Source organism: Brachionichthys hirsutus, unplaced genomic scaffold (genome assembly GCF_040956055.1).
Source record: "Brachionichthys hirsutus isolate HB-005 unplaced genomic scaffold, CSIRO-AGI_Bhir_v1 contig_895, whole genome shotgun sequence".
Taxonomy (NCBI): domain Eukaryota; kingdom Metazoa; phylum Chordata; class Actinopteri; order Lophiiformes; family Brachionichthyidae; genus Brachionichthys; species Brachionichthys hirsutus.
This window is the reverse complement of record NW_027180639.1, coordinates 1-58,003: the sequence shown is the minus strand read 5'-3', so window position 1 is coordinate 58,003 and position 58,003 is coordinate 1. Positions and strand designations below refer to the sequence as shown.

At 39.8% G+C, this 58,003-nt stretch overlaps 1 protein-coding gene across 1 annotated transcript; it reads left to right on the top strand.

Moving 5' to 3' along the window:
• The first annotated feature begins 17,047 nt into the window (after positions 1 to 17,047).
• On the top strand, positions 17,048 to 41,355 carry LOC137916267 (opioid-binding protein/cell adhesion molecule homolog). The gene is made up of 8 exons (XM_068759346.1): positions 17,048 to 17,463; positions 23,421 to 23,653; positions 31,539 to 31,664; positions 36,836 to 36,964; positions 37,526 to 37,646; positions 37,819 to 37,970; positions 39,340 to 39,375; positions 41,255 to 41,355. The coding sequence occupies exons 1-8, from the start codon at positions 17,048 to 17,050 to the stop codon at positions 41,353 to 41,355; spliced, it is 1,314 nt and encodes a 437-aa protein (XP_068615447.1).
• Positions 41,356 to 58,003: the final 16,648 nt, after the last annotated feature.

Here is a 58,003-nt window from a genome sequence, read left to right as displayed (position 1 = left end):
TCTGCCAAGCTTTTGTGGGCTGGCAAGAACATCTGTGGCAGATGCAGCATTTTACAAAAACAAATGTCTGCACACAGCTCTCGCGGGCCACAAAAATGACTTGGAGGGCCACATTTGGCCCCCGGGCCTTGAGTTTGACACATGTGCGTTAGAGGCTGCCGATAAGCTAACGTTAGAGGCTGCCAATATGCTAATATTAGCTGCAGAGACTGCAAGGAACTCTGCTATCAAATACTTCATATTTCTCATCTTGTACCAAGTGAACTATACACTAACCCTGTTGTACTATACAACCAATTACATTTGCCTATCATGTTCAGGAATGGTTATCAATATTAAGTGGAGCGGTTGTATAGTCACATTACGCTGAATCATTAAAATGTAGTATTGATTAGAATTGATGATTTCATTTCAATTCCATAATGAAATAGAAGTGGTCTGGGTACAAATGCCATTTTGATTAAAAAACTAACTGCAAAGTACTTTTTTTTTTTTTTTCCATTCAACAGCTTTGCTGTATGTCTCCAGAAGTTATGAGAGCTCCAGTCCAGTCTTGAGTACTCAAGCATGAGATGGAAGAGTTGAGCAGGGTGGAGGATTATGTGCTTAAAAGATTGTCTGCTCCTCCTCCCCTGTAGCACAAAGATATCAATACTGCAGGGCTGTGCGCTCATGAGCGCACACAAAGACACCGGCAGCAGCTGTTTACTCGCACAAGGATTAGTAATGGATATACCTCACTATTACTTTGCAGGACCAGCCATGGGGCTCAGTAATATACAGAGTTCAACTCTGTAAAGGTTAAAACATGAATGTCCTTTAAGGATTAAATAAAATACAAAATACATCAAATTACAAAGAATAAAAAAAGATGGATCCAGAAAACATGGCATTGGATAATAAAGTGCTGCATCAGTAGCAAACAGACTGACTGCTGGATCTGGAATCTCCATCAAGCTCAGAACAAACCAACTTAGCCAGCTGGTATTTGGATGCAAAACAAACAGCTTTATTTACTTTTAGCTTTAGCTGCTCTCAAAAAGCATCCGCTCTGGGAAGAAGAAGCAGTTTTTACTGCCTTTAAACTTCAAAGTTGAGAGTGTAGGTAGACCTGGCAGGACTGTAGGCTGAATTTCAAACACTAGTCGAGGCTAAGCAAGAATGGCTGCCAGTCTGTTCTGTAAATGTGTGTAAATCTATGTGTGTATGTTTTGCTATTTATCTCTGCGCTTATTGTACGTGGGGAAACTATACCCATTATACCCATGGGGGTGGGGGGGGGGGGGGCTCAGAGGTAGAGCAATCATCCACTTATCAGAGGGTCAAATGTTTCATTTCCCAGTTCCCATAGTCTACATATCAAAGCTTGGGGAAGATGGTGAACCATTAGTTACCGGTACATAGATAAATGTAATCATTATTTAATAATGACAAAATTGTATTGTAATGGAACTCATTGACCTTTTCCCTACATTTTATTGTATAATAATATAGAATTTTTAGAATCATTTAATGTTGTTTTTAAATTAAGGGAGCTTTTTCCAGTGAATGCTTGTTGTTTAATTTTACTACAGAGGTCAAAGGAGATGTTGAACATGATGAACCGTCGGAATGCTGCTCAGGGTTCGGGGTGATGGGAAGTGTGTAAGTCTAAGTCTGCAAGGTCAACAACTGTTGTTTACCGTCATATAACCAGAAGATTTATTTGACAGGCAATTTAACTATAGGTTTCCTCGACATGTAATACACTCAGTGCTAAATCACACTTAAGGAAGTTTAGAAGTCCTTGTTGTGGAGTCCTTCTGGCTTTGCAATGCTTTGAGTCTGAAGTGCCCCCCCCTTTCTTTTTTCACCTTTGCCCTAAACTCTTGAATCATCTGCATCAGTAACAAAATAAAAGAATGCATTGCGTACAGCAGAAACAGCTGATTGTCCGCCGTTCCGAAGACCCTGTCGCTAAATGTTTTTGGTAGGTGGGGGTGTAAAGCGGACATGAAAATGAATCGATGAATGAATGTGCATATTTACATACATTTATACTGTACATATGCACGTGCTCCCTCATAACTCAGCTGCCAGTGCTTTCTGAATCAGATGTTCTTCGATTGATTCTGTAGAGTAGATGATCAATACGTTGATCACTACTGATCAGATTGGAACAAATTATACAAATTATCACTGGTTTTATATACCCATTACAACATTTATAAGCTATAAGAAATGTCCTTTCACAAGTAGTAACCTATTTTTAGTTAGCTACAATTCTCTGAGGTAACGGTTGGTCGTTACGGGTGCAGAATGTGTTGCTTAATGAGAAAACTGTGTTAAATGTCAGACTATTGGGAATGTGAGATGCGGGTTTCTGCTCTGCATAGGCAGGCCAGACATTTCTTTTTTATTTCCACTTTCCCTGCATGCTTAATTATTGACAAGCTCTCTGAACAGGAAACCTGTTTTGGGCCATGTACACTGTTTATTTATTTATTTTATTCTAGCTATTTACTTTATTTTTTTTAAACCAAACATCCTTACCTGTTCGCTTACAAAAAAAAAAAGAATCCACACATCCTTGTTTAAAAAAATATATATACAAATTCACACCTAACTGCACAAGTGCATTGTTAGGCACATTCACAAGCATGCGAAACCATTGGGTGGCACTAGTTACCCAAATCCTATCCAATCAGAACGCTCCATCTCTCATTGTCGTTATTTCTCAGCAAGACTTGAAACTCTGCATCTTTTTTTTCTTTTCTTTAACAGAACATTTCTGTTAAAGCATTTTCCTTTATTTTTTATTTTTTTCCAAAAGTCAACATGCAACACAGGTAATGTTGACAGTACCATTGTTTGGATTAAAGCAGCCTTCCTCCTGATGAAGCTTGAAGCAGTGGCAGAGGTGCAGCAAGATGTGGGTGTCAGTTTCCAAATAGAAGAAAAAGATTTGTTCTTTTGGGTGGTGGGTGGATGCAAAGCTAAATACAGACTTGGATGTCAGGCTGATCTGTGCATCACTAGCGGTGCGTTGGTGAAGCATACTCTTTCATGACATTTTGCCATCTCATTCGTCCTATAAGTAACAGAAAAAAACTACAAACTGTTGAACATGGCAAATCAAAATGTCAGCAATGTGTCAACATGTTGCTGCTGATTGTCATTCATCCACGTCATGGCAATCCTTACAACTTGAATTTGTTGTCAGGTGTGAATCAGTAGCTTTATTTCAGTAAATAAATGAGGAATTAACTCACATTACCATTATGTGTTTTGCTTCTCTTATAAAATATGCAATGCCTCTGTGTATTGATTCTTGGATTGGTTAGCCATCTCATTGTCGCTCGTATTTCTGTAAATTACACTATAATTTTCTGTTTTACTTTCCTTTTGATTTATTCTTCCAAGGGAAGAGGTTTGCAGTCTGAACAGAATAAATTCAGAAATGTATTCTCAGACAAGACAAGACAATAGTAGCTCCAAATATTACAATCCACATACAGTAATTTACCAAAGTAAAGATTAGAAAACACATGAAAATTAACCACAGAATAAAAAATGTAGGCGTAAAAGAGAATAATAATAGCTTGCTACTGCCAAGTAGTTCGGACTGCTTGGTTAGAAGACAATTTACAAAATAGACACGACTGTTGCTCCCACAACGATCTGCAATTCATTCTGAAAATGCAAGACAATGCATCTGTGTTTTGAAATATTGCAGTATTAATGAACAAATTCACGTGTCTGGTTAATACAGATGGGATTTGGTCCAAGCAGATAAGGACTAGCAAGGAGATCGGACAATGCCAAAGCCTACTTTGTGGTTTCATGATTCCAATAAGTAGCAACAAGGTATGACAACTCCACAATCTTCTTCCTGCAGCAGAACTGATGCAGCAACACATTGGCTTTTACCTTCAGTTTTAAAGGACTTTCAAAAACAGGGGCACTTTGCACAGGAGCATTGCGAAGTAGGGCTTTGGCAGAATCAAATGACTCAGTACTTGTACATTTATGGAATCAGGCTAGCTTAAATCAACCAATAAACAGTCACCATCACATTGGAGAGGGAGAGAGTACAGCATAACAATAATGTTAAATTTGCAGTAATGATCACAAAAACAGAGTTGGGCTTGCAGGGTACAGGAAAAGCCTTTCTCTGATGGATGCATGTGCTGAACTTCGGGCTGTGATTGCCAACATCTGCATCATGCTGCAATACGGTAGCTCAGGTATTCAGAGGAGATGGGCTCACATTGGGATCCTTTGGTACCAGGCAGTCTATCAGTAATGCACTTCCTGTTTGAAGTCATTTACATGGCCCTTTTTTCTTCACCAGGAGTCTGAGCGCTTTTGAAGTGTACCGTCTATAAAGACTGACATTTATTTTGAAGTTCAGTGTTCTGAAGCGCAGTTTGACAATAGCATCTGTTCTATTTCCTTCAATGACAAGGAATGAGCCAATTTTAGAACCGCAATCCCCAGGTGACATTTCAGACACCGGCAGAGACAGAAAAAGCAGTGGAAGCATACGTCTCAGCCAAACAACAATTAAAATCAATTTCTATTGATTTTGTTTTTCAGTTTTACCGTCTGGCTAAGTCTGAAGGAGTCTTGAATCTATGTTTTTAAAGCAACGGCATTAATTACACATTAAGATTCTACCGCCAATTTGAAGTCCAGCATTTTCAGTGTCTGTGTGGAAAACCCAGCGGTGCATATCATTGATGAGGCAGCCGCAGAGATAATCAAATAATTATAAATGAGAAATGCTATGCTTCGTTATGCTTCCCTTTTAAAAATTACACTGCCTCATTTTCTCCAAGACGAATGGAGATGACATTCTATCTCAGGCTACATGTTGTTTCATTTATATTTAGCTTTCATTTTGCAAGGAACAGTACATGAGTTCATAATTTAATTTCCTTCACAGACATGAGACGCTCTTTTGATTTATCTTCACACTCCAATTTTGTTGAGACAAAAGAGCGTTTCTTAACCATGTGCCGACATTTACCACTGATACAGTAGAGATCTGTGGGCACAGATCTCAGAAGTGTATTCACCAAGGGACGATATGAACTTGTATTTATTAATTAGATTCAGTGGCTTTCTTTTTGCAAATTGCATAAAAGTGCACGTCGACAGAAAACACATGTTGAAGGCAGTCAAAAGAAATTAAACTATAAATATGTTTTCAACCTGATAAACGCCTATTACTACATACTGTATACTACATATACTGCAATGTGCTGAAAACTAGAGCAGTCTTCCATAGTAATGCACAATATAAATTTTCAGCATGGATATTTAAATGTGCAATAGGACCAATAGTGACAAGATAATATATGGTCTATCATGTATGCATGCAGGAGCCTCTGCTCCCAGTGTTTATCACCCGTCATAAGGAAATCTATCCTGCATCCCGGAGTTCTGTTGATGCTCAGACATCAAAGATCGGCCAGAAACACAATGAGAAATTTAATTTTCCTATTGGTCCTCCAGCAGTCGAAATGCAAAATGTGCCTTCGCTGGCTGTGCTGTATGTTTAGAAACATGCTGACAGTGAAATAAAGAATAGAAATCAGTTTTAATATCGGCTGAGATCGGTCTAACCTTATTGCTTTCCTTTCAACAAATTACCTTTTCAGCTCAAAGCCTTCATTCACAAGGACACATCTTTGGCATTGCGAGATGTCGGCCTGATAAGTCTGATTTTTTTCTGCCTGATGACGCCTTGATTTGAAGAGAGGAATGCAGAGAACTTGAATATGAAGGATGACATAAAAGCAGTATTAACATTTTAATTTCTTGTGAATATTAGCTGGCAATCCGTAGAGCGGCCTGCGGTGGGTCGCATATTTCACAGGCAGCGACGGTACACTTCTGAAAGGCCAATAACAGTGCAGGGCTGTAGCTGCTCGCTAGAGCACAAATGTTGTAACCTTATCCGCAGCACATGTGATTAAAAAATCAGTGGTAAGAAGGTCATGTAGGACTCAGCTGGATGTCTGGGTCTTCCTTATCGTATTTATTAGAATTAATACCTTCTGCTCTTTCAATTTATATAAGAACCAGATTAAAACCGTACTCTCCCGTACTCGTAGAGAAGAAGCTTTAGCGCTGTCAAACAAAATTAATAAAATACATTTCTGGATAGTCATAATAATATATATTTTGTTCTTACATTTTGAAAAAATATATACATTGTCAGAATAGATGGGGATTTCTTGTAGGTTAGTGTGATTGGCTAGTCGACTTTCTTTGCTCCGGATTCCACTTTTTTTTTTGGGCAATTTGCCCAAAACAAGTATGGTTTTATATGTGTAGACACAGCAGAGGCCGTGAAATATGAATGTAATGCAATAATTATTTGGAGCTGGGATGGAATCAGCATGTCGTTAACCTGTCGTTCAGGCCTCACACCCACGCCTCGTGCCTTTCTACCCTCTGCTTTGATACGCCTGTTGTTTGATGTAACCCGCTGACTCCTTGTTCTTTGCATTGTTTGGTCTCATTTCTTTTGTAAAATGAACCAGCATGTGCTGCCATTTTAATTTCAAGCTTATAAAAGAAGAGTGATGAAACTGAGGCGGAAGTATTAAAGGGTAGAATTAGCATGTGGAGACAATCTTCTGTGAAATTACTGCAGATGAGAGCAGCTGAGGGAACCTTCAAACAAGTACTGTGATTCCGTATAAGTACCTGCTCCAGTAACTAACGCATTCCTCGGCTTGCAACGAAATCCTCTGAACCAATTTTGGTCGTAAGTCGACGACCCCCTAGAGGTGCTCCATCCCACCTGCAGAGCGCCTGCATATTTGCCTCCGCTGAGTGGCTGTTTCGGTGTTCTTTATAACGGCACCCACTCCCCCACCCACAACCACTTCTCATGTTATGGCAGCCACTCGGCGTTGAGCAGCGAGCATCTGGAGCCCGTAGAATGCGAATGGCATTCAGGAAATCCCTCATTCATTGCTCGAGATGAAAAATCCCAACTGGAGCAATGAAGGAATATGCACATAGGAATTCCTAAATGCCACAGTCTTGTGAAATTTGGAAAGGACCTTTTACACTCCAACATTGACTGTGCCTCCATCTCTGCAGACCAAAACCAGCTTTGTCTAACACAAATTCCTTAAACAGCATGCATGGCAGAGTTGCAGAAGCACTTTATTATTTCCTGAAACATTTGAATCGCACCATGATCAATTAATTAAAGTGTTTAGATGCAGACACAGTGCACCCAGTGGTGGTATGCAAAATTTCTTCTTCTAAAAAGCCTCGCAAAACATTTCAAACAGTGCCTATATTGCCACATTTTGTTTAACATAGCCCTCATTGTTACGACAACAAGGGCTCGAGATTTCAATGATAACATCGCCCAGGCGTAGATCTCTTGTTCACTCAGTATTATCTTGTTTGAGTATGGGAACATTGGTTTGAAATATCATTTGTAATACTTTAAGCTCAACCAATAATGTTTCTTCATGGAAAAGGTGTGAGGCAAAGCAATAACGGGAATAAAGCCTTGAAGCACACAATTTTAATCAGAGCACAGAACTTGGGAACAGGAAACGTGTGAACATTGATTTATATGGTAATGATCCAGAATTAGCATTATTTATTTTTTTAATGCACAGTTTGGGAATGAATGTTAGAGGTTACAAGATGTTTTCAGTTTCCAGCAGGAAATAAACATATATCCCTTGAGGTAGACAAGAACATAGAATATGGGTTTGGGTTTGGGTGAATTATATGTTTCTTTATTGAGTTACATGTGAGAAATGATGACTTAATTGAACATGATATTGCTCTTTTAAGATGCTTTGGAGAATCCCCATGAGGGGCTGTAAGTAAAACCTTCTGCTCGCGGTGAAACTTGTCAAATGAAAGCCGACAGCCTGCACTCATCACCTCACTGTGAATTTACTTTAATACTGATAATGTTATGGAAACAGAATATCAAACTCTAAATCGGTTATGGCCCTTATATTTAGGATGTAAAGTGTGTTTGAAGGTGGGAATGAAACATAAAGCATGAGGGGGAATTACAGAAAACTTCAATCACAACTGGGAAAAGAAGAAGTTCTGCCACTTGATACAAAAAAAAGGTTCGAAATGATCCCTGCACATATGTGTGAGGACAAAATGACAGACAGTACTGCAATGCATATCGCAGCGGTAGTCGGTGGTGTACTCTTTCAGAATCAGTCCCACAGAAATAGATCACAGATGTGGCGCAGTAAATCTGATGTGAAGTAGTGTAAATAACAGTTTCTCATCACATGGGCAGACTTCTACTTTTTGCCTGCCGTTTGAAGTAATATCCGATTGCTTGCTTATTTGAGTATGCAGTGTGAGTAGTTTAAAATTCTTCTTCAATTCGAGTTTCTGACACACACACACACACACACACCTGTATGTGGATTTATTACCGTCGTTCTCTCTTCACTGCAGCTTCTTATTCTATAAGGATGGGGAGCACAAATGCACTCGGGTGAGAGACGTGAATAATTTTATACATCGGACCAGCTCTAGTGGCTGACACTGCTATGCATCATGTCTCCAGTTTTCCTAAATCAATAACATGCTAGGGATAAGTACTAATTTTGGGAAGAGGCTGTGTGGAGGGTTGACATTCCCAAGGTCGAATGCCACTGAACTCTTTGTCAGCCCCTCCACCCTTACCGGGATGACTCACAGGCCCGTACTACAAGTCTACATAGTGAACATGCTAACTGTAACCTTTGACATCCTTCCATCAAAGAAAAAGTAAAACATTTTCAGTGCTACATTCCAGCATGTCTGTGTGGGAATGAGAGGTTTCTGGCATTTTAGTACACTGGCAATCATAATTTAATAAAAACTTAATGCGATCCCACAATCAGGCAATGGCACGGAACATGTAACAAAACTGTTTTTGAGATGGTTTTGCCCCCACAGGCCAATAAAGCATGCACCGATTCAATTATGACCATGGTGGGGGAGCCTCTGAATGCTGACAGCCACTCAGGAGCTCATAAATGTAACGATTTATGGGCATCAGTTCCATCTTCTTAACCATTACAGCGAAACAGAAAAAAGCGTCACAGCTTATACATCCATCTTGGCTAACTGTGTTGCCCCACATTTAAATTTGCCCTATATATTATACAAGCAATGGGGACCAATATATACGTATTAGTACAGCATGGCATACAGGTGACTTTCAGTACTCGGTTGAAGGAGAGTAGGCGCTGACACACACTGTCTCTACAGAGTGAGGAATGTTTCTCAAAGGTTTCACCTGTCAAAATAAAGGTCAACAACAACAGGAGCAACAACACTCCTTAGTGACAATGTTGGAGGCCTAGTATCAGCAAGAGCAGCAGTACTTCAGTATATTACTTAACAAGTGTCAAATATTGTTCTCTGACAGCCTCAACTCCCTATATGACTCTCATTCTCTTATTTTGACTGCCATTCTGTAGTTACAGCAAATATGTGGCTACTGAAGCTGCGCACAGTAAATGTAAGATGTGCCAAATTCCAGGCATGTTCAATGAACGTAAATATTTGAAGATCATAACATTAATTCAGCATTTGCATTTAGTCAGCTGACCTCGTTGGAGCATATCCCAGCTTTTTCTCAGGGCGAGATGCGGGGTACACCCTGGAAACGTCACCAGCGCATCGTATGTTCGTTCGTGTGTGTAAACGGGTTCAAGGACGAAATCGCCTAGCGACGGGGTCTTCGGAACGTGACTCGGTCGTTAAGTTGAGGACCATCTGTATAGAAAACTAAAGTTGACATCCATTCAACTTCAACAGCATTAATATGTTTCTACCATGTAGCATTGGTTTTACTCTATTGATGACAACGTTGTTTCTTTCCTCTCGTCACGCTGGTGCACACCATCAGTTCTCAGCACACTTTGGCCCTCAAGACCTTCCCAGTCTCCAATCACAATGGCCAGACAGCTTTCTCTTAATGGGCGGATCAGACGGGCCTGAGGCTTCGAATTTTCCGTGCCACCATCTCATAATCAATCTTTCACGTTGATGGCAGTGCCCTAGGTCTTGGAGGATATGGAGTTCAGATAAATGTTGGCTTTTACTTAGGGGGGGAACACAAACAGAAACACACACACATACACACACACACGCACAAGCAAATTGCTATTGAAAACGGATCAAGAAATCAGTCGTGTTCACAATGTAAATGACACTGCCTTTCTACTTTCCGAAGTGCTTCTTCAAGGGACAGCTGCTGCTCTGTTGTACTGGTTAAACCAATAACACCAGTAGCAATCTAAGCATTGCCGTGGAACATGCATCAAGTAGTTGAGCTGGATAAACTGCAATACTTGATATTCCATTATTTTGCAATGTTAATTTGGTCAAGGTCCTGCTGGAGAAATGGCTGCAGACATTCTAACGGATATTCCTGTTGAGAAAAGCATTTTCAAACTGGGACTATCAATCCAAGGGTTTATAGTTCCACTAAATACTCAGACATAGTGTTAGATGAAACTCAACAACGAAACAGGAAGACAAAACTTAGCATTAATGGCTAAACGGCCTTCAGTGTTGTGAATCTGATAGAAGACAGGACGTCTAGACATGGAGGGGGACGAACTGTGCCGAAGGTGACGATAGCGACAGATTTAGAGCTGGGACTGCTTATTGATTAGTTTGGCTGATTTTCTATTTATTTGCTTCTACAAAGTAAATTCAGTCAGATCAGTAACGTTTCACTCGTCGATGTCACCTTTGGTGTTGCCTTTTTGCAACATCCACACCTTCAACCTTTTGATCTGCACATACATTACAATCACACACACTTTTCTTGAATACCTAAACATGTCTGAAATGAATGAGATTGTGTGAGATTGAAATTGACTGATTTGAACTGCTTTAGTCCTATTGATTTGTTAGGTTTATAGTGTAGGCCCCTCATTTGTTTAACGCGAGTACAAGTAAATGACAATCACTTTGTTTGTATCAACGTTTGCCAGATGGGATAACGAATAGGTGGAATCAATAAACCACCAAACAAAGCCACCCATGAAAGCTGCTCGCTGCCTGTCTCATAATCTCATAATGGAACAAGTTTTTGCGAGACGGATAAAAGCACCGACTCTTCCCATTCCTACCGTGTTTATTCCCCGGAAGTATTCTTTACCCACCACAGACATTATTGCTCTTTCCCTCGCCTTTTAGGTCCACTAAAGTTTAAATCAATGTTCATCAGCAGGAGCCAAGGGTGGCTGTAAAGCCTTGACAGCTGTCCACTATTGATTAGCATCCAGCCGGACTAATTTAAACTACATATGGCATTATCAATACCGGCTACTGACCCAGAATCTGTATTCCTATTCAGCTAGCATTGGCCAGGGTGATGGCAGGTGGAGCAGGGGGTGCAGCGCAGCTGAATGCTGGGTAATCACGACAGAGACTTGTGGGATCCCTGACGTTGCCATTTGCCAGCAAGCCTTTTGTTTGCCGTCTCGCTTGTTTGTTTGAACTCTTCCTCTATTATGGACTGCTGTGTAAGAAGGTCATGATTGCAGAACAGTCATATTCGGGGCCACTCATGATCAGTGGATAGTTGACTTTTACATTTTGTTAATTAAATATGGAAGGATGTTCGTGTGACTTCAAACAGCCAATGAGATAAATGCCTCCCACTGTTGCTTATTTATTTATTATCAGACCATCTTAATGATACAGTTATCGGCGTGAATTAGGCAAAGGATTTACTCCCCTTATAATCCTCTATAAACATCACATTAACAATTACTCAATAGCCTATTGTTGTCATTGCCTTTCTTATCTTCTGACTGTAAAGTTTTTAGTTTCTCTGGCTTATTTTAAGTTGGAAAAGGAGCAAAGAAATTATTCCGAGGTCACAGTAATAATAACTGCATGATAATGCATCCATAGGAGATGCCACCTCTAACGACCCTATCAAATCCTTCTATTCTACTTTACTTTTTTAATATCTCGTAACTGCCTTGGATTATTCTTTGGCCGTATGAGATTGTAGTAATCTATAACAGCGTTTGCTGTAATGCTGTCACGTTCTAACAACGTTTGACTCCCGGGTTCAAAGATGATCTCTTAGATAGAGCAGCACAACTCGAGACTACATTTGGTGAATTTTCATTCTGTCATTACAAATGTAAGTAGACGCAGTATCTGAACGTGGACACTTGCTAACTGTCAGGGCGTTCGAGGTTTGTTTCCTCTTTGAAAGCAAAACGTTGCAAAATTTCTTTAGATGCGTCTTTACATTTTTCACACAAATGAATAAAAAAAAGGAGGTTTCATATTACAAAAGAACTGAGAAGTGAAGACATTTAGTATCTTAATGGACCTTTGTAAGATTACAGCCCTCATGTTGAGTTTAATAGAAAGGCTGTTTGGTGTATCGGGATTAGATGAACAGGAGCACTGTGAAAGCACCATCCTCGTGCTGCATGGTTGACCTTCGAGCATTTCAGACTGCCTCCCTGGCCTTGACTCTGCTTGTCTCTGACTACCCGTCCTGTTCCCATTCCTGTTTCTGGAGGCGGAAGGAAGCCGGAGACCCGAGAGAACATACAAACTCAGCACAGAAAGGAACCTAACCCGGAGCCTGCTTGCTCTGAGGCAACAGCGCAACCTGCTGCACCTCCGTCCTTTCCAGAACTCCACACACAACTTTGTGCATTTGTGTGGAATTTAGCTGTACAATCACCTCAGTAATCTGACTCATCACCCAAGCACTCGCCTGTTACAGCAGCAGCAGGCTACCTTATTATCACTGCCAGAGGGAAACCTGGAGGGGATCATATATATAAAGCTAATTCTCTTTTACAACACAACAAACAAAATCTGTGCCTCCAAATGCTCTGATTACCCTGCAGTTCTGATAGAAAACACCATTAACAAAAGGATGCATTTAGCTTGGCACATGCAAAACACTAAACACCTACTATGCTTCAGAAACAAAGAGAGCATGTCTCACCCTTATTGCTATAATTTTTGATTATTATAATTTTGATCATTGTCATGTTGCACTTGATTTTTTAATATTTTTTGAATGTGATAAAGTAACCATTTAGCTCCAAATAGATGGCCAGCCAACCAGATGGCTGCTCATCACAGCAATGAGCAGTGGCTCTGCTCCAACCTGCGGATTGTGGATGCAGATACAGATGTAACTGCTTTCATGCGCGCGTGTTGCTGCCTCGGCAGTACTGCAAAGGAAGGGTGGCTGTACGGGGACGGTATTTGTTGCGCCATCTAAGATTGTTTTGAATGAGGAAATCTAAGTTGAAGGAAAGTCAAAGATCATTATTATTGCTCCAAATTAATTTTTCAGAACTTTTCACATTTAATTTTCCCTGAAATACATTTGGTTACTGTGTTCTGATCTTCCTAGTGTCAGAGAGTTAGTTAGTTCTTTTGCCCTCTTCCACACCAGCCGGAGGTGATGGGCCTCTCATAGCAACCAATTAGGCTGTTTCATTTCAGGAGGTTTACTGGCCTTGGGTTTGATAGATCATGCCTGAGGAGCATGTGGAGGAAAAGGCATCCAACCATAACCTTAGGTCAGCTTCATCCGACACACAGCGGCCCGCAGCATCAGACAAGGTTGTGTGATCAATGGGGAGGAAACTGTGTAGCTATTATTTTTAGGATCACCAGGCCATTAGACCCAACTATCCACTTAGCCTTTGCCACCGACTGTTTCTGTGTGCCAGACAACGGAGAATTGGAGATTGAGGAAGCTGGCCGGTTCATACCATAGGAATCATTCTTTTTCATTTATCAACATATACACAATTTACTTTGGCCTCCGCAAAGATGGAGCAAATCCATCTGAATTTAGACGCAGCCATTAGCGCGCCGCTCACTGTAAAAGGACCAACACCTTGTGTGGAGCGGAAATGTTAGACTTATAGTGACCATGCTTTGAAATTTGGGTTTTTGGTTACCACCAACAGTGAATCGAACTGTGAAATAACATTGGAAATGTCTTGTGTCGAGGCAATTTTAATTATCAGACAAGACCAAAATGGCTGTTATTTATACTTTTCAGTCCAGTTTGTCCTATACGGTCTTTCACAATTTTAATTGATGAGTGCCAAATGACATTATAAATAAGTGTTTTGCTGGAAACAGCCCACTTTGTCCGATGAGGGAGAGATAGCAACTCCAGCAGCCAGCATTCTGCTGCTGGAGAGAATAGTTTCAGTTTGGAATCCATATATTATCTCACACCAATGAAATATAACCTGCAGCACAAGATGTCTTCAATTAAAATTGCATGAGGTCCAGTCAGTCCCTCCTCCTTCCCCTGTGGATGTGGTGTACTGCTACTGCTTTGAGATTCTCTGTATCAGGAGAATCCTTTCTGTAATAGCATATATATCAGGCGCTTACACATTGCATTTGTATGCAGGCAAGTATTCAAGTTACAAGCAGTTTTATTCAGTTCACTGATTTGTAAAGTTCTCAAAACTTGTTTTTCTGTAGTCAGGGAAAGTGTGGATATGTAAAGATGACATTTATTTATGTGTTTTTTTACCAAAGCTTTTTAATCGATGAAAGATGTCCTCTCTTTCTGTTATACTATCAAAGAAAAAGAGTTAATACATCGGGTCTTCAGGCTCAGAGTGAAGTCAAACAAAGCATGAAGGGGCTTTTGAAAGTTACAAAAGCATAGTGACCATTGTCTCCTGGAGATTCAAGAAACAGCTTGCAGTGGAAGGATGCTTTTCTTGATTTTTGTGCGCACTTAAAGATAGTGGCGAGTCGTGACCGGCCAGGGTCAGTTTAAGGAGTCTTATTAATGCATCTCCCACTGCACACCACATGTTTTTCACACCGTGCCATAATACAATTCACTTTAGCTCCCCACCCATCTTATGGGCAGACAATATGTTATAGAACTGTCAGGCTTCCCAATACCCCCAAGCCAATAACACCGGACTCCTTAAGGGACACATGCCAATAAATCATATACTGTGTATATATTCATAAATGAACTCCGAAACATGTTCAAAGGTGTCAGCCAGTGGTTTACTGGATTCATGTCTTGGAGTCAGGATTGGATCCAGAGGTGTAGTAATGTGTGTATCTGGGTATACGGTGTACCGCTGGGCGGATTTATACCAAAAACAGATCCACGGTATGTTTCAGTGCACTTCCAGCAATCCAAGGCCGCAGGCGATAGTAGTTCAGTATTTCTCAGAGACGATTATTCCCTGACTTTAGCCTTAAATGCACTTCACCTTTTAAATGGCACCGAGCTTTAGGAGAATTGATGCCCTGAGGTCAAATTTGGGGAACAAACTCCTCAGCAAAAAAGTAGAAACATTAGAGCCTTATTGTGGAACATATCATTGTAGCACTTTGGCATTAATTATAGTTCAATATAGTTATTGTTCGTGTTCCACTACAGGCTTGTGAGCCCAAAGATCACGGCCATCCAAAATTTCTTTCACGTTGTATTCGAGATCTTCTCAGATTTTTTAAATCATTTCACGGTATTGTAAATTGTTGATGGTGGAAACATTGAGAGGCATTGTTCTTAAATTGTTGCCCTATTTCTTAGAGTATGACCTGATCCTCTCTGGGATGCATTTCTTACACCCAATCATGTTGCTAACCTGCTGCCAGTTAGAACATAGCGTCCCACACATTCTTATTCTTAGGTAAATATTCTTTGCTTCCTTCAAATGTACATTGATGATGGCTTTTAAATGTGCAATACAAATCTATGTTTCATTGACCGTGACAGAACATACTTGGGTTAATATTTACTTTTCAAGTTAATTCGTCAGTAAAGAAAACATACATCATTCCGTCACATGTCCCACGGGACATGTCTCGCACCATACCGCTTTTTAGACTCAATGTCCCAAAGCCCACTTTCCTGCTTTGACGGGTCAATGAAATAAAAACTGTATAAGGAATCTGAAACCTTTATGACGCCAAGCTGCAACATGTTTGCCTGGATTCCAAGCAGTGTGGACAGATATTAGCTCTGTTGCCCTCCAAGATGCTACTAAGAGGTTGTGAACTTCAATGATGTGGAAGTCTGACTGTCAACACAGAATAATATGGTTAGAAACTGCACCAATGTCAGCTTAACTGGATTGAACTGAGCATATTGAAAGCGCTAGGTACTAATTGACAAAAGAAAAAAAAAAACATACAAATATTTAATGATTATTTCTTCCCACTGTAAAGCAATCAGCGTTTGCTTAAACACTACCCATGTAATTATCATTTAGTGTGCCACTGCTGTGATGCATTTTATCTCTGATGATGAGCCAGACTTCTCCGTAGCTCATAATGAGGCTGCGTTGTTTAAACACTGTAATAACAAGTAAACAAGTAGCGAGCGTCTCCTCTTCACATACTAAACCCCTACACAATCTACTTCCTGCTTTCAGTAATTTACTGGATGCATTGAACTCTGGATTTCACACGCAGAGATTGACGGAAGGCTGGGACACGTGTTCTTTAGCTGCATTGCTAGTCAACATATTTTCATTACAATATCAAATGCAAATAAATAAACTCTAAAGTAGCTGAGATATTTTTATTTCTCTCCCCCCCCCTCTGGGAGAGAGGCATAGAGGAGAATCACGGTGTAGTTATTTAAATTCATTAAGATAATCACTTTGTGATGCATTAGTTATACAGTGCTCTTAATTAGCAAACAAGACATGCATTTAATTTCCCTCTCTGTGTTTTGAACCTTGTAAATATAGTCCTATTCAATTTTTGTTCTGTGTTAACGTGATTGCAACAGCAGCAGCAGATGTTCACAGCCTTACTCCAGCAGCAGCAAGAAAACTTTAAAGGCTTTGTCAAAATGATAATGGACTCCACTAACACTAGGCTGGACTCATTAACAAAAGATGTACAGGGAATAAAAACAAGCTTGCAATTTACTCAGAAAGAGGTGGATGACATCAAAACGAACAACGCTAAACAAGCTAATCACTGCAATGCTATACAGACAGATTTGTCCAAACTTTGTGACAGTTTGCCCGCTGTCACTGATAAGATGGAATATCTGGAGGGACAGTCCAGACGGAACAACTTGGTCTTTGATGGGATAATCGAGTCACCTGGAGAGACTTGGTCTGAGACAGAGGAAAAGGTGAAAAGCGTTTTGGTAGAGAAATTACAGATACGAAAGGACATGGAGCTGGAGAGAGCACACCGTATAAGAAAACCTGCCGGAGATAGGCACAGGCCTATTTTGGTGAAGTTTTTAAGGTATACGGACAGATCAATCATACTTCAACATACCAAGAACCTGAAGGGAACCAAGATCTACATAAATGAAGACTACACAGATGTCGTGAGGAGGAAGAGGAAGGAGCTGATGCCAGACCTGAGAGCCGCCAGAGAAAGAGGAGACATCGCTTATCTACGGCATGACAAACTGATCATTCGCCCTCGCAACAGTGCTTCAAAGTAGATGCGACAACAGCAAGCAGCCAGCCAGCCAGCCAGCCAGCCAGCCAGTATGGGTAACTACGCGCACAAGTTCAATGACAGAACACACAACATTCATGCATCCTGGAATTATGAATGTTCAACAATGGATTAACGAACATGAGGATCTGGAAATAAACCCTTTTCATTACACTGATCATCATCCACAGGACATTGAAAATGACATTGATCCAGAAAATAACCTTCTCATTAACATGAATAACAAATGCCACTATTATACAGAAGGTCAATTTAACGATACTATCATTTCTAGAGACAAAATATCAATAATTCACTTTAACAGCAGAAGTATGTATGCTAACTTTGATCATATAAAATATTTCCTAAGCCAGTTCACACAGTCTTTTAGCATCATTGCCATCTCAGAAACTTGGATGAATAGTGAAAGGGGTATTGACTTTGAGCTGGATGGTTATGAACTGGTGTATGTGAATAGAGAAAATAAGAAGGGTGGTGGCGTTGCATTGTTTGTGGACAGGAAGATGCTTTTCAAAGTTGATGAAAAACGGTCTGTGGTAGTGGATAATGTTCTTGAATGTATTACGATAGAAATATTATTAGAGAGAAAGAAAAATGTCATTGTGAGCTGCATGTACAGAACACCAGGTTCAAATATAGTCCTGTTCAGGGACTGGATGGAAGATAATTTTTCCATAAATCAAAAAGTCATATTTATTTGTGGTGATTTTAATATTGATTTACTGAACCAAAATGAACATAAAATAACAAATGAATTCATCAATACATTATACAGTTTAAGTCTTTATCCTAAAATCACCAGACCTAGCCGTATTACCTCTCATAGTGCCTCGCTCATTGATAATATTTTTACAAATCATATTGACAATAATACAGTGAGTGGATTACTAGTCTGTGATATCAGTGACCACCTGCCAGTCTTCACAATTTACAACAATAGCTATAGAAATATCCAGAATGACAACAAACCACATTATAGAAGGGTTAAGACAGATGAGACTTTGGATAAACTGAGGAATGATCTACTAGCGCAGGATTGGGAAGTTGTATATAAAGAAAATAAGAGTGATAAAGCATATGATTTATTTTTAAATATTTTTACTGCCTTATACAATAGACATTGTCCAATTAAACACAACAGAATAAAACAAAATTCCAATAATAACCAATGGATTACAAAGGGTCTTCAAAATGCTTGTAAAAAGAAGAATACATTATATAGAGAATTCCTAAAGTACAGAACGTTAGAAGCTGAAAATAAATATAAGAAATATAAAAATAAGTTGACGGGTATTATGAGGATATGTAAAAAGGATTATTATAATAAAATATTAGAAAGGAATAAAGGCAATATGAAAGGTACTTGGGATATTTTAAACAGGATAATAAGAAATGGCTCGAGACTGCATAAATTTCCACATTTCTTTATGGATAAGGATTTAAAGATTGATAATATGAAGGAGGTCGTTAACAAATTTAATCAATTCTTTGTAAGTGTTGGCCCACAATTGGCAGAAAACATACCCAAGACAAATATGAATGGACCCTTCGAGGAAGTTAAGGAAAGAAATTCCTCTTCAATGTTTCTAAATGCAATACAGGAAAATGAAATAATAAATACGGTTAATGAATGTAAAAACAAAACATCAACTGATGATTATGATATGGACATGAAGATGCTAAAAAAGGTCATCATAGGGATCTCTAAACCACTTACTCACATCTTCAATCTTTCATTTCAAACTGGGCAATTTCCACAACATATGAAAATAGCAAAAGTTATACCGATATATAAAACTGGGGATTGTCACCATTTCACTAATTATAGGCCAGTCTCTCTTCTACCTCAATTCTCAAAAATCCTAGAAAAACTATTTTCTTACAGATTAGACAAATTCATAGGAAAATATAACTTACTCGCTGATAGTCAATATGGATTTAGATCAGAACATTCAACATCACTTGCTTTAACTGAACTTGTAGAAATGATAACAGATTCAATAGATAAAAAGCAATATGCAGCAGAAATATTCAGAATATTCATTGATTTAAAGAAGGCTTTTGATACAATTAACCATGATATATTGATTAAGAAATTGGAGTTATATGGGATCAGAGGTGTGGCATTGAATTGGGTTAAAAGTTATTTAGAAAATAGAGAGCAATATGTTAAGGTCGGTGACTGTTCTTCAGAAAGACTGAAAATTACGTGTGGGGTCCCCCAGGGGTCAGTATTGGGACCAAAACTATTTCTCCTTTACATTAATGACATATGCAACGTATCTAGACTGGTTAAATGTATTTTGTTTGCTGATGACACAAATATTTTTTGTACGGGTGAGAATTTGCAGCAACTTTTGAATGTTATCACTTCGGAATTAAGTAAAATACAAATATGGTGCGATAAAAATAAATTATCAATAAATTGGAGCAAAACAAAAATTATGTTTTTTGGAGATTATAATATACAGAATCAGGTACAAATTGATGGTGTGAACATTGAAACAGTAAAGGAAACACAATTGTTGGGAGTGATAATCGACAACAACATTTGCTGGAAACCTCACATTAAGTATGTTAAATCAAAAGTCTCTCGCAGTATTTTAGTCCTTGTCAAAGCTCGGCATGTCTTAGATCATAAAGCTTTATTTATTCTATACAACTCTCTAATCATGCCATATCTACATTATTGTTCGGAGATATGGGGAAACACATATAAATGCGCTGCACTCTGTGCAGCGCATTGTACGTGCTGCGGAGAAGGTGATCGGCTGCAAGCTGCCATCGCTCCAGGACCTGTATGTCTCCAGGACTCGGAGGCGTGCAGGTCGGATCACAGCCGACCCTTCCCACCCTGGACATGGACTCTTTGGCCCTCTCCCCTCAGGCAGGAGGCTACGGTCCATCCGGACCAGAACCTCCCGCCACAAGAACAGCTTTTTTCCCTCAGCCGTAAGACTAATGAACACTTAATAATTCTGTCCCGGACTCCTGAATACAACTTGCACTTTTCCATTTGCACTGCGTGATGACGCTAGTTTACTGCTGCTAGTACACATCTGTGTAACCACTCCGGCTGCTGTTGATGTCTGTACTTGTATGGTCTTTGTATTTTGTCCTTAATGTTAGATGTAGCACGACTTCACAGAGCAACGTTCCTAGTCTGTGAACCCTCACTGACAATGGCAATAAACCACTTCTGATTCTGATTCTGATAAGACTGCACTCCAACCAATTTTTATTTTGCAGAAAAGAGCTATACGTATCGTTCATAATGTGGATTATAAAGCACACACTAATGATTTATTCTGGCAATCTCGAAGTCTGAAATTTTTTGATTTAGTACAGCACAAAACAGTTCAAGTTTTATATAAGGCAAAACACTATTTATTACCACACAATATACAAAAAATGTTTCATGAGAGACACCAGGGATACAATTTCAGAAATATGTCAAATCTAAAGGTCCGTAGAATACGCACAACAAAGAAGGGTTTTTGTATTACTGTCTGTGGAGTAAGACTGTGGAATAGACTGAGTAATGAAATGAAAAATATGTTGAGTTTGACTTTATTTAAAAGAAGGCACAAAGAAATGATTTTGCAAACATACAGGGACAATACCTGACAATATCACTCGTGAGTCCGAACATGGTGTGAATTGCTATCTTTAATAGCAAATAATGTATATTATAAAAAGGAAAATAATTTTATGTACATTAGCTAGTAAATTGATAAGGAAAGATGATGTTTAAGTTTAGAAGGGGTAGGGTTAAATAAGTATTTACTTCTTCCTACTCCCTTTCGCTCACGTAAATTGCATAGTTAGTGCATTATGGTTATTATTTATTGTTTTGAGTTATTGTTAATTAATATTACATGTGCTGCGTGTGTGTGTGAATATGTCGTTGCATATGTGTGTACAGTATATATGTGTATTTATGTTTATGTATATGTGTGCGCATGTATTTGGCATTGTTTTATCATTTTATTCTTGGTTGTTTACGTGGTCGAAATAAATAAATAAATAAACAAATTAGGAGATGTTGCAGGTCTGCCCCGTTGCTTTTAACTTGGAACTGATTTTAGTGGCCTTACAAGCATGAGACCATATTCCTTACCAACCCCACTAATAAACAGAGATGCATCTATGAAAGCCCCACAAAACAATTAGAAAAGACACAAACACAGCAAATATAATTACTGTATGATTACATTTTAAAGTGGCAATTAGTCTTGTTTGGGATGCACTTGTACATCTCACACAATGCTGGAACAGAAAATTGGGGCATCTTGCTCAAGGACACTTCCACATGTAGACTGCAAGGTGGAGTAAACATCCGACCAAATTATTTAGAGAGTCAAGCCATAACATATCAAATATGTATCTATAAATATATATATAAAATAGGAAACTTCATTCCAAAAGCTCGCGTGGGGGGATGTCATTGGTTTGAGTGTCGATGAATGAGAGGAAGCGAACGTCTTGAGGGACTGCACATTAAAAGAGATCAAGATTGTATTCCAGGAAGCGAAGCTAATGATGACAAGATGACATCACAACATTGCCTTATTGATCCATAATGCAATATAAAATGCGTCGTGTATCTTTAATGAACCACAGGCTACTGTCAGAAAGCACGGCGGGAGCTAGTGGAGACGCTGTCTGCTTATGGGCACCGTTTCAACTCCTAATCTCACATCTCCCCTCCCTTAACCCCTTTCATGCTTTTGAGAGGATTGACAATTTCTTTTGGATTACATTTTCCTTGCCATCTGTGCAAAAGTGATAAGGGAATCCGTATGGTATGTAAAATATTTATCCCTTTATTTTTCTTCTTGCGGCTCTCTGCAGTGACTTGGCTGGTGGAGGTTTCATAATAAATAAATACAAACTATGCAGTCAAGTCAGATTTTCCTTTCAACATGTTCTAGAACTACATGTCTGAGCGAATCATCCCAATTAGTCATAAAAATAAATTAACGTTTTTAAGTATAGTATCACCGATTTGGTGCCAGGGATGTAAGACCAGGAAATTAAAATACAATCCTCAGTACAAAAATACATATCATGTTTTCTAAAACACTGACATGCATCAAATCAAATTAGTTAACTTTATTTAGTGTTGCACAAAGTTATTTTGGTGAAATTCGATCCTTACTCTTTCATCACAATTAAAGAGGGAGATATTGCATTGCTCACTTTGTCTCATGAAATAGAGATTAAAGGCAGTATGGACACCTTAACCGGATTGATATGGACTCTCAACGTGCTTTACAGCACACGCCAGGAGTCCCAGTCACAAACATGTACACATTCATACATTGGTGGGCACCGGCATGGTTCATTAGAGTGCTGCGTTAGCAAGCGCCACTGAAGTTTATGCGTTTGATGCTCTGAACAAAAGCTATGCTAGTTTAACTGGCGCCGAGAGCCTTTCAGTTATACAACATCATTACAGTTCTAAATTGTAGCTTCAGAAAAAAAAAAAAACCTGAGATGAAAAGTTAAGTAATCCCAGGCGACAAACTGAAATTTGCTAACCGCAAACACAATGTGAAGAACGCCTGCGTCTCGCTCAGTGGCACATTTCTCATAAGTGACAATTCTGTTTTCCTGTCAGTAATGTCTCAGTGGAATCCAGCACATCTACGACTCTGTGGAAACGGGCAAGCATTACAGAACAGGCAGGATTTTGTGACTACTAAAATCAGCATATTTTGTTTGAAATGCAGGAGGGAGGTTAATTTGTGATTTGTTGTCCTGATCCCCTTTGAATGTCACCAGCAAAGTGTGCGGGGTAGATTAGATCAGCAGTTCTGGATCATATACCTTTTGTCCAACCGTGTTCTAAATTGTGTTTCAGTTTTTTGTAAAATGACTGTTGGTTCATTTCTGTGAGAGCCTTACTTTCCACATTGAACATGTGCTCACAGGTGCGACCAGGGTGACGTCGTCACGCACACCGCGTGGCTAAACCGCTCAAGTATCCTGTACGCTGGAGAAGACAAATGGTCTGTGGATCCCAGAGTGAGTCTGGTGTACCTAAATCAAGAGGAATTTACCATCCAGATTGAAAATGTGGACATGACAGACGAGGGCCAGTATGTGTGTGCCGTCCAGACAAGCAGCCGGCCTCGAACCACCTCGGTGCACCTCCTTGTCCAAGGTAATAACCATACTATTACTACTACTACTGATTACTGAGTACTGCTACTGCATTTGCCATTGTTGTTCGTTTTTATCTACATACAAGCAGCAAATGAAAACACAACCCCTATCAGTTTCGGCAATGTCTTACAATATATATATTTTGTTGCAGAAGAAAGAAGCGCTGGATGTTAATTGGGGAAGGATTTCATTGACTATCCTGCTATCGCTGACGTTTTCAGATACTGATGCTCTTAAACAAAAAGCTGAAGGTGTAGTCGTCAGGAAGTTCTGCTACATTTTTAGCAGGTCTAAATTGTTGCAACAGAGAAGAAAAAAAAGAAATCCCAGATGACAAACTGGTATTTATTAACGACATTCACAACCGGTATGATGTCCGTCTCTCTGTTTCAGTGGTAAATCGCTCCGTTTGAATTTAGTTCATCCTTTGCAGCAGGATCCAGCATGTGTTCTACTTTGAAATGGTTAGAGTCAGCATATATCAAAGCAGGTGAATACTCCTGAGTGGGTTATACAGCACATGCTTCTGGTCGGTATTAATCACTGAAAAAGATAAAACGTCATGTTTCTTCTTCGTTATTTGCTAAAGACGAGACGCTGCAATATCGCATTGCTGCCCTCTACTGTTTGTTTTCATAGGCTCCTCTTCTATATTTTATTCTGTCAAATACTGTGCTGATTTTAGTGAGGTTGGATCACTTCCCTTTTGTTGTTTTCATTTACTTACTATACTATATGTGTCATCTTCCTCACCATTGGAATATTAGCTAAATCTGACACGTGTCCTCTTTCATTAATTTCATTTCCTCTCTCAATGCTCCATTTCAGCAATTACGAAATAAACGCCTTGCTCCAAAGAAGGGCGAGAAGTGCGTTCCTCATTCATTGTGCTAGAGGAGGTTAATTGGAAAACACCAGATGTGAAACTGCTCTGGCTAAAACGATGAGGGGAGTAAAATCGTGTGTCCCCCAAAGTGATCCAGGGCACAGTTGGGTGCACTGTACTGTATACATATAGGATAATTGGATGGTTTAATTCCACCAGTTTGATACTTAGATTATCCGTGTGTGAAATGCTGCTTATGAGACCTCTTGAATGTGTTCAGTGGAAAGAAAAGAGATCCAAATGCAGGTTAACTTATATTCTAGCATCTCTAAACAATGCTTAAAAAAAGAAAAATATATATTTAGTATGTCAGTTTGAATACAAAGAAGTTAATTACATTAATGTATTTATATATATATAAATTCACGTATGTGTATTTGTGGGAAACAAACCGACAACATCTCGGCTCAGATTTGAAGTCTGCTTTCTTCTTATTGCCACTTATAATATGGATCACTGTGAAGTCTTCGCACACTTTAGGAAGCTAAATCTGAACTCTGTGCAATCACAGTTTACACAAATTCATATTGTTGGTTGCTGTATCAATTATGTCTAAGAATATAAATACAGTACACATGATTATTAATCCTATCACTGGAACCATTGTGCTGTTGGTATGTAAAACACAAAAACTATTTTGATGTGACGCTAAAATGAACCAGCAGCTCTGATGACACGATCCCTCCAACCACCTTTATACGTACAGGTGTGTCGGGTCTGCTGAAGCAGATTTGAGCTGGGTTTCGGTTTTCAAGAGAGCTCATTATTTAGATCTGGCTCTCATCCCTCTCTGTAGAGTATCTGATCAAGCGCCCTGATGGCTCTCCTGTGAGCGGAGCCAGTTCCTGCAAGCCTAATCACAGCGACTCCTCTACTGTTGAACAGCGGCGTCTGAATCAGATGGCTTCATAGATTATTTACAATGCATCGGCTCTCAGTCGAGAATTCCCACAGTAGTCTGTAGCACCTTGAAGATGAATATCTGCAATGGAACTGCATCAATCCGTAGCTACGCTGAACAACACACATGCAGCACTTCGTTGCACAGAAGTCCAAGGAAAGTTATTTTACTTAATTGCAGTCCTATATAATTATCTTATACAGCCATATATATATATATAACCCGCGAGCCGTAATTCAGATAAGCGGCTGAATACAAAATGAGACAATCATTTTGATATAATTGCTTTAATATATATAAACGTCATAACACAAAGCCCATTTAGTGATCAATTTCATTTAGAGTTTAATCACAAATAATAATCATCATTATTATGTTTGTTCTCAATGACACATTGCTATGTATAAACCCAATGATGGTCCTGGCCCACAAACACAAGCCAAAGACACTGATAAACATTTGTACATCAGGTCCCAACATGTTTAACAATAAAATGTAGACAGTGTTAACACAATTTAGAATACTCCATAAAATAGAAGAAATAAAATGTACTAAAAGTTTTAGCTGCTTATTAAAGGTCTCCATATTGAATATCCAATAAACTGTAGTCGGAGGATCTTAGAGAGCTGCTGGTGATAAAGGGCGACATTACTTCTTATCATGCAGAGTTCTAAAAACGATCACAAGAATTTTAAATTGGATTCTGGGTTTAATGGGGAGCCAATGTAATGTGTGGCGAGAGACATTTTCAAAGCCCTGCTCTAATGTGTTGCAGAAGCATTCTGAAGCACCCGAAAATGACCCAGTGATGTTTTGCTACAGCGAGCAAACAGGAAATTACAATAGTATAGATGGATAAAATGAAAGAAAGGATGATCATCTAATTACGGGTGTAGTTGTCATATCTAATGTGAACAATTTTTTTCTGATCTTGTTAATCAAAAAAGAAAAGCAAAACTCTCCATTATCATGCGTGACCTATAGTAAACTGTGTTTTCACCGGGGCATCTTTAGAGGATTTTTGCTATCCTCTTTGGGATCATTGAGGTTTGTCTTCCTGTGCAAAGTAGTATAATCTTATTGTTATTTTTATTTTTTTGCTCATCAATACCATATTCCTTACAGAAACTGTGTTTTAGGCAGTTTTGTGATATTTTGGTGGGGGGGGGGTTTAAAAAACTGTTTTTCAGCAGATTCCTAATTCCTTGTTTCCTATTGCAAATATGACAGATATAAAATGAATGTGTTCCCTGCCTTGAATTATTATTAAATTTCCTTTGATTTATGGTTAAATGTGGTCTTCCAGCACCAATGTGTAGGCTACTTGGTAACTAGATAAATGATAGGCCTGTCACGGACTAACGTGAGCGGACCCCAGAAAGTAGAGAATGAAGACGGTAGCAACAGTTGACTTACATTTTACTGATAAATTCAACATTCAAAAAACAACCTGGAGCTGCACACAGGATGAGGGCCAGCTGGAGCCCAAATGTAATCTATATAACAAAAATACACGGCCGAGAGAAAAAACAAAAAGCAAGCTCTACTAACAAGGGGCGACTGGCTGGTGCCGCAAAGAAAACGGGAACATAAGATCCAGCCGCACGTGAACAACCTGATCACAACAAACAAACAAAACAGAGACCGAGACGGACACCATAACCAGACGAAAACCACACAATAGTTCAACAGGGAAAAGCGGGCGGAACGGAGGTTATGGGGGTTGGTGGTGATTGTGAAAATCCGTCTCAGGTGTGTCTGGGGTGACTGCAGCCAATCCGTACGCAGTAGGTCCTGGGTTGACAAACAGAACAGGTGTGAGTGAAAAGGCAATTAACCAAGTACAACAACATGACCATCACAGTGTCTTCAACAGTAGATCAGCTTTGCAATTTATAGCGTTGTCTGCATTATTATTTATCTTTTTACAGATACTAGTATGTAGCATAGACTGCTATTCCATTGAGCTGAACAATATCAGGAAAAGACAAGTGGTGGATGAGGAGAAGAAGAAGCAACTTTATTGGTCACATGCAATTATAGACATGATGTAACAGCAAAATACAATTTCTGCATTTTTCTTGACACATCTCTGAGGAGCGGTGCTGCCTAAACAGCAAATTGGGGTTTTGTGTCTTCCTCAAGGACACTTAGACAATGAAAGGAGATTGAATCACTGACCTGGAACATTTGCATAGGCTGTACTTTGCCAGGGCCCAGAGGGCATCAAATTTCATTTCTATAATTATCTCCGCCAAGGAGGTTTTGTTTTTGGCAGCATTTGTCTGATTGTTATCAGAAATACTGAAAAACTGCTGGGTGGATCTTGACATAAAAAAATCTGAAGATGGGACTAACTTAGATCCTAATACATTTTGAGAGCAATCCAGGTACCCGCCTGGATACAAACAAAAAAATCTGGATTTTCCCATTTACTTACAATGGAGGCGTTTTTAAAAATCATATCTGGTAAAATATGCGTTCAATTCGCTCAGCAAAAATCAGTCATAAAGGGATTCGATGAACTATCATGAAAAATGTCTTCTGGATCTGATCCAGAATGAGGTCAGGAACAAATATTAAATTTCAACATTAAAACCCACTTATGGATTCAAAGATCATTTAAAAATCAACTCTGATCCACTTTTGCTTTTCATGGTTGGTGTATAGTGATACCAAGAATGATCTAGAGCCTTTCGATGATGATCCAGATCACCATGTGGACTGTTTAAATCCAGCATGGTATCACGTGCTTGCTTAGCCTTTTGTACATTTTTCATTGCTTGGATATCAAAATGGTGCGACGAAAGCTATTTACACCTTAGAGTCTAAGGTGTCGAACTTGTGCCGTGGAGGGCCGAGACGCTGCAGGTTTTCCTTCCAGCCGGTTACTAAAGCAGGTGATTTTAATTATCAACACCTCCTTCAATTTGAGAGAAGGAGCTCATTAGTGAGATCAGCTGCTGGAGAGATGGTTGGAAAGAAAACCTGGAGTGTCTCGGTCCTCCACAGCACAGGATCGACACCCTGAACAGTTTCTGAAGTTTCCATTTCTGTAGTGACACATAATCAATATACTGTATATTACGTTTTAAAATACCATAACTTACAAATACTCATTAGTGATAATTATAAAATAATGTGTGTTCTGTGTTCATGCACCCATAACGATAATACAGCGCAGCACTGATACATTAAACCAGCCTAATTTAATATTCTGTTTCTTTGAATATGATAAACCTGTTGCATTACAACAAATGTGTTTCTGCTATAAAGTAAATCATTTACACATTTGTTACATAATACTAGTAGTAGTAATATGTAACTATTGTTAAACTGGATGTATTTCAGAGCTCAAAATGATCATTAACAGGTCTCCACTTTGATTGCAGTCGAATTAACAATGTCACCTCCGAAGCTATCTGGGATTTCACAACCTGACAGGCTTCACTGAATAAATTGAAACTCATCCTCCATCCTTTTATTCCATAAACAGTCTTGGCCTCTCGCACCGCAGCTGCAGCATTAACACACTCCCGATATGCGCTTGTCATTCATGAAGGGTAAATGGGGACTGAGATGACATCTGATAAATTATTCATAGAGATTTTATCTTACAAACAAGTCTCGCTAAAACAAGTCGCAACACTGGTGACACTCTTTTCATCTGCTTTTAGCTGATGATCATCAAATGTCAAAACAGAGTTGTCTCGTTGTCGCTTTGAAATGGAAATGACAAAAACTTTCTTGCACGCATCTGTCAGGAATAAAAGACGGGGTGGGAAAAGCATCTTTATTCAGGAAAATGGTGAGAGCGTAAGGCGTCAGGAACAAATCATTGGTCACATGCAGCTATCAAATATGTCTTCAGATCCCCTGAGACATGTACGAGAAATCCAGAAGCGGCGATGTCTTTTTTTTTGTAAGATGAGTAGATTTCCGAACAAAGATTTGTGATGTAAATAAAGGATGCGCTCCTATAAAATAAAAGTAAAACCATTGTAGATAAATGCCATACTTCATGTTAAAGCAATTTTTTTGCATTGAAGTAGTTATTCATTCTAAATATAGTATCAGAGGCGTCTCTCCACACTGACAACGAGGTGACCCGTTTGCATCTCTGCGTTGTAGCTGTGTGTTCAGGCAGAAAGTAAAGGGCCCATTAGAGCGAGCGGGAATTTCCAAAGTCAATTGAAAAACACTTAGACAGGACTTCACCCATGGCCGCTTGATTTCACACAGTACACGCGTCTGACAGCATTCCAGACCTGAATGGAAATTGTGCTGGGAGTTGAGAGTAAAGGGTCCCATTGAGAAAAACGATTCAGAATCCGGAATGCAAAATGTTATAGTAAAGTCAGAATTTTGAGCTATAATAATCAAACTTTATCAGAATAATGTAAGAATTTTACTGTAATGTAATCAGGATTTATCAGAATGAAGTAGAACTATTTATAATAAAGTACAATAACCTGCATAATTCTGTCTAATAACTGCATTTCGCTACCTTGTACTTGTACAGGTGGTGACAATAAAGCTGAACCTGACCGAACTTGTTTGGGAATGAATTGATCGTGTGATGCAATCAGTGACGGCCCTGCACTGCACCAGACCAGCTGTTTCCCTTTTTCCTTTTCCTTTAACAATTCCTGACAGACTTTGGGGCAATTCAAGTGACTTGCTGCGTAACTGCATCGCTACACGACGAGCCAAAGGCACAACTGGAAAATCCCGAGGCATCTGCACATTTTCTTTGTAGAAACCTCAAATTAAAATTACTAGGAAAAAACAACTGTCCATCCAAAATTGGACATTCAAAAATTTGATCTACGTCCCCTTTCTAAGCAAAGAAACACATTCAGGCTGAAAGAGATTTTTCTTTCCTCCTTTGGATTACGTGGTATAAATCCAAAGGTTAGTATGTATTTTGAGCCCTTTAGTATTTGAGAGAACCTCTTTTCATTTAGAATCCCTTTATGGGGATAAACATCACCACATTGTCAGGAGGATAGACAGATCTACCAGTCGACAGAGGATCTCTTCAAATGGGAATCAACCAGAACATAAATAAACCATTGAGAGTGAATTTTAGACCCTAACTAACTTTCTCTTTTTGCATGTTTGTGTAATTTACATTCAACAACAGTTTCTCTGGTGAAGTCCTTAAATTATTCATCATAAGACACAAAGCTGCCTTTGCCAGGAGAGAAAAGGGAGTCGTCTCACACGAGAAATGGACTGACACTCTTTGTATGTTTTCCGAATGTAACCGACTCAGTCTGCCTCGACGCATCACATCATCTCATGAATGATTCTTCACATTCCGCGGCAGCAGAATGGCAAAACAGGACTGCAAATATTTCCTCAGAGGGACTAGCTGCATCGCTTACTCTGCTCTGCCTTTGAGCAGTACAGCGTTCACCTGAAAGGTTCCCAGGAGGCGACAGGTTTTACATTGAGGATGGAATAATTTGAAATGGAAATGAAGTTTTGCAAATCACTCCTGACAAAATGCACGCACTCCCAAACGCGATTCACATTCAATATATTCATTTAGCCAATTGTTGTAGATGTGGAGAAATTGAGCCTACAGTGTCTGCAAAAAGTGTGGAGAGAGAGAAAACAGCTAATGGAGCATTCAATGCAGAATGAGTTAAAAAAAAAAAAAAAAAAAACCCTGCTGTACACAGATATAAATGAGTGAAAGATCTATAATTGTTAAGATTGCATAAATTCTGACAGATTACTGGGATCAGATTTCAGGATTACACACAAGGATACCATGTTTTCCCAATGTCATTGTATGATGGACATATAATGACAATAAAGGCTATTTCTATTTACAACATGAATGTTGAGAACAAGATGTTGCTTTTTTTTTTTAGCTTGGAAATGATCATATGCTCTATTTTCCTTCATCCGTTGTCAATGCCTTTGACTCTCAATCTGCCACAACATTATTCCTTAACAGCCTCTTCTTAACTCTTCGGACAGACTTTAATAACACGAGACCATAAATGCTTTTACACAGAAGCATGACCATCTTCTATATTTCTCTTTCTCCTTCATCAAATGTTTTTTGTTCTTTTTTTACAGTACCACCAAAAATCATCAGCATGTCAAAGGATAGCGTAATAAATGAAGGCTCCAACTTAACGCTGATGTGCCAGGCCAGCGGTAAGCCCGAGCCAACGGTCACGTGGAAACTCATCTCCTCTTCAGGTAACTTGTTTGCATCAGCTACAGCAGCAGCTTTGTGTTAGAGCCACGCTCTCCAATTAAGCATTTCATTTCCTGTGCCTCATCATTTAGTTCCCCCTTCTAGTTGCCTCTCTCTCCTCTCTCTCTTCCCCTCGTCCCTCTCTGTTTATCACCCCATCATTGACTTTGACTGGTGGATTCCTTGCTGCACGTATTTCCCATCATTACCTGTTTCCCCAATCATGATTGCAATGTAATTGTCCACAGGAATATACACTGACCCTGTTGTTATTGGACTACTTAAGTCGGTTAATAGAATTGCTGTAAATGTTTTGGAGGGACTTTGAATGGCAGATTAATGTGTGGAACATTAACATTACGTGGCTTTACTGTGCATATGCAAGTATCTCATGGCAAATGTCCAAAATCAGGTTTGTTGTTTTGTCTACATCATTATTCCTCACTGAAGACATATCTGTGTACCGCGTTATCTTTATATCGGTGCTTTCATCTGTGTTTATGCAGGAACCTCGGAAGAGTTCATTTTACACAAAGTCATCAAGAGTATTTCTAATTATATCGGGAATATTAAAGAATACGCAAATTCAGAATCAGTATTTTCTTTAGCATCACATACCTCACACAACATTTATTGGTAGGTGAAAATAGAGAGTTTCTCCGTGACCTTTTAAATATGTCTCCGGCCACCAGTACGATGTCCTCCAATGATGTGTCGCATGGGAGACTTCCTCATCATCATCTTCTGTCTCGGGCTGCCTGAGGTGCTGTTCTTAGCAGATCCACACTGGTGGGCGGGGCATCTTCTTGATTTATTCATGAGTGCTTCATCGTTGCATCCGGGATCACGCCTCTGATGCATTCTCCCTCCCCCCTTTCTTGTTGCTTGTATCTCATGATGCCGGACTTCTCATCATGTCTTTGGATTATTCCTCCGTCTGTAGCATTTGATGACAGATATTTATCTAATTTATTTTGTATGGCTGCTGCCTTGGGCAGGTCTCCTCTGTGAAATTAATTTCTGATGTAAAGGGGTCTTCCCAGGTAAAACATCTTTCATTTGTCCTCAGTGTTCTAATCCCTATTGTGTGTATGGGGACAGAGATCTGGGATGGACAAATTAGCAGTGAATTTATACTTTTATTCCTGTTAGTTAATCATCTGGCTAAACCGCTATAAAATCCAGGTCTCTGTGCAACGTTATATTAGCATTATTCATGAATTAACTTTATGCAATGTCTGCTGCTTTATGTTTATTTATCAGCTCTGTTTTTTTTTTTTTTGGGGGGGGGGGGACAGACCAAAGAAAAATGCAGTGGTGTCTGTCATCGTTAAATTGGATATAGGGTGAAAATGTAAATATATGCGCTTTAACTCGAGACGCTCTAATGTTGATTTTCCTCACATGAGACAAAGACATCAGTGATCCAATAGTTTTTCTGTCTGTTGTTGTTGTTTTTCTCCCTCTCACACACTTCAATGTGTTGAACTGCAGAATTTATTTCTTTTTGATTACTTTTTCAGTTTCATCCCCAGCATTCGACTCAGGGCCTGATAATTAAGCCTGGTAAGAATACAAAAGACAAAAGTTACACTCCACAGTTGTCACTCGGAGTATTGCACAAACTCATCGAGCTGCAGGAGAACGCTCGTCCAGCCTGGGGCCACTCGGTGCGAGCCCAGCTATTGCAAGGACTCCGGGGCGTTAAAAAGAACGAACCGGATAAATAGAGATCCCGTGCATGTGTGCGTGTGCGTGTGTGTGCGTGTGTGTGCGTGTGTCTGCATAAAGATGGATGATTTCAGGCTGGGGCCGGGGCTCTCGCGCAGCTGCGACCCAGCTCCTCTTACCTTTGATAAATCGATGGCTTTAGGGGCTTGTGGCGGATCAAAAGTGATCCTCTGTATCTCCCACAAGACGGCACAACCTGACTGCAAAGTTTGTCAGCGCTGGCAACCAGGCGATGCCTCGGTACATTAAGGTGGTCAGAATGAACATGGACGTGATTGAATTTGGCCTGGCAGCAATGAAAGTTTCCCTGATTTCCACACTCGGGTTCCTTGGAAAGATTCATTTGAAGTTGGAGTTGGTGGAGTTTGGTAGTTGCAGATTGGTTCCTTTTTTACCCTTTTGATGGTGAAATAAATAGCTGCCAGGCTGTAATACTTTATCGATGCAATTTAAATGTTCAGGTTGATGTTTTTTATTGTGTTCATTTTGGCAGCAGCCTGGTTTTACTCCTAATGCTCTGATCATGTTTTGCTGCTGGCTCAAAGAACTGGTCATGCTGATGGTTCGTGTTGGCCGTCATTGGGTTGCTGTTGGATGTCCCAGAGCCCGGCCTCCAAACTAGAGGGGTCGGAGCTTTCGCGCTGCCTGCTCCCAAATTACGGAACAACTTATCTGTAAATATTAGATCTGCTCATACTCCTGAGATGTTTCATTCCTTACTGAAAACGCATGTCTTCTCGGTAACAGATAAATAAGTTATAAACACCGCTAAATGTCTTCGTGGTGAAGGATGAATAGCATTATTTTCACATCAGGTTAGCAACCATTATGCATTTCCTTGAGGTGTGTCTTTTTTTCATTTTACCAATAATTTGCTCATGAAAATAAAATTCAAGAGTCAAGGCGTTCCTTTTAAAATCTTATAATGGGCCTAAGCATGAAGTACATGAAAGATAAAATTAATTCTTCCGAAAACCTCTGAAAAAGCACAACGGAAAACAAATCTGAAATAGAGAATTGATAAATAGATAAATAACTTGTATCAGTAGAACCCGTGCAGTAAAAAAATATGAGCTTTATGTACCTGTGGCAGTTTTGAAGCACTATTCAAACAATGTAACAGACGCGTTGTCGTCTTTTTAGTTTTATAAAATGAAGTGATACAAATTGACCACTTTCTCAACAGCCGTTCTTTTCATTTTTATTTTTATGCTCAAAAACCAAACCATCAAAATGTGCCGTCGCAAGTGATTCTCTTTCCTGGCAAACGTTCAGAAGTAAAGGCGTCTTAAATTGTTGCGATGATCGATGGAACCTTTTGCGACTGTATTTATATCATTCTTTCTCTGCTCAGCCTTTTTGCTTGTGTATTTTAAAGAGGACGCAGCATTAAAAGAGGCCTTTGAACTTCAAGAGTGATTCCACATGCCAACGACCGATTTAAGAATTGACTTCATTTTGATCTATATTTATCGCAGCAAGTTGGTTTCAACCAGTAAGATCTCTCCGGTTTCCTGAATAACAGAAGGTTTGTCACATTTCCATCAAGATATTTCATGTTTAATACCTTTTCGCTGAGACAGCATCGGTAACCCCCCCCCATCTACAGTGCCTCTTCAGTTGTTTGCTGTTCTGTCTGTAATCAGCTCCTGTCGCCCGTTCTTTCTCCTTCCCTCATCTCACTTGGATGCATCAACTTTGCTTCCACTCCTTAAATATCCCTCAAGCATCTACTGTTTTGTTTTTGTAAATGTTCTCTCCATCCAAACTTACTCCCCTTGCCCTCCAGACAAATAACTTTCACTGGTTCCGTTTTCTGCCCCATTTTCTTGTTGCCCTCGAGTTTGAGGATGGCATTTCAGGGACACCTAAAGGGTATTTAATCATTCTGCCGGACTCTCCTGAGAGTTCCTGGCTCTCTCTCTCTCCTGATCACCTCCTCCTGCCTCACTGATGCTCTGTCATGTCACTTTGATGGAAGTGCAGTATTTCACTAACGACTTGGTCACGAGCCCAAAGGTTCTCTTTAACAAAGGCTCATCAGTTAGAAAGACAACCTTTCTGTGGTGTGGAAGAACACACCTTGCCCTCGGTGCTAAAGATCAGGAGTGGTGCATTTGTAAATTCTGTTCTTTGCAAACAATGCAAGGCACCGTAACAAGAGAGCATGTATTTCTAGTACATTTAAAAGAGGAACATCAGACCCTGACTCATGTTCTCTATGGCTGCACTGTAGTTTATTTTTTGAATGGTGGTCAATCTGACAGTAGAAGCAAATTAAAAGACTCAGTAGTCCAATCACGACAGCAGAGAGCATCGTGGATCTGATCCAGAATGGGGTCAGGAAAAAATATTACATTCAAAAATCAGTTCAAAATACACGGTGTATAAGTTTCATGCACGGTGTATAAGATACCAAGAACAATCTAGAACCTTTATTCTGAAGGACAGCTGCTTTCTTGGTTGTTTCTTTTATTCTGAAGGACAGCTGCTTTTTTTTGGTTGTTTCTTTTATTCTGAAGAACAGCTGCTTTCTTGGTTGTTTCTTTTATTCTGAAGGACAGCTGCTTTGGCTGCGAATGTGAAGCCAGTCATGAAACCAACGTGAGGACTTTGACAATGTGTGTCAGCCAGCAGCCATGTCTTGATTATCTCTCCTCAGAGGAAAACAGCAGGACTTAAATCGACACAGCGGTCTCTTCCGAGAGAAAGCAAAGTCAAAGAGGAACAGAGTGGAACTTGCATATCAGTATGAATCCTCCTGATACTCTCCATCAGTGCATGCTCAGATTCCTCTCCCTAACAGCCTTCCCAGGTGTCCAAACGCAGCAAAGCGTGTCTACCTGCGTTATATTACTGTCATGCTGCACCAATATCTCGGGATGAGACTCGGAAGTTGTTTGTTTTGTTGTGGTCTGTTATGTGTGTCTGGTCGAATTGATGTTCATGTGCTAATGTTTGAGTCCTATACTAGACTCGAGAGGTAAACATGAAAAACGTGAATATCAAAGTTGTAATAGTACTCGTACAACTAAAACAAAGCACTTATCACCGAGGGTCAGAATGCCCTCAGAAATGTCAGCAAACATAAAGTTTTTCTAAGTCTTGAAAGAAACATGGAGGAAACACAAGAGGCAGAATTGGGCATGTCACAATATTTTTACTTTTCTTCATTTTGACATGCATATAGCTGCGGGAATTTTGTCATTCCAGAACAGTTTGCTGCAAAAATGAATAAGATCCAACCGCTGATTAAAAAATTAAAATTAAAAAAAAATTCAATACAGCTCACTGCATCTCATTTCAAAAGCAAATTCAAATTAAATGTTTTAGTTGAGTTATTACTTTAACAGTTCTGAATATGAAAACCTTCCTGCGTCGGTGCAGCAGCTGTCGGTTTGTGACTTTAGCTGAACGTCTTCACTTTCTCCCACTTTCATAGCGGATCTGGTCTCAGAAGACGAATACCTAGAAATTCCGTCGATCTCCAGACAGAGAGCCGGAACGTACGAATGCACAGCGGTCAACGACATCGACGCAGATGTTCAGACTGTAGACGTCACCGTCAACTGTGAGTATGCTGCTCGCCTCAAAAACCAACACCAAAAAAGCCCAAATTAAAGGAGAAATAACCTTTCTGAATGCATTTTAAAAATATAAATACAAAGCTTTAGAAAATATTTTTTTAAATGGATTTCTCTGACTCCATTTATTTATTGACCTTGGATTTAATTGTTTTCTGAACATCATCGAGATGCTTCCAAAGAACTAATTATTTTTCTATTACCCATATTTACATTTGCTTATCTACTGGAATCAAATGCAATTTCTGTAGTGGAATGTTTTTTGTTTTTTTCCAAGTAATTATTTGTGAGTGTAATTTGTGTAATAAATAAATACGTGAAGAAAAAAATTGCCCTGTTGATTGACAGGGTGAATCAACATGACAATAACTTTTCTTTGTGTCCTCTTTGACTAATGTGAAACAAACTGAAAAGCTCTAGCTTTTTTGACAAGGGTTCAATTCCTCATAAGAACTTTGAATGTGAACCCTCTGAAGAGGAGCTTTTCCCTCCTGATATCTTAAACTGAAGCTGCCTTTTGCTCCTGATGTGCCGCTTCGTGCCTGTAGATGCGCCGACTGTGTCGGAGGGCAGAGATGTCGGAGTCACTCCTGGCCAGAGGGGAGCGCTGGAGTGTGAAGCCGATGCAGTGCCGGAGGCAGATTTTCAGTGGTATAAAGATGACAGAAGGTGAAAGCTTTTACAATTCCTCTTTAGCTAAATGGGGAAATAAATTGCATGTTTGCACGTGCTGACTTTTTTTTATGGATCTGGTACTAGTCTTCCAGGCTCATGTAAAATGTCTTAATTCATGAATGAATTCCTTTTTGCCTTATATTTCGTATCTGTCTCTTCCATCCAGGATCTTCAATGACTTTGATGGCATAGAGATTGTGAATACTGGGTCGCTTTCCAAGATGACATTTTTTAATGTGTCTGATGGAGATTATGGCAACTACACTTGCGTTTCCACCAACAAACTCGGAAGCTCAAACACAAGTTTCCTTCTATATGGTGAGTTAATGCATTTATTGCATTTTAGTATAATAAAAGTAAGATTAACAACCCTGCGTTTAGTCAGAGAACTGTTCTGATGAGATGACCTGAGTCCTCATCGTAACCGATCTGATGCATTTTCTAGCAGTAGAAATTATATTATTTGAAATAACATAGTAAAGGTTACCTGAAAATGATCTCATGCTAGGTTTGCCGTGGAGCACATACCAGGTAACCTTTATAACCTAGATTTCAAACTTGTAATCTGAAATGAAGATAGATGCATTTAAAAACGAAAAAAAAACTGCACTTGAATCGGAAGAGTTGTTTGGTCTCATTTTTGTAGTTCAAAGGTCGCATGGCTGTGGGGCATCTCCTTAATCTTTGCTTCAATGAAAGTAATTATCATCTGAATGTTAAGAGAAATCACGTCTGCTTCTATGCAGTTTCTATATCTGAGGCTTCTGCTTGTTTGTTCACGCAATTATTGAATAAATACGAGTGGATGTCGGGCTCCACAATGGTGCCGTATTAAATCTGAAAGTTGTCAGACTCCTGTGGTTTTGGGTCTGTGGAGCATAAGAATTGCATTTCTTCTCTGGCTTTTCCATCTTACTCCCTGCTGGCTCGCCACATGTGCGGCAGAAAGAAAGATATTTAGCAATACTGCTTTGGATACTTTGCCATTTATCTTAGAATGAACACAAATGAAACTGCGATGCTCAGAAAAAAATAATATTTATATTGAATATTTTTTTTGATGTATGAGGAAAAAGAATATCTCTTGATATAAATATATGATATGTGAGAGTACATAATGATAGGGATTTCCTGGTCAGGTCTTTTTGCCTCCAAGTCATTTGATTTTTGAACCGATACCGAGTCCAGATCCGATACTTCTATAATATATTTTAAAAAAATAAGAAGAGTGGAGAAATGGATCCAGGATGTCCCTTATTTTTTATTTTATTCATCTCAACATTTAACTCAAACTGATGACTTCTGTGGCGTAGCTTCAACAGTCAAGTAATAAATAAAATACTTTTTCTCCTTTGAACTTGCACTAGTCCAACAGGAAATATTAAATCCGAATATTTAAAATAAAATGACGGGACGTCCCGACATTATGACATTATTTACCTTTAAACTCTTGTTTTAGCCTGAAGTCTCTCAGCTCTGAAATTGTCTTTGACACTTATCTGTACTTTGATAAATGGGATTATCATCACTTTGAACGTTCAAGTATGCAACTGTGCGACCACAATGTTCAAGTCCATTTAGCAGCCTACTCTTTATGTGCTTCACAAGCATTGTCAGTCATGTGTTACTCTTCCGTTTCCGATGTGTCCCTCTGTTCATCCCCCCCCCCCCCCCCCCTCTGCTGTAGTGGTAATTGAATCCACTAGCTCAACACTATTGCAAGGTTAGTATTGTGCACCAGCATGCACTGCAACCGTCACGGATCGAAAGTATTAACTGCATGCTGGCGCGTGAAGATATTGCCATTTTCACAAACTGGAAGTTCATCTCTCGTAACTTGAAAAGACAAATATATAATTTCTGGCTCTTGTGACTGTGTCAAAATATTACTGCAATATTGCAATGACACTGTTGTCTTCATGAGTCTCTTCTTGACAAGTTAAATTTGTTAAATTCTAAACAAATGGCACGTAGAACTTTGTGAAAATGGCCATCACAGCCTGGTTCATTGACCATATTTCATCTTTCTCATTTGCAACATTAACCGCCTCTGTTTGCCATTCCATTGTAAGTATCCTTAAGTTTACAGTATAAGTATTGTACCTGTAGACATTCCTGCTCACATTCCCGTAGTCCTGTGAACTCGGAGAGCTAAGAGCTCCGCCAAGCACCTCGGTCCCTCTACATTGTGATTTACAGCTGAAATGATTGTCCGACATTTATTGAGATTCCATATCCATGAAAGCAAACCTTTAGCAATTGGATTCACATTGATATCATTATTAGTTTAGAAGTTATTCACTAAAAGCATCACTTACAGTAATGGAGGTTTCTTCTGGATTTATAGATCTAGAGCTTTTGAACAACAAATTCCGTTTGTTAGAAATATCTGTCTCTAATATTAAATGCACAGTAGGCTGAACCCCAAATTCCATAAACATCAGTCAGTAATCAGCCGAGATATTGAGAAACACATTTTGAAGCTCCATTTACTGCAATCACCGAAACGTAATTGTGTATACATTTCCAAAATTTACTGAAAATTTCACAAAGATCCATCAGTAACCTTTTGGATTATCTTGCTAACAGACAGAGAAACAGCAGCAAAAACAACCTCCTTGGTGGTTGTGATGATCTTGCAGAGACAAACATCTCATTTTCGAATATGTCCTTGTGAGTAAACCCGTTCCATTAACACAATTGTATTCATAGCTTTGATTGTGTCTGGAGTGAACACCATTATTCTAATTAGCCATATGCAGGATTAGGGATAATTCTCTGTGGCAGAGTAATTGGATAGTTGCCCCAAAAGGAAACTGTGGTGAAGCCATGGAAATCCAGGGGAAATGAGTTAGTCATTGTGTTGCAAGCTTCCAAGTTCAAATGCAGCCTCAATCTTCACACAATGCGATTCATTTAGTCAGAACTTACCTCATCCCTGAAAAGAGCGAGATGAAAATAGACACTCTAGCTGTTGTTTTTCGCATCATAAAATTGTTTATTAGAATTAGACTCGAGTGGAGATTTATACTATGACGTTGTGACACATGCTAATAAGGCACTGCTGGTGCATTAAATAATAAAGGTCACGGAAACTTTTAACTTTTCATGGTTGGTGTATAAAGATGCCAAGAACAATCTAGAACCTTTTGATGATGATCCAGATCGCCTTGGTGACGGTGTAAATCCAAATAGTAGGGGAACGAGCTGCTTGGAGGAGGTCTGCTCTCTCTGAGTGCTTTTCTAGTTAGTATTTAGTATTATTATTTGTTCACAGTTCTACAGTGCAGTCATTGCAAGAGTGTGCCTAGATTACATGATACACCATAGATATATTGATACATAAAATATTGTACTGGGGTTGATTCATTCATCCATATTCATGCTTTTGGAATTCAACTCTTTTAAAGATACATGCACAAATCACTAAATTTAATAAGTGCCCTAAGTTCAATGAAAGCTTGATTGAAAACAAGGTAGGACCCAGGCTAGAGCCATGAGGTACTCCATACCCAGGAGAACCTTATGGCTCTGGCTTCCACAGAGCCATAAGGCTGTATTTCTACCACACTGTAAAGTTTTGCAATCTTTCTCCCTCTCAGGACCGAGAGCAGTTCAGGACGGCAGTGGCGGCACGATGGGAGCACATTCGCACAACTGTCTGCTCTTCATAGTGTTTCTGCCCTTCCTGCTCAGATTTTGAATAATGAATTTGAGTAATTTGTGTATGTGTGTGTACAGTGTGTGTGAGACGTCTTCTTGTTTTTCCATTGGAAGCATTAACTGATGCACCATGGCTGAATGAAACATTTGCTATGTGATGATGCAACAAAAGTTTATTTTGTTTCCATTTCAAGGATGTAACAAATGTTTCAGATCTCAGTTGAATGATATTTTCTCTCTAATTTATATTATTCAGGATTTTCTTTGAAAGTATATGTATCTGAAAATAAAAAAGGAAATGTAGCGTCTGTAACTTGATTTTAATTTGTCTTGATTTTTAACCACATCATGACTCCTGGAAGAGGAAAACTTGCAGCAAGTGTTGGAGGTGAATGTTAAATACCTCGGAGTCAAACGTTGTGTGGAAGCAGAAGGAATGTTGGTTGCTCTGACGCTGGAAACCTGCTATAATCCTGTTGTAATGCTTATTAATTACCATTCAGTGTTGTTGAAAGGATTGTTTTTGACCACGTATTTTTGTTCATTGTTTAGTAAAATATGCATATTGTGTTTAGCTAATAAATTATTTCTCAGTTTTTTATTTTTATTTTAAATAAGAAGTTGGAATCATCTGGTTTCATGACATTGTTGTTGTTTTTTTTACGTGCCATTGTACAGAGAAATGGTGGCAGAAATAATTATATTTTAGTTCAGTTGTTACAAATATGGGTACATACATGTCTGACGGTAATATGTCACTACTTTTGTTAATTGTTTGAGAATCATGGCAGTTATTTGAGGAAATGTTAATATTCATTATGTAAATCAGCCATGGAGGGATTAGATACCAGTAATATAAATAAAAAATAAAAATGTCACATACCCAAAGATGCAATGTCATATATGTACAAATAATTTGTGTTTGCTAGTCTCAACACTAAATCAAACACACTGATGCTGTTTTACATTGTTGTCTGGCTCCTCCTTTAATATGATTGTTATTGATTGATTAATTGGCTATCTTCCCATGCACAGGTTGGACCTCAGTTTGAATTTATTCAAATATTCTTGATGGTAACATGTTTTATTTCATGTACCTTGGGAGAAACAAACTGATTCATTCTTGTGGACTACAATTCTATCATATGTAATCCCAATTTCTCTTCTGTTTGGCTAAAAACAAAAAAAATCCTAAATGTAAGAAACTTTAAATTACTGTCATGTTAAAGTGGATTTGATAAATTGTGTATTGGTGCTATTCTAACGTCACCGCATTTATCGCCGTGCTATAGCTGGCCGTCTGAGTGGCAGATGACAAACCTCCGTTAGCCGCTGTCGTGCGGGGAATTTTGGACTATGCTTCTCTCGCAAAATGCATTGGCACGCGTTGAGGCACCCGGCGTGGCGCTAAAGGATATGTAGGATGCAATTAACACACCATCAAACAGGATGCGGGAATTACAACAAATTAGTGTGCATCTGCTTATTGGCGGGGCAATGGTGCGCTGCTTATGAACCCACAGCAATGATTGTGCTTTCACATATGCTTCAATTAAAACACCGAGCCAGAAAGTGAAAGGACGAGCAGGACCAACGGTCTCTGCCCTCGTCACTTTCCTCTTTGTATTTCTGCAGCACCTCTTGTGAGCTTGTAGCCCATTATCCAGGCACACCTCAATTTTTTTACTTTGTGGTCCCTGGGGGGGGTGTAACAAGGTTTGTTTTCCTCTATGTGAAAAATGAGCTGATCCCTAAAATCAAAACATGAAAGAGATAAGGCCATCATTGAAATTGATCAGGGTAATCATCAGTGGCGTCTGACAGGATAATCATGGTTTGTTTCCAAACACAAGACGGAGAGAAAAGGAGACGCTGCGGACGATTACTCATCTCCAGCGATGGTAATTACTCCATCCCGGCATGAAGGATGGCGCCACGGCTCCCACATCGTCCTGCAGCATTTAAGATGAGCTGAAGTCAGATCATCTACCGAGGGACTCTGTGCTGGCATTGCTGTTCGTTAAATTAAACATTTTAAAAACGAACGATCAGTAACGTGAGCGGTGAGGTGATGTCTTCAACCCCCAAAGAGAAACAACGTGGAAGAGTTTTAATACGCCTGAAACATTAACAGTATGGACGTTACATGGTTTATGATTTAACATTACAGTGTCTGATCTGTTTCCTCAGGTATTAAAGGTAGAACTAATCCGCTGAGCTGCTCCGATGTGGAGTCGACTCAGCTATAAGACGACTCTTGTTAGGAATCTATCTCTAATATTAAATGCACGGTAGGCCGAAACACAAGTGTACCGCCTTGATAATATCTCTATTCCAGATTAAATTCAGTGGTAACATAGAGCCCCCCCCACCCTACATGACTTTGTCAAATTCTATAAACACCTGACAAATCGTTCCTGGAGAACCGGTTTCCTAAAGTGTTGACCTTGACCTGTGCGATACACAACGAAACAAAACGCTTCATCTCCATGTCTCCATGTCCTCGTTGCTAAATGCCTGCAGCTTCTATACATGTGAGGAGAGATGCTATGTGGAGCATCACATGCAAGCAGCTCCTGTCTCAGGATTCATTTCACCCGGGGCTTTGCAAATGACTTTGTGCTACCGGTACAGAAACGGGACTGATGGCCTTGAGGTTTGTCAAGCTGGTTTACATAGCAGTTAAACACGACCACATTACATTAAGTGAGGAGGAGGGGGGGGGGGGTCGTGTTGCACGACGCAGCTATTTAATCGCATTGTTGCGTTGTGAAAAAACCCACTTATCAGTGTTGGCCCATACTGTCCTGTTGCTAACTGGACCCGTCCTGCATTATCAGGGTGTATAAGTCAACCCCGGTGTGATGGCTGCAGCAGTACGGTAGCATCCACTTTAAGTGTTCAGTCTCCTCGGGAGTTAAACAACTGAACTAAATGAACACTGATTGTTTCTCCCTGCTGTTCTCTTCCAACAGATGCATATAACATGCATCACGGCCAGGCAAGCGGAGCACAGCTGGAGTTCACACCTATTTCAGTGGGAAAGAAGCCATTTCTAAATTGAAAGACAGTCTGTAGTTTCTTTTTGCATATCATAAAAAAAAAATCAAAGAAAAAGCTGTCTTATCAGAACTCAATTAAATATTCCAAACTCTCACCAAGCGTGGCTTTAAAAAGAGCGACGCAAGGCCCGTTCAAGCAAAACCCATAATGATGAAGCCCAGGCAGCGGATTTTAGATACACACGAGTAGAACGTTTCTGATCCGGCCCCTAAGTTCAGCGAGAAAACTTCATTGAGAATGCCTGAGTACACATGAATCTCCCCGTTTCTGTCAGACTCCACTCATCCAATTCTGAATCACAGCCCATGAAGGCTTAGATTTTGGCAGTCGGCGTGCATATTTATGTTGAAATGGCCAATTCCATTGTCTGTGTGAAGGCTGCAGGACTCATTGTCTGTCCCAAGCAAACAAGGGGAACGGTTGGAATACACACACACACATATATATATATACACACATATATATGTATGAATATGAGAGAGAGATAGTACATTCATCTAAAGGTAATTGCCGTGCCTGATTTGCATTGGAGTCTAGAGGATCAATGATCATTTTAGGATGTGTACTATGATTCTAATTTGTCTCGGCTGTATCATATCAGACACAAAATTCTCTCCATTTGTTGGGCTCTTGTTGACATACGTGATTGAAATCTTGTCCTTTGCCTGGCTACAAGTACAGATGGACTTCACTTACCGATGGTCTCATTTAACGAGGAATCAGTACCTGTCCAGTAACGAGAGAGAGAGAGAGAGAGAGAGAGACCTATTGATTTTTCATTCCTCAGAAGTCCCGACCCAGGACTGAACTCACTGTGCTCTGTCTGTTACGCTGTCATTAGCTGTTAACTAAATGACACCTGTGTGTCTTCAGGAGAGCAGAAACCCAGCAGGGTGTCTGCCGCACGTTCTGTTAATGAAACAATGGTGATGAATTAAAGAGCGATTCTCACCTCCCATTGAGTTCGTCTGCGTGGCGCACGTTCCTGGAGTCCGAGCTGATCCTGGCGACAGGGAATGTGTTTTCCAGTAAAGCTTGTCTAATTATATAACGGCCCATATCAAGTCTAGTCTACTTCACTGTGTAGCTTAAACAGTGACATGCTATACGGTTAGCACGCCTCCGGTCTGTGTCAACCGTAACCATATTTAATTAATGCAAACATCTGCTCTCAGGCTGCATATAACGAAGCTCTTAGAAGAAAAGTTGGACAAATAATATGAAATAAGTTTCCATCTTTTGTCTGGGGCTACTGTATTCTACGGCACTCTATCGTACGATCAATGAAACTGATTAATCAGTCCTATCAGGCTCAACATGTGAAAGGGCTCAGGGAGCATCGTTTCGACACGTAGATTGTCCAGAGCTTAACCCCGACGAGGAGCGTTGGGATGTGCCGGAGAAGGCTTTGTCCAGTGATCTGGCGGCCATCATCAATAAAAGATGTTTCTGATAAATGAATGAAGAAATCATTCCTGTGACATTGCAGAGGCTTTCCCAAACATCGCCACAGCTGCAATCGACGCCAGAGCGTGTGAACCTTTATTTCTGGACAGGTGTTGTACTTTCAGGTCTGTTGGTGAAAAGCAAAAATAAATTGGACGCTCGTAGGAATGGCCAAAGTATTGATCAAATACTTATATTTACTTTTCATACTTTATATTCTTGTCAGATGCGTATTAACAGAGACAAAGCAGCAGCCCTCGTTCCAGCTTTTGATTCATTGCGACGCCTTTGCTACCTGCCGTTAGACATCCTGGGGTTTTGTGTCCTGCGCAATCTGATTAGAAAATATTTTAATCCCTCTATGACATTATTGAGCCACTGCAGGAAAGGTCACTAAATCGACTTGTGGATTAGATGCGCAGCTTGTTTAGATACAGCCGTGCTGTCGCTTCAAAATGAAGTCCACATACAAATTCTCTTGAGCAATAGAAAGTTGATGCGAGTCCTCGCTGAAAACGCCACTGCCGATGCATTTCAATGTGTTTCTGTATCTAACTGGAACCATTTGAGCTCTTTGTTGAGGTCGGAGAAAAATCAGATCTGATTCTGATGCAGATTTCAAGTTCTGTTAGACGTTTTCACGAGATTCAATAAATGCTCATTTATAGGTGTCAATGGACACGAAGCGCATTTGTGAACATGTACTACTTATTTTTGCACACATACTTATTCCTATGCAAGTACTATTTATTTGCTGTGAACACTTTTCTCAGCAAGACGTTTCCTTTGAAGTTTGTTGATCCGTGCGTGACGGACACTTATTCGAAGCCTAATTCTTCGTGAGCAGTGACATTTTGAAGATGAGTTTATGCGTGTGGCCCAAATGAGAAGACTTAAAAAAAAAAACCCCAGCTAAGACGGAAACCAGCTGAGCGCGACGTGTTGGCAGCGCCTAAACCCTCTGATTAGAGCTCCAATCAGCCGTCAGGCTTGCTTTGAACGGGCTCTACAGCGATTCTGGCATTCCAAGTTGCAATTCCATTTATTCTAAAATAGATTTAGCAAAGCAAATTGCTAGCGTAGAACTCTGTTCTATTGGATGTGGAGATCCCTCATTCACTGCAGTGACGGAACAACAGAAACCTGTAAGCTAATTGTCAGACAGGAAGTGCTGCATGTGTCTGACTGAGCATCCCATGATAGATACTCAAGTGCTGGAGAAATGCATCGCCATCTGCCTTCCAACTCCTGCTCGACCGCCGATTTCTCCCTAATTAATGTCAAAGTGGAGTGAAAACAATTAAGGGTCCGTCTCCGAAGGATCTCCGCTTCTTTTTCCGCGCTTTGACTCGTGGAAGCGGCAGTAACTCTTAATGGCTGGTAAACATCTTTTGATTGCCTGATCGTCTCCCATGACGCTGAGAGAAAAGAAACGTGTCTGTGTGGAGAGGAGGAATATCTCGGTTCTCATCAATGCTAGAGAAATAAAGAGAATTCCTCTAGGTTTGAAGGAACCGGAACGCTGCATCCTCTGCATGGATTCAGAGGGAATGGCGTCTTTCAAATTCAGTAGGAGATCATCTTGTGTTTGTCATTCAATAAAAAACGTACTTTTTTTATTGTTCCATCAAAGACTTGATGATGATATGATCCTCAAAAAAAAAACACAAACACAAAAACGAAGTAAAGAGCGGATCAGAAAAATCTGAATGGAAAACATGGAGAAAAAATATATAATAATTATAATCTGGGACAGGGGAAATAAAATAATGAGTTCATTTTGCCAAACAAGACAAATAACCAAAAACTGTTTCCTGGCTATTGCAGTGCTGGTGGCTTTGGCACAGGATGAGCTCTCTGGTCGTCTAACTTCTGTTGTTGTTGTTTTTTAAATCCTACGCTTTAGTTCCCCTCGCCTCCTGCAATGGCGACTATTTGGAAAATCTTCAACCAATCATGCTCCTTCATCCCTAATATCCAGTTGGGTTTCTCCTAATCTTTCTCTTGTTGTAATTGGCTCTCCCTGCCTTCTGTGTGGGGGATATTTCCCTTGTAATGGCTCCTGCTCCTCATCCCTGCTCGCCTGTTGTAAAGCCTCCGAGAGCGTCTCCCCATCTGTGTCGGGTTCTAGAATGACTCCGACTCCTCAGATGATCTCTGCTCCAAAGAGTGTCTATTTCCTCTAAGCTCTCACACAATGCCCGGATGTCAGCTACCAGTTTGGCTCCAAGCCGCCTCCCTCTAACACACACACACACAGTTTCTACTCCTCTGTCTCCTCTTTAAAGCCAGTATATTCAGCTGCATGTTCTGCTGGAGGAGCAGCTCATCCCTGCTGTTAACCTCTGCTTGGAATAAGTTTGATGCAAACGAATAAAACTCCCACCATTTTCTAGAGGAAAAAGTTAAAGTTTTTCATGCTGTAGAAATGGAAGTAAAAGATTGAAACACACAAATATATCATTTAGAACTTCTGTTGTAGTCAATCAATGATTTTCCACTGATAAGAGTTTCTGATTTGTTCGTTTGTGCCAAGAACAAAGAAACTATATAAACTGAATCTGCCATAAAGAAAAGGTTTTGGGTTCTTATATAAAGTGGAATAACTCATCATAGCAGATTCAACATTTAGTAAAAAACTAGAGTCTTTAAATCAGTTTAGAATGAACATAAAGAAATGGCATCACGCGCACTGGAAATGGAATAGATTTATAGTTGAAGTAAAACTTGCCTGTTTCACGCTGCTTTTGGAGCAGGCGGGTAAGTTGCCACCTGTGGCAATCATTGACGGAGGCGTGGCAGAAACCTCGAACAGAACGACTGGCAGCAATTAATCATAATTACTTGCTTCCAACCTGTCCATGAAGGAAAGGGTAACAAACAAAGCAAAAATAAATAACAAAGTTGATCGAATTACTATTATTATATTAGCCACAAATATAGGTTTATACATAAACGGTATAAACCTGTGGAAATATGTTGCATTTTGTGAATTGCATATTTGCCTTTTTTTCTGAGTGCTGAATCGAGACGAGACGTTAACTTTGTTAAATATCTGTTGTTCACACTTGTCTATTTAAATTAGAGTTCAGCTCCTCGGCAGCGTCAGTGCTAATTGCTTCCAATCATTCTGAACGTCCTTGGGATGACTCCCAATTCAAAGAATGAATTAGATAGAAGCCTGCCGTGAGGATGAATACACGACACTGACCTGAGCCAATTTTAAACCGTCCATCTTTTTTCGCATTTGGTTGCGTCTCTGAGAGACTCGGGTTGAACGGTTCACACTGAAAAAATCGCTGCTGCTCTGTTTCCAGGGATCTGTGAGAGGATGCAGATCCGCCACGTTGTTGCACATTTCAAAGAAGCCTCAGAGATGAACTTCCAGCCAAAGATATGTCTGTCACTAACGAGGCGGGGGACAGACTTTTTTCTTTTTTCTTTAATGAACTCTCTGTGGATTCCAATTTCAATAAATTAATAAAATAAATAAAACTGCATGTAAAGGGTCGTTCGTCTCTGGGTTGTGTGTGACGGTAGACAAGATGCTGTCTTGTTAATGTGAGTGGGTGCCTGCTAAATTAGCATGCTGCTCTTCCAGCTTTTTGCAACAACAACAAAAAAAGGGCACACGGACCCGGGGAGATCGTACAAACTCTGCAATGAAAGTATTCTAACCCAGTACCGCATTGTTAGAATAGAAAGCAATAGAATAGAAAGCCTTTATTGTCATGGCATAATGGCTACACAATGAGATTAGGAGCGCTGCTCCGTCTGGTGTCTAAAAACAACAGAACATTCAAGTCATTGCAGGATATGACAACATAAGTTTAAAGTGATGACACAGTGCATGCAGAGAGATTGTCCAGTACTTTGCATATGTTAATAGCATACATTGTTGTGAGATAACAGCGCTGACCACTACGCCACCCTGTACTCATGTATTGGCGATGGTAGCGGGTGGTGGTCATGATTAGTCATTCTGAAATGGCTAGTAATGATAAACTGGATTTGCATCTAACTGGAATGGAGTGCGGTTACTGAAGGTCGTGGACGAAGAAGAACTTTATTTTAGCCGAGCTGTTTAATGTAAATTTCGTTGGACGTCTGCTGGAGCTACAGCCAACAAGCGAGCGCCACAACGCCAGCAACATTGCTCTCCTAACAGTTTTCAGTGAGTCAACATGTAAATATACTCGGGATTCAGGAGCTTCCTCATTTAACCCCTGGGGGGGGTATGTCTCTTTTCCAACATACACAATCACGGTTTTCATTTGTGGTAACGCGCCCCCCATGACTAAGATTGAAGGCCTTGAGGGATGTAGTTGATCCCTCCATCCCTGCAGGTATCAAGAGATCCATTCCACTCAAACCCTCCCACAGATGAATTGGCGGGGGGGGGGGGGGTTGACTGATGCTATTTTTCCACCTGAAGAGGACAGCGCAGTCAAGGGCAGAGATCCCTGATCATCTGACCGGATGGCCGGCAGCGGCTTTTATTCTGGTTTAAACTAGATTACTGTGTGCAAACGTTTTATTTTTATAATTTATTTGATTTGGTGCAAGAGCTCACTCGTAAATAATGTAGAATGAGCTTGTGATGCGCTGGTGACACATCCAGGGTGTACCCCGCCTCTTGCCTTTAGTCAGTTCGGATAGGCTCATAACGGCGGATGAGATGATTGAGGTCGCCTCCTCTACAAGAAGATGGATGGATTTTAACTTCGAAAAGCATGAATGTAACTTTACATTTAAATCAAAACATATAATCATGAAGAAACTGAAGCGTGTAAACAACATATTCACTTGCCTCATTCGTGCCTCGGTGATTGCGATTGTAATTGCATTTACATTTGTAGCTTTTAACAAAACATATAAGCTGACAATCCCTGACATTGCAGATGCATAAACATTTCCTCAAACATGGAGATGAGTGATTTGGGCACAGACTAATAGCACTGTCGACCACGGCCTTCAGGCGATGCGGAGGCATCCGATTCATCCCCCCCTCCCGCTATGGCCTTGACCCGACTTTTGCATTTAGCCAGCTGCACCCACGCACGTACTCATAATTATGCCCATAAGTACTTCAGCAGATATGCAGTAAATGCATCACCACGTTTCCGGCCTTTATCTGCTCATTTTCAGCACAATAACACGGTTTCATCTTTTTAAGTTACTGGTTCTGTGAAGTCAAAAAGCACGCTTGAAAAGAATGGCAGGGCTTCTTTCACATGAATGCATAGTAACAAAGCCTTGTAGAGTGTAGGCCAGCGACCACTTCTATAATAATAACCCATATTTATGCAGATTTTAATCAAAAGTCTCTTTTTGTGTGTGTGTGTGTTTAGGTGTGTGTGTATGTGGCCTCAATAAAAATGACGTGGGAGAGCGTTTGCTATGAAAGAAGTACAAGGTTAAAAATAATGGAGACACAAACCAAAACACGTTTTAAAAGCACAAGCACAAAAGGAAGGGAGGAAAGGCTGCCAAGCATTTCCACATTTCGCTGAAATGAGGAAGAATTGAGTCTTTGATGACTAAACCGTGCGGCGGTTGGTGCGTGGTGGAGAGTCAGGAGTCGTCAGAGTCAGATTTTAATCATGTTGTTGGAGCGTTTACAAAAATCAAACACTAGGCCGTGTCACACTTTGGCCTCCCTTTCATGCTCCGGTATTGAAGACCGTTGCTGATGTCTTCATTTCCTTCTTATTCAGCTAAGAGTCTTGTATATTCTATTGTAAAGGATATAATGGAAACATGTCCTCCCCGTGTTCGCCGACTTCCTCCCACCTCCCAAACATGCAACTTAGGAGAACATGGCCATTCTACTCCCACTTCCTGCCTGATGTTGGCTGGGATGGGCTCCAATGTAAAAACCATGTAAATCCGTGCCCCGGATTTGTATAAGCGACAATTAATGATCATCTCGTTTTCAAGGAAATTAAGTTACTTTTAAATCTACATTAGCAACAAGACAAAATGTTTTTCTAAAAAAGAAGCAACAGCATTATAACTCCTCTCGTCCTTGGTGTCCATCACTGACAGGTTAACTCTTTAATGTCCTCAAGCTTGTAAAATGACTATCTGTCAATTATATATCCTAGAAAAAGGCAATGCAGTCGCAGCAGTGAAGCGACTTTACAAGGTTGTCGAACTATACAGCTGTTCTTAGATAACAAGCGACGTTCAAAGGAACCAAGCGGATACTAATGTCGTCATTCTGCAACGCAATTAGTTCATTTCTATAATGAAGCGTGGTGCAATCTCTCAGATTAAATAACATGACTGCAAAAAAAAAAAAAAAGAATAAATTCCATTATCAATCGTCTTTTAATGGGTATTTTAAACAAACAGATTCAAACTTCTTGACATCAGTATCATGTTCATTAGGGTAGGACGGTTACAGTAACCCCTAACTTCAGTTAAACGAATCTCACTTGTGTGTGTGTTTTTTTTTTTTCTTTTTGAAAACACACACTCACAAAATAAAAAGTGAAATCCTGGGCGTGGTCTGCAGCAAACTGGTTCACCATCATTACAAGCACATGAGTACAACAATAGCATCGCCACACACTGTACATCAATCTCATTCCAGTTGTTTTGTCTTCATCACACGTCTTACATCAGCGAACTGGACAACAGCACAATGTCACACCATCGATCACTTGTGCTTTAAGAATATTCTCTTAGTCCCACAAAGAAATATCTCGTGAAACTGCATCACAATAGTCACTTAGCCAGTCTTTCTATCTTTGGCCAAACCATGTTAAAATCCCACGTTCATAACACCTGAAAAAGGCACCATAGCAGCTGCACAGGACATTCATCGGGGTTGACTTTGCTATCCTGCCATTTATTTTTATTTTTTTTGCAGCTTGTGTCATCTTTGGCTTGGGTGTGGACTGCAGCTGGGTTTGCAGCTTTGTAGTTGAAACTGCCACAGCCCTGGCCTTCACGTCTGTCTTTAACCGAAGCAGCTTAAACATCAGGGATGTTTATTTTGCAAAGAAGAAACCTCAATTTAAGTTCATGAGAAGAAGACATTTTGAGCATTAAACTTATGTTTTGGTTGTTAACCCATTTTTATATTCTTCAAAAACACGTCCCTCTTCTTTCACACCCAAATGTGCCTAAATATTCGTGTCAAAGCATGTGAACCGCTCCCAGTTCACGCAGTACGGGGGGAAGGAAACACAGAACGTACAGGAGCACTTTGATATTTGGGGCCAGAGACAAACAATTCCTACGAGGACGTTGATACTTCCCAGGAGAAGCAAACCACAAACGCTTTCGCAGCCACCTCTGAACCGTCTCTCTGGGTGCTCGGTGAGCTTTCACTTCGTGCTCTCTCTTGAAAATGTCCTCTGAGGGAAGCTCTTCTGCCATGTTTTGTCTTTGAGGAGCATCAACCCCACAGAGCCGCTTCTCTTGTTGCCTCTCAAACACCAGCAGCAATTTTCCTTCCAAAAATGGAACTTTATAACTGTCCTGACTGCTAATGGTTCCAGGCCCCGACTGTATTAACTGTCAGTTATCTCCAAGACATAATAATCGCCATTTGAGCTCTTTGTTAAGCCAAAGCCATTACTTAAGAAGGATATAGAAATATGACAGGTACGGGGGTTTATTTCTGGGAAAAGTCGGAGAGATTTGGACGTGACCATCTTGGACTGCTCAAGTTCAACGCTGAGGTAAAACTAAACTATCCCTGGAAGATGAATCGTCAAGCCTCAGGACTGAAAACATTGTCTTTAGAAATTATAGAACAATATACAATAGATGTCAATTTCAAAAAAAGGTTTTATGGTGATTCTGGATATATAAGGGATGGTTGGGGGGGATATGTTTGATATAAGGCGCTATTTACTCAGTCAACAAAGAAACAGAAGCTTGGGTGAATTTTTTATTTCTTTTTTAACTACAATAATTTCCTTTTGTTTTAAGCAGGGGTCAAACTGACCCAAAGGATAAAAAAAATTATTTGAGGATAAAAGTAGAATTGAGGATAGGAAAAGGACGGTTCATCCCAATTTCAAAATTACGTTTTTTTCCCTCTCTGACCTGTTTTTCTGTTCTGGTGTAAAGTTTTCGAGGTAATGCCTTATTTCAGTGAGAATTTAGAAATTATAAGCGACTGAGCTGCAATATTAGTTTCACTGGCTGAGCTAGCTAGTCTCTCGTTACTTCTCGGGAACTTCTCCACGCAGGGATGTGAAAACACAAAAAAAATAAAAATACCCATACATGTTTGTTGAGTTGTTCAAATGCAGGTTTTGTCTCTGAATATCATTTAGTTCCATTATTATTCTTGAATCAAATTAATAAAAAGCACCACAGTTAAGGAAAAAAAAGCCCATTGATATTAAGATAAATTTGAGCATTTAAAGGCAGTTAAATAAAACGTGTTATTATTTTGTAAATCAAATTTAGTTCCAAAATGAATGGTCTGTTCAATGCCATGTTGAATGCGCCTGTAGTTTAACATTACTTTTAATTCTGGAGATACTTAATTTGTGACAGGGAAGAAGAACTCCTCCTTCCTTAATGACATACACGTATCATAGTCGTCATTATGAATATGCTGTGCGTCTGCTATGATACTGCAATTTGGTGTTTCGAAACTAACGGAAGAAAAATGCATACATTTATGAACAAAAACCGTACAGGCATTATCTGTACACATTTGTACACTTTGTACACACGCTGCGAGGGAAATAAAACTTCAGATATGCACTATGCTGTAGGACTTTGCCTGAGAAATTATGGTGCACTATTTATTATACTGAACTGTTTATTGTGAAGGATCTGTTACTTTGTTTTGCATACAACTGTAGAAAATACAGTAAAATTCAACAATCACGTTGCACTTTTTTCCCCTTTTTTCTCATTTTTCTCATTTACTTAAAAATAGCATAATGTTAATATACAGATATTGACCAGGACATGACACAATAATAATAATCTGAGTGCACACTTCAATATGGGGCAGGAAACAGTCAACTATCAACAGTTATATGTATTTTTTTTTGTTTATCCATTTTCACATACCAAAAAAAAGAAAGAAAAAAAAGCTCTGGGGAGACAAACTCAGAACTTTTACCATCATCAAATGAGTGCATGGTGGAAACTTTTCTTCGGATTGCTGCCTCCCACACTTGGCGAACCAACATAGAACAGACTCTGAGAAAGAACAGAGCAGAGAGAAAGAAAAAGAAAACTAAGGGCGAACCACTGCCAGTCTTTATCTTCCATTCTTTTTTTTTTTTAGGACAAATAGTCTGTTCATCCTCTTCAATGCTGCGAGAAGCTTGAAGGTCACATTTCGCATCAGAACTTCAGCAATTGGAGAAAGATGACAGTCAGCAGGACGCATGTGGAGCAAGTGGGCAACACAGCTGCCCCGTTCACGTCGTGCATTGCACCAGGACCTGCAGCGAGAAAACAACAACCTTCATCACCGAGGTCGGCATGTCAGTTCACTCGCTTCAACACGATTAACTTGGTTTAAAATGATCACGTGGCCTATTTCAAGTCTTACATCTACGTTGGTTCTACAATAGCTGTGGAAACCGCAAAATGGTGCGAGTGAAAAGGCAGACCAGCGGATAACAGTGGGGGACTTTCATAGCATGAAAAGAGGCAGCTGATAAAAGAAACAATTTCTATAATAATTCAGACGTAATTAACGCTTTCATTCACAGCAGTGGGATTTTTTCTCCTTACCATAAAGGATTATGCTGGCATTTGTAATTCCCATGGCATTCATGGCGACGCAAGTGTAATTCCCATAGTCTTGCTCGGAGACGTTGAAGAATATGAGCATCGATTGTTTACCTTGATTCTCAATCTTAACTCCATTTAGTCCAGTGAAGAGCCTAGAAAAGAGAGGACAGCAGAATACTTCATACGCTACAGGTGCTTCAGGATTTATCCAGAGATGGCTGTTTTATTCCCAAACTATTCCGAGTGGTGGACTACGTGTGTGACCTTTAGGATTTGCAGAAGAACATGGAGCATTTCCTGTTGGTGTCTTGGTATTTAAATAAATATGAAAAATTGTCTTGCTGTAACTTGTGCATAATTGACACCGACTTGTAGTAAGTTACTCATGTTTTGTATATGTATATTCCGTGGCTGATTTTATGTTTTATCCTCTATAGTTGATGTTTAATTTGTGACCTGTCAAGGGACTGCAGATGCAAATTAGCTTTAAGCTAACATCTGGTATTATAATGCATCACATTTTTACAAATAAACATTAAACGACCAACCGACTTAATTCACTTTCTTATCCTGTGTTACTTTACGATGGCTTTGTTTAATGCGTGGAAGTTAATTATTTTAATAGCATCCTTATGGCATGCCGTTCAGGAACTTATTATATATATATATCAAAAGTGCTGGAATATATATATGAAAAGTCTGAGAATATGGACCGAACTATGAAAAGTCTGAGAATATGGACCGAACTCTGGAATATATATACGAAAAGTCTGAGAATATGGACCGAACTATGAAAAGTCTGAGAATATGGACCGAACTCTGGAATATATATTTTGATATATATATTCAGACATTTTCATATATATATTCAGACATTTTCATATATATATTCAGACTTTTTCATGTATATATTCAGACATTTTCATATATATATTCAGACTTTTTCATATATATATTCAGACATTTTCATATATATATTCAGACTTTTTTCGGTGCACGGGAATATATATATGAAAGCCGCGGTGTAGTGGCTAGGGTTCCGCCCTCACACCCCAGTTGCGCCTGTTCGGTTCCCGGTCGGGGAGTGGGATCGATCTTGTGTCACAAATGGAGTCAGCTCGAAATCTAGTGCCGGCAATCCTTAATGCGGAGATAATGAACGCCCTGAAACGAATCCGCAAGGGGCTTTTTTGAAACGCTCCTCTTAGACAGGACGTTTGACTGTATTTGTAGTGTGATGCATGCTGTGGGTGTTCTGGCTTTATACGGCGCTATGCATGTTCCGGGGCAGGCAGCCCCGACCCCCTCACGTGACTTGTCAAGTGCCGTATCAGGCCAGAACAGTTTGGCCAGCGAGGGGGCGTGACGAACAGCTGTCGGCACGCCAGCCATCACGTGACTTGTCGCGCGTCAGACGGACACCCACAGCATGCATTACATTACAAATACAGTCAAACATCCTGTTTAAGAGGAGCGTTTCAAAAAAGCCCTTGCGGATTTGTTTCAGGGCGTTCATTATCTCCGCATTAAGGATTGCCGGCACTAGATTTCGAGCTGACTCCATTTGTGACACAAGATCGATCCCACTCCCCGACCGGGAACCGAACAGGCGCAACTGGGGTGTGAGGGCGGAACCCTAGCCACTACACCGCGGCTTTCATATATATATTCCCGTGCACCGAAAAAAGTCTGAATATATATATGAAAATGTCTGAATATATATATGAAAAAGTCTGAATATATATATGAAAATGTCTGAATATATATATGAAAATGTCTGAATATATATATCAAAATATATATTCCAGAGTTCGGTCCATATTCTCAGACTTTTCATAGTTCGGTCCATATTCTCAGACTTTTCGTATATATATTCCAGAGTTCGGTCCATATTCTCAGACTTTTCATAGTTCGGTCCATATTCTCAGACTTTTCATATATATATTCCAGCACTTTTGATATATATATATAATAAGTTCCTGAACGGCATGCCATACATCCTCCATCTCCGTTTTTGAGGACTGACAATCAATGCAGTTGTGTCCATTTTTAAGGATCACTGAGCAGGGAAGCATTAAACCTGCGTTTCAGCTTACCAGATCTGAAACGGCACATGAACATTGTCCCAGTCTTCAGCTCTCTACAACAATGTCCAATAAAGCTCTGAATCTCACACAAATCATAAAACATTTAGAGTGTGAAAATAATAAGTGCCTTAGGTATCCAGGCGTGAAGAGAACTCCATACATCAAAAATGCAATCGTATTTTTGAACAAGAACACGTTATTCCTATCAGCATTGACGATACAGCGGCGCTCATTTCGAGTAAAGTAAGTCCACACCTTACGGCTAAGCCTGTTAATACTTAATTCAGCAGAGAAACGTACCTGCGGTCTTCTTTGTACCACTCAAAATTTGCCCTGGGAACAGCAGAGGCTTCGCATTGCAGGATT

Excerpts from the sequence above, each read along its gene's own strand:
- LOC137916267 (XM_068759346.1), top strand. The coding sequence starts at position 17,048 with ATGGAATATCTGGAGGGACAGTCCAGACGGAACAACTTGGTCTTTGAT. Across the intron at positions 17,464-23,420 it reads CCTCGCAACAGTGCTTCAAA|GTGCGACCAGGGTGACGTCG; the intron begins GTAGATGCGACA and ends ATGTGCTCACAG. Across the intron at positions 36,965-37,525 it reads TGTAGACGTCACCGTCAACT|ATGCGCCGACTGTGTCGGAG; the intron begins GTGAGTATGCTG and ends TCGTGCCTGTAG.